Source organism: Vigna unguiculata, chromosome 10 (genome assembly GCF_004118075.2).
Source record: "Vigna unguiculata cultivar IT97K-499-35 chromosome 10, ASM411807v1, whole genome shotgun sequence".
NCBI classification, from domain to species: Eukaryota; Viridiplantae; Streptophyta; class Magnoliopsida; order Fabales; family Fabaceae; genus Vigna; species Vigna unguiculata.
The window spans coordinates 22,630,440-22,702,528 of record NC_040288.1 but is presented as its reverse complement, the minus strand read 5'-3'; the positions used below and the strand labels follow the sequence as shown (position 1 = coordinate 22,702,528).

General features: G+C 31.7%; 1 protein-coding gene across 2 annotated transcripts; it reads right to left on the bottom strand.

Moving 5' to 3' along the window:
- Window positions 1–52,153: 52,153 nt before the first annotated feature.
- Window positions 52,154–58,006, bottom strand: LOC114167041 (acyl-coenzyme A oxidase 4, peroxisomal-like). Of its 2 annotated transcripts, none has more exons than XM_028051954.1 (13): window positions 57,726–58,006; window positions 56,921–57,025; window positions 56,232–56,338; window positions 56,031–56,108; window positions 55,827–55,950; window positions 55,638–55,711; window positions 55,495–55,554; window positions 55,235–55,344; window positions 53,807–53,966; window positions 53,337–53,413; window positions 53,091–53,262; window positions 52,871–52,963; window positions 52,154–52,465 (listed from the first exon to the last, which is right to left on the bottom strand). In XM_028051954.1, the coding sequence occupies exons 1-13, from the start codon at window positions 57,751–57,753 to the stop codon at window positions 52,340–52,342; spliced, it is 1,314 nt and encodes a 437-aa protein (XP_027907755.1). In that variant the 5' UTR covers window positions 57,754–58,006; the 3' UTR covers window positions 52,154–52,339. The 2 variants fall into 2 exon arrangements, with proteins under 2 accessions (XP_027907755.1, XP_027907756.1); XM_028051955.1 differs by having other exon boundaries at window positions 56,232–56,302; window positions 57,726–58,002.
- Between the last annotated feature and the right edge of the window lie 14,083 nt (window positions 58,007–72,089).

Below are 72,089 nucleotides of genomic sequence, written 5' to 3'. Positions count from 1 at the left end.
CCGTAAAAAATAATACAAAAAATGGGATCATTGTTAAAATAACATGTAGATATATTATGCATTATAGATCTAATATAAAATAACTCAAAACAGGATCATTGGTAAAATAAAATTTAGGTATATTATGCATTATGGATTCCTTATAAAATAATACAAAACGAAATTAATGTCAAAATTTATTAACCGAAGTATAAATATAAAAACTTAAACCAATATTTAGAATGAATGAGCAATATAGAATCATAACAATCAAATTTAGGTATAATTACTTATTTAGTCATTTATTTTTATTTTTGTTTAGTTCATTTTGATTCTTTATTATTTGTTTGTTTAATTTAGTCCTCCAATTATTTGAAAAGGTTTAATATGATCTTTCATGTTAAGTTGACATTAACACTCTGGCTACAAATGTTACGTGACAATTCATGAAATTTTCATTTTTTTTTATTTTTATACTTGTAACTTTTTACACTTGTAAAAAAGTAAAATAATTTGAATATTTAGGTGGAGTGATTTGATGCATAAATTCTAAAAATTTATTTTAACATGAATATATAAGTTATAATTAAGCTTATTTACTTTACTGATTTGGTCTCAAAGTGGAGTAGAGAAAATTGAATCGTTTTAAAGGATAGGGGGACCAACTTGAATAAAAAATTTATATAGATAACTAAATTAAAAACAACCACTACCATTGAGTCAAAGTCCCATATAGGGATGGCAATGGGGCAGGACGAGGACGGGTTTCGCTATCCCATACTCATCCCCATAAAAAAATTCATCCTCATCCCCATACCCAAACTCAACGGGTATTAAACTTTTGTCCCATTCCCATCCCCACCGAGTAACTGTTATAATCTCGTAGCCATACCCATACCCGTTTTCTTACTACTTTAATATTAATTTTAATAAAAAAAAATTACGGTAAAGGAAACATAATATTGTCAAATATTCAATAGTAGGAGGATGGTTGTTTATTCGATATCAAATACTTTGAAATAAATTACAATTATTTACATTTTAGATTAGAATACCAAATCAAATTTTATGAGAACCAAAATATTTATTAAATTTGTAAATATTAATGAAAAACATTAGTTGATAAAATTTAAAATTATTTTAAAAAAAATATTCAAATTAAAATATATTTTAAATGTTTATTTACTTCAATTTTTTAAATTATAATGAATCTTTTTTATATACACTAATAAAATTTATAATACATCACTTTATCAAAATGATGCAAAGAACAAACAATAACCATAATAATAAAATTTTAACATAGATCTTGTATCTTTTGAACTCCAATATATGTTGGATGGTGATAAAAAAATATTCATAGCAATTACATTAAATTTTTATATTGTAGTAAATAAAAATTATGTATACAATTATAGTGAAAAAAATTAAAGTATGATTGTAATGAGTTAGAAAATAAAAAATAATTAGATAAAATATATCGAAATAGTATTCTACATGATGAAAATAAACAAAAAATAAAAATATTAAAAAATTAACAAATGTGAATCTTATAAACAATTTGGAGACTATTGAAAGGAATCACACAATGGAAAACAAATATATAATTAATGGTGTGTTTGGATGAGGCAATTCAAGAGGGTGATTCATTTATTTGGAGAATTTGAAATTCTTTGTAATGAAATACTTTGTTTGGATAGAGAAATTATAAAGCATTTAAAATGCATGCATTTTTTCAAAGTATTTCAATTAGCTAAATTAGAAGGAATTCAAATAAATATTATTTTAAATGATAATATTAAGTTTGGATGAGTTCATGATATTATTTGAAATTCTTCTCATTCAACCTCACACTCTTGACTCAACCTCAAACGAACCTGGCAAACCCAACAATCATGATAGGTTGGGCTAACCAGACACTCCAGATGGATTAGACCAACCTAACAACACAAATGGGTCGAGCAGGCCTGACGACCCAAACGGACCGAGATGACCTAATGACACATACGGGTCGGGCGAGCTTGACAACTCAAACATGTTAGCGTATCCAGTGGCACAAGCAAGACGGACGAGCCCGACAACCCTAATGGGTTTCGCAGGCCAGACGACCTAGAGGTGTCGAGTAGGTCTTACGACCCATACGTGTCAAGTAGGCCTAACGATTCGACCGACCCGTTGACCAGACAAACCTGACCGAACTGATGACTTAGTCGGGCTTAACCGACCCGACAACCAAGACGGGCTCGACCGGTCTGACAACCTGGAGGATACCGATCGACCCAACGACCTTGCCAATTCGGGCTGGCCCAACAACACAGACTTGTCGGGTGTGTCTGATGACACATATAGGCCCAACAACCCAAATGGATCGGCAGGCTTGACAACCGAGATAGGTCGGGTGGGCCTGACAATCTAGTGGGTCCAAGTTGGTCCAACGACTTAGACGAGTTGGGTCAGGCTGGGTTGACAAACTTGACGAGCATGATCGGTCTGTATGGGCTGTCAGGCTGATCAGGCTTGTTTGGATCATCAAGCTGACCCAACCTAGACCATTTGGGTTTTCCGGCCTGGCTAAGTCGTCGGGTCAGCCCGACCCATCTAGGTCGTCAAGCTCGTTTCCAAATTTATCATGAACTCAAAACATAATTAAACCTAAAATAAATATTTTTAAAATAAAATTTTATCTCACAATAAATTCAATTATTTTATCCAAACAAGAAATTGAAATGTAAGGTATTTTAATTTCTTTATCCAAAAAAGTTATTTAGAAAATGAAGGGAATTTAATTGTAAGCAATTCAAATACAGTGCATTTCAATTTTTCGGCATTGTTGAAATACTTTATCCAAACGCAAGGTAAGGGTATGATAAGATGAAAATCTTAGAGATCAAAGAAAAATTTGCAAATATCAACATATATACTCAATGGTTGAGAAATAACAAAAATTGTTTTAACGAAACAAAAAGGTTTTTCAAATAAAACAAAAATTAATAATAATAAGTAATTTTTATTATATATTACCTAGTAAATAAAATGTTTATGTTATTAAACACTTAAATTGAGAGTATTAAACATTCTCATGTGAAAGGAAAATGCAATAAATAAAAATATTAAAAAATAATAGAAATATTCAAATGTTAGAAATAATTTTTTTTTAATTGACATACATCATTCTAACATAATTACATAAAGGTTATGATAAGATAAAAAATATATTGGAGATGCGAATGAGTTTCATAACAAACCAAATAATTAAAAGAAATAAAAATAGAATATATATATATATATATATATATATATATTTATATTTATATTTATATAGGGTTACTTAATTAATTGTAAATATTTTAATAATTTAAACGATGATGGAGATATGGTGGAGACGGGTATTATGGCGGGATATGTACATCCTCATCCCTATCTCCATACCTAATTGAAAAAATCGGATTCCCCATACCCATACCCATACTCAGTCAATGTGGGGATTCTCCATCAAAACGGGGATGAGCTCGGACAATACCCACGGGGACGGGTTTATTTGCCATCTCTAGTCCCATCTTGGATAGAGAAGACAAAATTAAACACCATATAAAGATAAAAACCAATGTCATGTCACATTATATATAGAACCATAATCTCTCAATGACATATATATATATATATATATATATATATATATATATATATATATATATATATATATATATATATATATATATATATATATATATATATATATATATATATATATATATATATATATATATATATATATATATATATATATATATATATATATATATATATATATATATATATATATATATATATATATATCAACCGTGATAATAAAGGTCCATAACACCAATAATAATATAAAAAATTTAAATAATTAATTACATGTTTTTTAACAAATTAATTAAAAATAAATAATATTGTTTTATACTAATAGATTGTACTAATAATATTAATATTATCAATGCTAACACCAATATCAATAATAATATTAAAAATTTTAATTTATTTTCTTTAGTTAGATTTTACTGTTAATTATTTGATGTGACAATTACTTTACATTGTCATTCTACTTAAATGTTGGCACATAATATTAATAGAATTTAATGATGAGAATCTCCTTTATAATTAAATAATTAAAAAATTAAAAACAATTATTAGAATTTGTTCGTCAATTAATGAAAAATGTTATAATTTATTAACAAAAACATAAGTATAAAAGTTTAAATTAATATTTAAAAATAATAGTTGATCATAATTATAATACAAAATAATAATATTAAAATAAAATTAAAAATTGAAAAAAATATATAATTATTGAATAATAATAAATATAAACTTATTATAATTAAAACATTTTGTATCCACCATAATTATAAAAATAAATTAATATTTAAATTGACATTGTAGATGAAAGTAATACAAATCAATTCATTAATAAAAATATTTATAAATTAATCATGTATTATTAATTGCAACTATAAGGCCCACTTTATTCCTTTATTTTTCTGTCCTAATTTTTAAGGGCTCATCCTAAGCAGATGGCCTAAAGCAGTCTAATCCCTATTTTCTACTCTCACTTGCCAAAAACATTGCCTTACTCCTCTCTTTGTTTTACCCAAAAGCTCTGCTAGGGTTTGGACTTCCTTCCTCTTTGAGTTTGCTCAAGTCTATTATTTCCTGCTCACGTAAGTGATATCCCGTCCATACCTTCTTTCTTTACAGCTTTGTGGTCGTGGGTCTAACTAGGGTTCACCTTGGTAACCCATTTTGAATGTGTTCCACTATTTTCCAGCTCTCGAAGCTATTCCTTGAGCTACTATGCTCCACAGTTTGGGTGTCGAAGTTCTTGGCTAGCACTTTCCAGGTAAGGGAAGTTAGGGTTCACTTGTTTAGTTCGTCTTTTGCTTGCTTTGATGCTATTGTATAAATATATGGTCTGTATGCTATTGTGAGTTGATGAAAATGTCTTTTCGAGCCGTTGGGATTGAGTTTGTGTGACTGTTTCACGAGAGAACAATGGTAAGCATTGGTTTTCTCGCCTAAGCGAGTGTGGAGTCAGATCAGAGAGGATTTGACTGTGAACACTGGACCGGTGCGGATTCTAGACTCGTAAGTGAAAAAATTGCGAGGGAAGGAAATCAAGATCGTGAAAGTGCTATAGGATGAGACTACTCAGGAGATGACCTGGGAGATGGAGGATTGCATGAGGCAGTCCTATCCGCACTTATTTCCTGGTAAGTCCTATTTTCGAGGACGAAAATCTTTAAAGGAGGGGGAAATGTAAGACCCGAGAAAATTAAATAGTTAATTAAATAATTATTTAATAATTACGGATAATAGAAGCATTTAAAGTATTTAATGTGGGTTGCTATGACGTGGAAAAGTACTAGCTCAAGTGGTTAAGGGTACTTTAATTGTGTGTGAGGACTTGGGTTCGAGTCCTATGTATGCCAATTATGTGTTATTTAATTTATGAATTTTTATGCTCTATATTTGGATGTGGGACGTGATAACATAACCTTAGAAATTGAAGAATTATACAATTGCGAATTGGTTGAATTGGTTGTGCATTTGCATTGTGATTGAAGGGTTGTGAGTTCAAACCTTGTTGAGAATTAACCAATTCTCTTTTTGCCAAATTTTCCATGCCTTTGGAATGAAAATGAAAGGGTTAGGAACCCTAGTAGCCAATAAAGAGGTAACCTAGAGGCTGGAAAACACTTTAAGCCTTAATCTATTTTTTATTAAAAATTTGTTTTAAGGCATTAAGGGGTAATTAAGAGAGAGTGATTGTGAGAGAGAAAAGAGGCTGGGATTTGCGTGTAAGAGTTTGGCAGAAGTTTTTCCAGAAGCAATTTGCACTGTATGGAGCAAGGAGTTAGAGTGCAAACCATTGTTAGAGTGCAAGCAAAGGACAAGGGTGATTTTGGGTTAGAGGCACGTTCGATTCGAATTTGGAGCGAGGATCAGAGGTAAGGGGAGTTGTTTTAATGTTTTTGATTCGTGCATAATGTAATATTTGATATGAAATGGATTGTATGAGTTTCCACGTTGCATTGTGTTATTTTCGCGAGTTCTGGGAATCTGCCCAGAAACCGCCTAGCGGGCATGCATGTGCCACCAGGCGACACATCAGCGTTAACTCAGTTCTGCGTGTTTGTGTTTGAGTTGCTTAGCGGCAAGTTCAACTCGCCAAGCAGTGCAGGTTGTATGACGCTGTTTTGACGTCTTTTCGTGAATTTCGTGGTGTGTTGCTATTTCCTTCCGAACGATATGTCTATTGGATTGTAGTAAGTGATGATATGCTTGGTATTATGTGATTGTGATTATATATGGTGGGTTGAACATGGGGAATCCCAAATAGAATGGGTAATTTCATTAATTGTTGGATTCGTAAGTGACGTGGATTGGGAAATCTGGAAATGCGTTTAGTGCGAAACCATAGTGCAGAGATGACTGAATCTGCGAGTGTGGGAAAGGGTTCACGAGTACGGGAAATTTGGGGTTTTTACCCTTATTCTGGTATGCCACCTGGCAACATCTCATTGGCCGCCAAGCGATAGCGGCGTTGTAGGGCTGTCATGGTGGTTTTGGTTAACCTGCCTTGGGGAAAAAGGAAAACTAACGGGCGGATGAGTGAGGGATGAAATTGGCAGGAAAAGAGGATAATAATGAATGAGGAGAGAGTGTAGTGAAATAGAGACAATATAACAGTCACAAGGATGCACTAGGATGATGAAGTTTAGAAATTCATGGACTCTAGGAATGGATTTTAATTTGCATAATGGAACTGTGAGAAAGAAACAACATTGGTGTTCTCGGTGAAATTGAGGGTTGAGGTCAAATTAATTGAGAAATATTGAATGTTAAGTGATGTATAAAATTAGTTAAGTATAGGGGTTGAAATGGTATAGAAGTAGGTGACGGTGGAGTTAACAAAATAAGTTGATATGAGTTGTGTAGTCTAAAGTGGTTCAAGAATTGGATTACTCAGAATTGACTAAGTACAATGGAATGGATTAGGTAATCTTCTTAAGTTAGGTTGAACAACTATGAGTGAAGGGGGATTTTGGTGAATCTAATGGTGAGAATAAAAGACTATATGAATGAGGTAGAGGGAACTAAAAGTGATGGTGGGATGATAAAATAACTAGCTGGTCTTAAAAACCTATGTGATAGGTACCATAGAGTAAATCTGGGTTGTAGAGTCAACTGCATCGAGTGCCAAACCAACAAAAGAGTGTCTCTGGTATGGCGCCTAGCGGTCTGCTAATAACCGCCAGGTGATATAAACAATTGCAGAGGTCCCTGTACTGCGTGGCGCCTGGCGGCAAGGTGTGCTCCGCCAGGTGGTGACCGAAAAATAGTGATGCTGGAACGGCACTGGCGCTTGGCGGTGAGTTGGTACCGGCAGGCGGTCTGGAACGATTTCGCCTGGCGGCGTGTTGTAAGACCCGTAAAATTTAATTAATTAAATAATTAATTAATTAATAAATGCGAGAGGGGAAATAATTATGACATTAAATTATGGTTGGTATGACGTGGAAAAGTACTAGCTTAAATGGTTGAGAGTACTTGGTTTGTGTGAGAGGACTGGGTTCGAGTCCTATGTATGCTAACTTTTGGTGTTATTGTTTTATTATTTAAATCTATGAAAACATATTCTTGTATATTATGATGATTGGATTGTGATTTCTAGCATGAATTATGAATTGGTTAAATGGTTTGATATTGATTTGGTGATTGCATGGTTATGGGGGTTCAAGTCTTGGAGAGCTTACATTAAACTTTGGTATTTTTGGTTTTGACTTGAATTTGGAAAGGTGGAAAGGAAACCCTAGTGGTATGGCAGTTGAGGGGTGGCTGGAAAATAGCCTTAAGGAGTTGGTGAATGACAGTAAACTCCACTAAATAATAAATTTTCGTGCTAGGGCATTTAGTTAGCTTTTAGGCACACTTTAAAAGGGAAAATTAGGTTAAGAGCTAAGGTTTTGACAAGTTGTGAGGCATATCATTGGCGTAGGGAAGAATTCTGATCATCAAGCTTAAGCGAAGGAAAAACCAGGTTAGGGGAGTTTCGCGTTAAGTTGTGTACTTAGTATAATTGCCTGAGGTTTAATTATGTTGTGCATGAGTATACTACTGTTTACGTCGTTTTTTTTGGGTTTCTGGGATTTTTCCAGAAACCGCCTGGCGGGAGATGAAGATCCGCCAGGCGACTCATCTCTGTTAAGCCAATTCCTAGTTTCTGGGTAAGAACTACCTGGCGGCAAGGTCCCAGCTGCCAGGCGCTGCAATGCTAAGACAACGTTCTGGGTTCTATCTGATGCATTGCCTGGTGGAGATGAACAACCGCCAAATGATGTAAGTCTATCAGAGTCCTTTTTGGTATTTTGGGGACACTGGGGTAATTCTAATCGGATGGATATATCGTTCCAGTTGTTGTGAGTGAATTGAGATAATGTCTTGTTGAAGTTATGAGTGATCGAAAGGGGTAATTACATGAAATCGCATGAACGAGAGTTAGGGTTTCAGAGTTTGAGATAAAAGGTTGGGCTTGTTGACATTGCGAATTGGGTTGCATGTTACGTGTGATATTGTACTAATAAGTGTATGGGGTGCGTGAATTGATGAACTTGTTAAATGAAGGTAAGGGCAAGTTTGGGTTCTGGGTGCAGCAACGCTAGGGAAATTCCCAGAACTGCTATTTGTCGCCTGGTGGTACCAAGACTGCCGCCAGGCGCTATACCAGAAAATGGAGTTTTAGATTTAGTGCAGAGAGAAGTTGGGACGTTTAACTACTTTACATGGAAGGTTGTAGCTGGTATGTGGTTGCGGGAATGGGGGAACAATATTATGGGGGGTTAAGGAAGATAGCTAGGAGTAAGTGTCCATGAGGTAATATTAGAAAAAGGGTAAGGAATGATGGAGAGGAATTATAAGAGTTGGGTGAGAACAGTGGCGGAGGAATAGTAGTGGAACCTAGGACTTCAAGTGGGTTCGAATGAGCAAATAGAGTGGATGTCGGGACCCTATTTGAGAAAGATAATTACTTTTGCGAAAAACAAAGATGGAATCGAGGTGTGGAGTGGCACAAGGTTATTAGGCATATGATGAATAAATAATTGCGTTGGTCATCAAATTACATCCACTGAGAGACGCAAGATTACTTATAATTTGGCTAATTGTTCAATAAATAGATAAGGGATTGTAGAACCTGAGGAAACTCAGCAGTGTGCTGATACTGATACCTCGCCTGGCGACAGACTACGTTCTGCCAGGCGAAAGCGTGACAACAATGGGCTATGTGTTCTGGGGCGCCTAGCGATAGGGACCTTTCAGCCAGATTTTGAGGCGCTGAGGCACTTGGCGATACGTGACACCCGCCAGGCGGTCTGGGAGCTGGCAGCGCCTAGCGGCACGTGTCCCCCGCCAGGTGATTTATACTGCTGCAGCTTTGAGCTTTGATAGTGTATCTATGATTTAATGTGTTTAGTGATGCTTTAAAGGTGGGATTGCTGGTGTTCCTTGAGTGTTGGCTCGGAACGTATCCCTTGAGTTGTGGCTCGGGATAGGGGTTAAGCACGTGGTATTCCTTGAGTTGTGGCTCGAAATAGCATCCCTTGAGTTGTGGCTCGGGATGGCAGATGAACACGAGGAACCCTTGAGTTGTGGCTCGGGTTGGCGAGTGTTGCCGGTGTGAGTGTGCTGGTTGTGGCCAATCCGTATGGGTCCAGATAGATTGCCCTCCTCAGTTGTTGATTGACGAGTTTGGTAGTCTTGGGATGATACGGACTATGTTCGTATATGGGAACTCTACCTGGCATTGCGATGTATGATCTGTAGCATGTTTTCCCGCACGTGCTCTATAGGTTGTGGCCGATAGGTATGGCAACAAGTCACCTTAAAGTAATCCTTAGATGTTGTAGAACACGATTAATTTGATTGGGGGTCAGATGATAGGAATTAAATAATGGAACAATGTGAGAGGTTTATGTTATGTATAGTCTCATGTGTTTATATGCTTATATTTCTGTAACTTTATATATATGATATATTTGTTAAGCTCACCCTATCTGCGTGTGTGTGGCGATGATCGTGTACGCGGTACACGGGAGCAGATGTTGTCGATGCAGGTGGCTCAGGTGACGCTTAGTCGCGGAGAGGGGTTAGACTTGGGGAAATTCTTACGTTTTCTTTATTGCTTTTGGAAACTGATGTAAACCCTGATGGGTAATTTTATAACATTATGATTTTGGTATTATTGGACTTTATTCGATTGTTTAATAAATTTTTAAATTTTCCCGCGTTTTGGGAAAATGAGGTATTATTAAATGCGCTGAGTATTTTATTTTTCTTGTATTTATTTATAAATCCGTGATATCCTGACGGGATGTTACACGTGTGGGCTGAGCCAGGCGGAAATGTTGTTGTCCTTTGGTTGTTTTGTTTGGTTTTTGAGCAATGATGCTACACTTGGATCGGGAGATGATGTGCCATGAGCGGGTAGGTTCATAGATAGTGGTTAACATGTGATGATATGAGCGGGGAAGTTCATATCCAGTTACTCTCACGTGGGGATACGAGCGAGGTAGGTTCGTATGTTTCGTGCTCATGTTTGAGAGATGCCACGTGCGGGGAGGTATGGGGCTGGTGGATCACATGTGTTGGACTACGGGCGGGTAGGTCCGTAGAGCAGGACTATGAGCGGGGAGGTTCGTAGAGCAGGACTACGAGCGGGGAGGTTCGTAGAGGCAGGACCACGAGCGGACAGGTTCGTGTGAGCATCATATTCCTGAGTCCAAGACTAACCTTTTGTGTGAATTGAAGGCTATATAGTCTTGGGGTTAAGGTCTTGGCCAAGAACTAAGTAGATCGAATATGATGGTTGTATGACTTATCTTGCATGATTTATATATGTTATTTTATTTTTCTCAACTCACCCTTTCTGTTTGTGTATGGCGATGATCGTGTGATTCGTTACACGAGAGCAAATATTGATACAGGTGATGCTGAGGACGTTCAGGCGACAGAGTGAGGGTTAGCTTGGACATTAGAGCTAGGAGATTTTCATATGTATTTTATTATGTTTTCGTTCATGAATAAGAATTTTGGAACTTGTAACACGTTTATTATTTATGTTATAAGTTTTGGCGCGTGTTTTCATAATTTAATTTTTTTCCCGCGTTTGGAAATAATAATATTGCAACCTTTGATATTCAATTTTTTTCTTTTATTATTTATTTTAGGTAATATTCCTTAGGGATGTTACACATCTTCCCTAGCATTCCAAGCGTCAACTATTGCCTATTCAAGTTGAGCAGAGAGCGCATCATCCATTTCTCCAACCTACTACTGTAAAATTATAATTTTAAAATATTATAATAAAAGTCATTTATCAAGTACAAATAGGAAAGAATAGAAATAGAAAAAACATAAGTAGAACACAAGCTTAAAAAAATCAAAAAGAAAAAAGATAACATTTTCTTCATATCAGTAATCACGAAAACCATATCAAAACGCTAACAATAGCTTATGTTCAAACCTATGGGAAATTTCCATCATTCATTAAATGAGGATTGTGTTTAATTGATGTTGTTTAAATGCATAAGTACATTTTCACTCTTCTACCATGAAACTTAAAACCTAAAATGAACGATTTAAAACCAAGCTAATATTGTATAAACACAACAAACATTCCTAAACCCCACAAGCGAAACAGAACCACTGAAATAGATGGAATAAGTTTAGTGACAAAAAATGAACTTGAAGAAATAAACAACAATAATGTGCAAACAACTTGAAGCAAAAATCAAACTTGAAGACGAATAAGGATAAGTAAAAAGTAATGTTGGATTAAACAATAACTGGCCTTCAACTTCGTATTCCCACAGATGAAGATGAACACCCTTTCATCAACACGAAGAAGGAGAACAAAAATAAAGGCTCATAGATCAATTTATAAAAAAAAGTAAGAAAAAAAAGGAGAAGTGGGCGGAGGTCTGTAACGGAAGGACAAAATAACAAAGAAAACAACAAAAAATCAAAAACTTGATTCACCAAAAAAATCACAACACACCCAACGAACATACCAACATAGGTAAAAAAAAAAGAACTAACCTTTAACCTTTCCGTGTCCGAAAATAAGTACAAAAAAGAAAATATCCTTCAAGCTTCAAGGAGGAGGTCTATAACAGATGAAAAAGAAGAACATAACAACAATAAAAAAAACAAAAAAAAAATCAAAACTTGGTTCACAAAAAAATCACAACACGAACCCAACGAAAATACAAACATAGGTGAAAAAAAAAGCTAACATTTAACCTTTTTATGCACGAAACTAAGTATCAAAAAAAATCCTTCAAGTTTCAACCTTGAACAAACAACTTAGACCAGTTTATACAAAAAGTAAGAATAGGAGAAGAATAGGAGAAGCTAAATGAGGTATGTAATAGAAGAAGAAAATAATAACAAAAAAAATCAAAACTTGTTTCACCAGAAAAATCACAACACACCCAACGAACATACCAATATAGGTAAAAAAAAAGAACTAACCTTTAACCTTTTTGTGTTTGAAAATAAGTACAAAAAAGAAAATATCCTTCAAGCTTCAAGGAGGAGGTGTATAACAGAAGAAAAAGTAGAACATAACAACAACAACAACAACAACAACAAAAAAAAAATCAAAACTTGGTTCACAAAAAAAATCACAACACAAACCCAACGAAAATACCAACATAGGTGAAAAAAAAAAGGCTAACCTTTAACCTTTCTGTGCACGAAAATAAGTACAAAAAAAAAAATCCTTCAAGCTTCAACCTTGAACAAATAATTCATAGATCAATTTATAGAAAAAGTAAGAAAAGAAGAGGAGAAGCTAGAGGAGGCATGTAATAGAAGAAGAAAATAACAACAACAAAAATCAATACTCGTTTCACCAAAAAAATCATAACACGAACCTTTAACCTTTCTGAGCCCGAAAATAAGTAAAGAAAAGGAAAATATTCTTCAAACCTCAACCTTGAACAAACAACACAAATATCAAATATCCACACTGATAAGCGAAATAGGAAGATATGAAAATAAAAACATCCACAAGAAAGACAAAACAAAATGATCTGGCATCAAATGCAGTGTGAGTGGGAAGTGGGAAGGAAGTTGAAGAAATTTCAAACCAAAGCTCCATGATTATAAAATCGAAACTTCCTCAACAATTCATTATTCTTCTGCACCACGTCCATCAATCACTTTGTCAGAGTCTAAAAAATTAAGAAAGTAGCAAGGAAAATGAAAACAATCCATAAATGCCACTACACAAAATGAATAAAGAACGTACACATCGAGATTAAATATGTCAATTCAGACAGTTTTCTAATATAAAACTCTTAAATGACCAAATAACCAAAGTTTCGGACACGTGTCACATAAATAAATAGGGTTAATTCAGTAATTGACGGATAGTAAATGACTAAAAGACTAGTAAAATGAATACTTGTCAGAAACTTAGATATGGGTATTTGGGGAAATTCCCTAATAGTTTCTTTTCTTATATTGTTATAGATATAGATGTACTACTTTTTGTGTTTGATAAGAGTTTTTGCCACTTTATGCTACCTTCAATTGTATTAAGTATATATATATATATATATATATATATATATATATAAAATTATGAACTGTGACTCATCTTAATTTTTTTTTCTTAAATTTTTTTTATTTAAAAACGTTTCCACATGTCAAGCCAATATCATGCCACGTGTGTATTCAATGTGGTCCCAATTTTTATAAAAATGAATAATTTTGTGTCTTTCCAAATTATGATTAAATTTAATTTTTATAGAAATGCTATAATATTCTTATTAAAATTCAAATTTATATTAATTATTTTTAATTTAGAGTTAGGGTTGGTTTAAAATTAAAATGAAAAATTTAAAAAGTAGGGAATAACACTATTGATTTTAAATTTTAAGAGGTCAAAAATAATATAAAGTAATATAACTAATTAATATAATGTTTATGTAAATTTTAATACTTTATGTTATTTTTATCCTCTTAAATTTTTCAAATTCTCTGCTTTAAAAATTTTTATTCTAATTTTAAATTAATTCTAACCCAAACAAACAATATTTAATAAAAATGTAAATTTTAATAAAAATATTAGTATAACATTTAAATTAAAATTAAATTTGCTCTCAATTTTGAGAAGAACAAATTACTCAATTTTTTCAAAAAAATTAGATCAAATTGAACAAAAATAATGAATATCAACACCAAATCTATTATATTAAACTAATTCTAATTTTAAATCTATTATATTCTCCGCTTTAAAAATTTTTATTCTAATTTTAAACTAATTCTAACCCAAACAAACAATATTTAATAAAAATGTAAATTTTAATAAAAATATTAGTATAACATTTAAATTAAAATTAAATTTGCTCTCAATTTTGAGAAGAACAAATTACTCAATTTTTTCAAAAAAATTGGATCAAATTGAACAAAAATAATGAATATCAACACCAAATCTATTATATTATATATTAAGAAAAGAAGATACTAGCAAAATTAAAATTACTACTTTATCCATTTTCTCTTATTGACATGTATACACATTTATAATTATTTAGTCATTTGCTTATCTATTATTTATTATTTATTATCTATTATATATTAAGAAAAGAAGATACTAGCAAAATTACTACATTATCAATTTTTTAATTGACACGTATACACATTTATAATTATTTAGTCTACGACGTGAGTTTAAATCCTGCAACATTTCAACTTGTTTTAATTTTTTTATTTGTGATTTAATTTTGCAACTATAATATTAATTATAAGTAATGTTATTATATATGATATTACTATAAATATTATTATTATTTATAATTATTAGTAATATTATTATTATAAATTTTATTAAAATTAATATTACAATTATTTTTATTAAATATTATTATTACTATAATACTAATAATTATTATTATTATTATATGTATTGTAAAACCCTAACCCCCTCATTCTTGCATTTTTTTAGAAACAATTTTCCTTTCCCTATCCCTTGGCTGCTTCATGAGCTTTGCTAGGGTTTGGCCCCATTCTTCATCAAGCTAGTGGAACTCCACTTCGGTTCTTTGTTATGGTGCTCCTTTGTAATGTGCTTGTGGTATTTGCTATCCTTTGTTCAGGTAAGGGAAGCTAGAACTCATTTTCTTTGAAATACAATGTACTTATTTTCGTTCTGGAATGAGTGTGTTTGATTGATGTGGCGCTACTTTTTTTTCTACACTGCACACTTTTCGTAAAATGAAGGTTCCTACTTCGTTAACTGTTGGATCGAGCTGAAATTTTAAAAGTTGATCCTTAAAACCTAATTCTTGATATTGACCGGTCGGATCTTGAATCGGAACTCTATAGTGAGAGCAGTTTTCATCACAAGGTCATTGTAGTTTGGTTGTTGACAGCATTGCACACTTTTCGTAAAACAAAGGTTCCTACTTTGTTAACTGTGGATCGAGCTGATATTTTAACAGTTGATCCTTAACGCATAGTTCTTGACGTTGATCGGTCAGATCTTGAATGGGAGCTCTATAGTGAGAGCAGTGTTTATCGCAAGATCACTGTAGTTTGGTTATTGTCAGTATTAACCTTTGTTACTTGTTTGGTGCATAACTTTCTTTATAGTTATTCAATTAAGTTGGTTCTGGTTTCATTTGGTTCTCGATTCAATCATATTTAATTTGAATACAAATACAAAATTTTTGGAGCTGACTGTAGTTTTATTTCTAAAATCCCAAATCGTTTGCATAATGTGTTGTTAAGTTGGATTGAATAAAAATTATAAGAATTAGTTATTTTCCAAGAGAGAAATATGTCGTATGATTTTAATATGTGTCTTCAAATGATTGTGTGAGAATATAGGAGAATCCATGGGGGAGATCCTATTTGATTTAATTGGTAGTGTCTTCATTGGTCATGACGTAATTCCATGAATCTCTAGGTGAGATCTCATGGTGGTGCCTCATTGGTCAGGACGTAATTCCACGATAGTTTCGTGGTAATGCCTCATTGGTCAGGGCATAATTCCATGAATCTCTAGGTGAGATCTCATGGTGGTGCCTCATTGGTCAGGGCGTAATTCCACGTTGGTTGCATGGTGGTCCCTCATGGTCAGGACGTAATTCCATGACCCTTGTTAGTGAGAGTTTCGTGGTGGTGCCTCATTATATAATTTAGTAAGGATTCAAGGTAAGGATTACATCTTGACACTCTAAAGAGTCAATTAGTCTCATGTAGAGCGTACTGACTCAAGTGGTGAGAGTAGTAGAAGGCCTGGGACACCTTAAGGCTAACCTTGTGAGTGGTAGGATGAGACCCTTTGACAATTAGCTCGGTAGAGCATTAGAGGCCACCACAAGTGCAAGCATCCAGTGAATCCGACTAATTATATGTATCTGGATAAGTCGTGTCTTGAGTCGTAAAGGCTTGTTTGCGACTCATAACATGATTGGTTGATATATGTACTTGGGCTATGAAAGTCTATGCGATTGTATGATAAAAATGTTTTTCTACTCTAGCTTACCATTTCTGCTTGTTTGTATGTTCTGTGTTGTTGGTGGGGGGAGCTACTTCACCTATGAATGAAGAATGATTTTGATGATGTCTACTGGTTTAGAATAAAACATAGCTTGGTCTAGTTAGGATATGCATTAGGCAAATAACTTCTCTTTATCAAATGTATTTTAGGCCTACTGTGTAATCTTGCATATGATTAGTTTTTTAACTAATGGATTAGCTGTGAGTATGACACAAAGGAAGTGAAAATATACTCACGATAATCGATTAGGTAAATTGCTAATCAAATTAGTGACAGCAAAAATCTTTGTATAAAAGTTGTTTTTAGAATCTGTTTTGGTTCGGGATATTGGAAAGATCACGCAGTTTTCCATCTGAGACAGAGCCATCTGAGAGTCACAAAGTTTCTGAATATTCTAGAAGATCACTCAAGTGCAGATCCAAGAAGAATTGATGGTTGATTCTACCATGAAGGGTCTTGCTTGAATCAAGGAGCATCTAGTCAAATCTGCACAGTATAGGTGTATTCGTTTCTTGTTTTGTTTTTTGTATTTCTGATTACAGTTGCTTCAGTGTTTGAAGTGTAGGCCTAGGGGCAATTGTGTGGATGCATTGCTCCTAGGGGGAGTTCTTGATTGGTGAATCAAGTTCTTGGGTTTTGGGGGTTAGAATTACATAGGTGTGCTTGTAATTCTTGGATCCTTTCTGTTTAGTGAAATCCTCCTAAGTGTGTCACTTAGGAGAAGATTGGATGTAGATTCGCCTTGAATCGAACCAGTATAAATTGTGTGTCTTGATTCCTTCTTCTCTCCCTTAATCTTTCTTGATTGATTTAAATAGTCCATTAACCTAGAACTGTGAAATTGATTAATTGAGCTTTAAAACCTAAAGATTTATTCAAGATTCATCTTAAACCAGATAAAAGCCTATTAATCAACTCAGATCCCTTTGTGGTTAAGATAATTAGACATATATGTTTTTAACATGTGTGTGGTTTTCTCTTTTTGCGATGATCATCAATTTATTGATGTGAGTAGATGTGAGAACTCCTCGTGGTCAACAGGGTAATGGAGATTTCGCTACTTAACTCATCTTGGGTCGAGTCCCGCTTCTTCGAGTTCTCTGTTAGGGTCGTAGCCCATGTTTTACTTCACTCCTTGAGAATTCATTTTATGTACTGTTCGGCTTTCATCTTGTTTAGTCTATGGTATCGTGGTGTGCATTAGACTTCTCTCTAAGTATTTGGGACTTTGTTGCAAAGAGTGATATTTATATTCCCGTCGTACACTTTATTTTACCTTTTGTGATATTTCATTTAATTATGTTATTACTTAAATGGCATGTTACATGTATTACTAGTGATAAAATTATTAATATTACTATTATTACATAATATTATTAATATTATATATTAAAATATATATATCATGATTATTATTATGAAATTTATTAATATTATTATTTTTATTAGAATTATTAGTAAAAGTAGTATAGAATATATTATTATTATTATCGTTGTTATTATACACTTTTACTGATTATTAGTAAAATTTATTGATATTATTATTGTTATTATTAAATTTATTAATATTATTTAAATTTGTAAAATTATTATTATAATTATTATCAATATTAATATACAATTTATTATTATTATTATTATTATTATATATCTTTATTGTTATTATTAAAATATTATTAGTAATATTATTATTGTCAGTATTATTTGTAACATTCATGCATAATATATTAACTAGAAAAATTATAATAATTATTATTATTAATTATAATATAGAAAAATTTGGTCACTAGTGAAATTATTTGTATTATTATAAGTATTATTATTATATGTATTATTAGTGATAAAATTATTAGTATTACTGTTAGTATTTTTACCATTATATATTACTATTATAATATATATATATATATATATATTATTTCTGTTATTATTAATATTAATATTATTAGTAGTAAAATTATGAAGTACTATTATCATTGTTATAATTATTATATGATATATTATTTTTTTATTTTTATGATGGTATTGTTATTACGTGCTTTTAGTGATCACTAATAAAATTATGGGTTAAATATGTTTTTCAAGTTTTAATGAATTTTGGAATTAGTCTCTCTTTAAAACTTGATACCAATTTAGTCCTTCATTTTTAGAAATGTGTGGATTTAGTCCTTATTATCAATTTTTATTAAGTTTATTTGACGTTCCAAGCGCATTTCATGATAGTATTTGAATTGTTTACATCGTTTGACACACTTTCGCTTCAATGTTAACTTAAATATTATCATAAAATGCATTTAAAATGTCAAATAAACTTAACAAAATTTGGTAAGAAGGACTAAATCCACACCTTTATAAAGATGAAGGACTAAATTGGTATCAAGTTTCGAAGAGGGATTAATTCCAAAATTCATTGAAACTTGAGGGACCAAAAACATATTTATTATTATTATTATTAAATTTATTAATATCATTAGTAGCTATAAAATAATAATAATAATAATTATTATTATTATTATTATTAGAATTTAATATTATTGCTATATATCATATTTATTAATATTGTAAGATAAGTAGATAGAAAAATTATTATTACTATTACTGTTATTATTAAATATATTTTTATTATTAGTTGTAGTAAAACTATTAGTGATGATTGTAATATTAATTTATATATAATATATTAATATTATTATATATTATTATTATTATTATTATTATTATTATTATTAGAAAAAAGTAACTAGAAAAATTATTACTACTATTATGATTGTTATTATTATTAGTACTCATAATATATGAAAATCAATATTTAAATTAGTAATTAAATTATTGGTATTTTTATTTATATTATTACTATTATATTTTATTATTATTAAAATTATTATCATTATTAGTAGTAAATTTATTATTATTATTATTATTAATATATAATATATTATTATTATATATGATTGTTGTTATTATTAAATTTATAAATATTATTATTACTAGTAAAATTATTAGTATAGTATTATTTGTAGTATTAATATATAATATATTAATCTTTTTATATATTATTATTATTTAGTATAATATAGAAAATTAATAGTAAAGTTATTAGTATTGTTGTTGTAACGTCCCATTTAATAGAGAATAAATCCTATAAATGAAACATCACATGCAATATAATACAAAGAGCAACGTCATGGAGTATAAGTATTACCAATTACAGTTATCCATCAATAGACTTGAAGAAAACACTAGGCACACCAAGATGCCATGAACAAAATAAAGAAAAAAATTCAACAGTTGTCCAAAGACTTGCCCATAAGCAATGGATTACAAAATAATGAAAACTCTTCAAACGTAGGCTCAATAGTGAGCCCAATACCAAACCATGTCCAAGTAAGCTGCATCATTTCCGTTGTTATTGCGATCACCAGGAGTTCCTATATTTACTCACATTAAGGGATTGGTGATCATTGCAAAAAGGAAAAATCACACAAGAAGACAAACACAAGCAAAGAGGGTAAGCTAGAGTAAAAAAAGGTTCTTATCATAAAATTAAACATGCAATTTAAAAGTTAGGAACACATCAATCAACCAAACATGTGATAGCAAACAACAAGACTCTAAGACTCAATTATCCAGATACATATAATCAATTGGATTCACCGGATGCTTGAACTTGTGGGGGCCTCTACTGCTCTGCAAAGCCATTGCCAATGGGTTTCACCCTACCACGCACAAGGTTAGCCTTCAAACATCTAAGCCATTATCCTGTCAAAGACTAGGGCCTCCTGCTACTTTCACCACTTGAGTGAGTCCACTCTACGTGAGACTAACTGACTCTTTAGAGTTTCAGGATGCAATCCTTACTTGAATCCTTACCTAATTATATACATTACGGCACCACCATGAAACCTTACTCAGAGGTTCATGGAATTACGTCCATCACATACGGCACCACCATGAGATCTCACCAAGAGGTTCATGGAATTACGTCCATCACATCCAACACCACCATGAAATCTGACCAAGAATTTCATGTAATTACGGCAAACTCATACCATAGCCATGTCTCACCAACCAACCATAGATTTATCACGCATAACAATCTTATGCCAATATCCAACCAACCACCCCATCATGTTTCATGAATTCATTCATACCAATCTCATCAATTCAAATCTCAATATATCATATAGAGCATACATGGCATCATACTTGAACTGTTTAAAGCACAAATCATCCAATCATGTGAAACATACACGTATATAATAAACTCTGTCAATGTCGCTCAGGCTATCGCCTGGGCGAGACTACAAACAGAGCGCACGTTGAGGTCTCGCTCAAGCTACCCCATCTCGCTTAGGTGAACTACTCTCGCTCAGGCGAGTAGCCTTCGCTTAGGTGAACCCTGGAAACAAATAGGGGGTGAGCTGCTGCTGTTCTCGCTCAGGCGAGAGCTCCTCGCTTAAGGAAGAGCTTTCGTTTTGGGCAACCATCCAGCTCGCCTGAGCGAGTTCAGCAAAACCCACCTACTCTCAAGCGTGCAAAACCAGATTCAAACAACACCATGAGCACAAACAATATATTATCACACGTTCAAGCACCCATAACGTAAACAAATCTAATCAAGCAAAATAACGTAAAAATAGTGAAACCCTAACTTCTTACCTAGATAGATGCTAGCTAACAACACAAACAGCCTACAAAGGAGCACCATAGCTCCAGGAACAACTTTGTGAGGTGAAAATACCAACACCAGAACAAAAACGGGGTTACTACGATGAACCCTAGTTGGAACCACGAAAGTAAAACTAGAAAAGAGAAGGTATAGATTGAGGACCAACTTATGTGGAATAAAAATGGAGTTTACTAGATCAACGAAGAACGAGAGCCAAACCCTAGTAGAGTTCTACTAGAGAGAGAGAGAAAGTGAGTGAAGGAGTTGTTTTTTGCAAAGTGAGCAGAATGAAAGGAAACGAGTGGTTGTAAGGGGTCTTGGAGTACCCTATGGATTAGCGTTAGACCCAACAATTAAAGTCAGGCCTAACATTTTAGGACAAAAAATAAAAGGGGCTTACAATTATTATTATTATTAATAATAATAATAATAATATTATTACATATTTCTTTTATATATTATATATTATTATTACTATTATTATTCTTATTAAATTTATTAATATTTTTAAGAATAATAACATTATTAGTATTATTAGTAATATTAATATATATATATATATATATATATATATATATATATTTTATATTATTTATTAATATAGGAAAATCAAAAATTAAAAAAAATATATTGTTACTATTATTATTAACAATAATATAGGAAAATTATTATTATTTCATTATTATTTTTATTAATGTTATAGTACTTATAGTTATTAGTATTTCATTACTTTTTTATTATTATTATAAGGTTAAAATACTTTTTTTTTAATTTTCATTAATTTTTATTAAATCAGTCCTAATTGGTTTTTTTTTTTTCAAATAGGTCTCAATTTTCGTTAATATTATTTAATTTGATATTTTTTTACCATTATTATGAATATAATCATTATAATTATTTTTTCACTATTATTATTACTCATATTATTAACAATATTAATAATATATTACGTTTATAACTATTATTATTATATTATTATAGTGATATTACTATTGTTACTATTATTATTGTAGTATTTATGTACACAATTTACTTTAATTTACTACCAAGTTATATATTATTTACTTGCATTTTAATTTTCTTTGTTGTTTATTTATTTTACATTTAAGTAATTAGTTGAATTCAAAAAAGTAGTTACTAAAATTTGTAAAGTAATAAAATAAAAAAGTATTTTTTTGTTATGAATAATAATTTAAATTTAACATAATAATGTAGTAATTAGTATTAGTATTGATATTGATATAATAATAATAATTATTATTATTATTATTATTCATATTTTTATTTTGAATAATAATAATAATATTATTGTATATAAATTTTATTATTAAACAAATATATTAGAAGTATTAGTTGTAATATTATTATTATTACCATTATTACTATTATTATTTTTATTATTATTTTATTATTACGGGATATTATAATCAAAGATAAATCTAATTTTTATTTACTACGAGGATCATGCTCTAATTATTTGTTCTTTATATTTGTTCTGTTGCTGATTTATCATTATATCTAAGTAATTAATTTAAAAAAGTAGTTACTAAAATTAGTAAAATAATAAAAATGAAAAATATTTTTTTATCGTGAATAATTATTTAAATTTAAAATATAATAATTAAGACGATAAAATTGTAAAAACAAAAAAAGACACAAAAGATGTATATCTCTTCATATATATGTAGTTGTATTATTATTATTATTATTATTATTATTATTATTATTATTATTATTATTATTATTATTATTAGTGTACACACGAAAAATATGAAGGTGAACCACAATGAGAAACATACTTGCCCCATTAGCATGCATATAACGGAGCAACCAACCCCCTTCAACATCTCTCATAACGTGTTCTACGTTGTTGAAAGCTAGATCCACATGAGGTGTGTAATGCATAGCTAAAAAAACGCCAGTCACTATCTGAATGACTAAACAAATACCAGCTAACGAACCGAAGCCCCACCAATAACTCAGATTGCTCGGGGTTGGATAATCTATCAAATGTTGATTAAGTGTGGAGGATATAGGTTCTTAAGAAGAGAGAATGCATCTGTATACGCATTTTACAGAATTGGAGATAATAGTGTAATGTTATTAAGTTAATATATAAAATAAATTTATATTTATTAAAAATAAAGTGAAATGAATAGAGAAATTAATTTTTGATGAATGAAAAAAAAGAAAAATTTTTTATAGAAAATAGGTAAAAATAACTGTTAATTATAAAAAAAATAATAAATAATTATATTATAAAGGGTAGAATTGGTATTATGAAATGTGGACACATAAGAGGGAATTTTCTTTATATATTGTTATAGATTATTATTATTATTATTTATTATTATTATTATTATTATTATTATTATTATTATCATTATACGTGGACACACATTTTTTATTTTCATTTACTTCGGAATTATGTTTCAATTATTTGAATTTTTTATTTATTTTGTTGTTGATTTATCACTTATATAGTTATAGATGATTGTTGTTAACATTAGTATTAATACTCACATTAATATTTTTAACATAAATTCATGATTATTATTATTATCATTAGTTTATTATTATTATTATTATTGATAATGTTGTTATTATTATAAGTATTTTTTTAATTATATAAAATGTTTGTCATACTAAATACTTTTACCGAATACATTTTTTATTTTTTAAAAATTTTATAATTTTTATTAATATTGTTATTAGTATTTTTAATGGATAAATGTATATTTTCTAAATTTATTTAAATAAATATAATATCAATTATATTATTTTTCTAAAAATAGAAAAAAAATTAAAAAGAAAAACTCGTGCGTATGCACAAGTTACAAACTAGTTGAATATAAAAAACTAATCTTAACATGTGGCATGATATTTGCTTATCACATGGACATTTATTTTAAACTAAAAAAACTAAAAAAAAATAAAATTAAAAAAATTAAAGAAAAAAACAAAAAAAAAAACACGAAATGGTACATGACAGTCACTTGTCACAATCTATTGATTATTTGAACGGTGTTAGCAAAAAGGCTTAAATTGAACAAAATTGACGAATACTAAAACCAAATTGAAAAACAAAATATTATGACCAAATTGAAAAAATTAAAAGAATATTAAAACCAAAATAGTATTTAAATCAATAAATAAATAGTAAAACAATTAAAAATAAGTTAAAGGGAAGAGAATAAAATAATATATAATTAAAAATAATAAAATATTTAATATAACACATGAGTTTGTTCAGATTAATGTAGAAAGAATTTAATTTCATTCTCTTCTTACCTTGTTGATTGGACTGATACACTTTAGAAATACTTCTTAGAACAATGAGATTTCAATATTATGCTCCAAATTATCTCTCTCTTTCTCATTTTCTCTTTCTCTTTGCCTTTTATTTTCACGTAACTCACTTTTCCCTGTCTCTTTTCCACCTTTTCTCCCAAATTCACCTATATTTGTAAGGCAAAGTTCAAGGATTAATGAGATGTTCATTAAATGCATGATTATATATATATATATATATATATATATATATATATATATATATATATATATATATATATATGCATGAAATGCATGGTTATTTCTTCTAATCTCCTTTTCTTCTTTCCTTTTTCTTTTCTTTGTTTTTTTTCTTATCTCCTTATCTTCTTATCTCTTAGAAGTTTTTTTTTTTCATAAATAATGCTTTAATACATATATGTATACATATATATACATATACATACATATATTTATATATATATATATATATATATATATATTATATATTAATACTAATTTTAGTTGTTTTTTTTTCTTCTTATAATTTACTTTTATTATTATTTTCATTTTACTTAGTTATAATATTTCTTAAAACTACTTGATTTATTTTCAATGTTCAAACTATATCTAGATATAATACAAAACATTAGTAAAAGCACAAAATTTTCTAACTCTTATTTTCAAAGTAAGGATAATGTAAATAATATAGTTTATTAAAAGTATGGATGTTACATTTCTCTCATCCTTTTAGGAATTTCGACCCTGAAATTCACTTGGTTCTAAAAAGATGGGGATACATTTTTCTCATATTACTTTCTAATTCCAAGTTGCATCACCTTCCTCTTGTTGACTCTGCAATAACTTTACCAAAGGTAAGCCCTTTCCTCGAAGTTGTTTAACACATTGATCTTCGATCCTCATAGGAATGATATCATAGTAAGCTTTTCTCATATTTGTACTACATCAAGTTGTATCACATGAACAGGGTCATGAATATATTTACAGAGTTAGGACACATGAAAGACATTATGAAGTTTCGAAAGGTTTGGACATAATGTAATTTGGTATACAACAAAACCAATTTTTTAAGGATTTCATAAGGTCCCATGAATTTGGGTGTAAGTTTTGCCTAATCAATTTAATCTTCTCAGTCGCTTGTTGAATTATCTATGGACCCAAAACTAAGGAGTTTCCATTCTCATACCAACACAATGGGATTCTAGATATTTTCCCATATAGAGCCTCACGGAGCCATTTCTATGCTTGAGTGAAAACTATTATTATAAGTAAATTTTATCAATGGTAGAAATTGTTCCCAATTTCGAGTTTATTTTATGATACATGCTCTCAACAAGTCCTCTAAAGATTGGAAAGTCCTTTTAGATTGTCCATCAATTTGAGGGTGATAAGTTGAACTAAGTATTACTATTGTTCCTAGGGTTTTTTGTAAACTATCCCAAAAAATCTATAGATGAAACAGGGGTTTCTATTAGAAATTATACTAGAAGGTACATCATATAGCTTGATAATTTCTTTTATGTACAATTGGACTAACTTTTCTAAGGAAAATCTAATGTTAATAGGTAGCAAGTGAGCAAATTTTGTTAATCTATCTACAATGACCAAATTGCATCATGACTAGACACAGTCTTTGGTAAAGCTACCGCAAAATTCATTTATATGCTTTCCCATTTCTTTTTACATGTTCAACTTCTTTTTTCTAACACACTATAAAACATGCGACAAACTCCACCACTGCTTTCTTCATCCTAGATCACTAAAACATTTTCTTCAAATGTGTATACTCTTCGTAGCACCAGGATGAATACTTAGCCACTCTTATGGGATTCCTCCATTATCAATTTTCTCAACTTTTCTTTTGTAGGCATGCAAATTCTAGCTCTAAACTTGATGATTCCACTTTAATCCTTGTGGAATTCAGATTCCTTTCCTTCTAATTTTGCTTTCAACTTTTCTTGTAAAAATTGATCTTTTTCTTAAGCTCCCTATATTTCTTTCAAGAATCCACTTTAAATTTTTAACGTTCCTAAGCATAGACTATTGGGTCTAAGTTCTACAACAAATTTCAAGTCTTTGAATGATTTTATCAAATCTAATCCCCTCATCATCATCATCATAGATGCATGCATAGACTTTCGACTCAAAGTATTCACAACAACATTTGCTTTCTCAGGGTGATATATCAGGTTCAAAGTCGTCATCCATAAGAAATTCTATCCATCTATGTTGTCTCATGTTTAGTTATTTGATAGAAAAGGCACTTTAAAATTTTATGGTCATTGAAAACATCCAACCTTGCCCCATATAAGTAATATCTCCATAGTTTTAATTCTAACACCACTGCAAATAATTCCAAATAATGTGTAAGATAATTAAGCTTATGTTGCTTAAGTCGTCATGATGCATAAGCTGCCACTTTTCCTTCTTGCATCGTAAACAAATTTTTTCTTCAACTCTTGAAAAATAAAATCACATGCTTCATTCCATTCAAAAGGTTGACCATTACGTGCTAATTTAAGCAAACAAAATGCTAATTTAGAAAACCCTTCAATAAATTTTCTATAGTAGTCGGCCAATTCTAAGAAACTATGTATTTCTGTGATATTGTTTAGTTATTCCCAAAGCAATATCGTTTAGTTATTTCTGCGACTTTGTGATACAATATGTCCCAAATGAACTTCTTTCAACCAAAATTCACACTTTGACCATTTCCCATACAATTTTCTTTCTTTCAGAATTTGTAACACAATCCTCAAATGTCTCTTATTCTCTTAATGATTTTTGGAATAAATTAAAATGTCATCAATGAAAACAACCACAAATTTTAAAAAAATTCATGAAAAATACGGTTCATGTAGTCCATGAAAATGGCAAGAGCATTGGTCAAACCAAAAGGCATTATTGTAGGATAAAATAACATCGGAGCACCCCAAGGGGAAACACTAGGTCTAATGAATTGTTTGTCCAACAATTCCTCTATTTCCTTTTTTAAGTGTACTAACTCTAGAGGTGACATCCTATAGGAGCTACAAACACATGTCTTGATTCTGGTACCAAGTCTATGGTGAATTTTATTTCTCTTTATGGAGTTAACCCAAGAACATCCTTAGGGAAAACACTAAGTTAGTCGCAAACAATAGGAAACTTATTAATGTGAGAAATTTCCTTGACTTTTAGAGAAGTTAAGATCATGTATACTTGAGATTTTTGTAGGATTTCATTGTGATTGGTAATACTCTCTTTTAATTCATCAGAAACTTGACCTATGTTTGATTCAAAAATTAAAGTCTCATCATGACAATTTGGGAGAACATGGCTGGAAGATAAGCAGTCCATTCTAAGAACAATATCCAAATGAGACAAAGGTAGACATATAAGATTTACAGAAAAATTTCTATTGCTTATAGAAATACGACAATTTGTGCATGCAAGTGAAGTGGTGACTGGAACATTGGTAGGAGTTACAGTTAAATCATATGGCCATATAGATAGTTAACTTTCAATGTTTGACCCGATCATGTGATATAAAAGAATGGGTAGCACAAGAATCATATAGTACACTAACGAGGTGACCATTTTGTTAGTACAAATGGTTTTAGTGATAAGGTGCTAGAAGATTTGATGAAGATATATGAAACCATTGCATAAGAACATGTTGGAGCCATGATTAAATTGATGAAGATGTGAAGAATTGATGATTCATGTGTTGATCAAGCATGGTATGTGTGTGTGTGTGTGCTAAATGTGGATTTTGCATGAAGAACACAAGCTTGAAGATTGGTGCTTATAGTGTAGACCATTTCGCATTGTATAAATGTATAGGGTCTTGTTGGTGTCTTTTAACATGTTGAATGGATTTTTAATAGGTTAAATGGTTTGCTGCAATAGTTTTATTCAATCAATTGATTTATTTTTTAATCGACTGATTTCACTTAAGTTAAGTGAAATAAACAAATTGAATGAAAAATCAACCTGTTGAATTTGTTAATAGATTGACTATATATTATGTTTTTCTAGAGAAAGGGGTAAGATTTACTATTTTAAGCACGAAATCATTATGAATTATGTGGAAAACTCTCTCTCTATGGATCACACAGAAGTGCAATCTTTGGAGATTCATCTTGGATCTTTCTTGGAGGAATTTTATTTGTTTTAGGAACTTGGAGAAAAATTTTGGGTTGGCTAGGGAGAGCCTTCATCCAGGTTGGGTCTTTCTCAAGTTGCTAGGTATTACCTGGTGGTTTTCCAGGCCTGCAAGTTTGATCTTGCTATGCTTGTATAGATTCTTGTGGAATTCAAGAGTGTTGGCTTGTATTTTTTCTTATTTTGAAAGTTTAATCTTGTGGATTGTGTAAATATTTTGAAATAGTGCAAGTCAGGCTCGGGTTGCCTTGACAAACTGAATGTAGCTTAAATTTGAGTGAACCAGTATAAAAACTTTGTGTTCTTGTGCTTGTCTTTATCCCTTTTCTCTTGATTTTTGCTTTAAAGTTTTAAGAATTGTGGTTTGAACAATCTTTTAACTGTTTTTGTGTGTTCTAGCACTATCTGAGGCTTGGCCCATATTTATAATAGTCATTTAAATCAATCTTGATAAGTCTTTCATGTTGCTTTTGGTTTAAACTATAAATTTGAAATTTTGCATAATTCTCAGTATTTTAATCAACTGCTCCCATGTAACGAGTTACATGATCATCGCCAAACACACACAAATAGGGTGAGCTTAACAGAATAAAAGTGCAATACACAAAATAATAAATAATCATTCAATATTCCAAACACTTCTAATACTCCCAAGACTCACACCCTAGTCTTCATGACTTCCTTTGGACGCCTCTTGATTCTACACCCTTTCATGAGTACATTGATCGATCCTTGCTGTCAGGAGTGTCTACTCGCCCCTCCGACTATAGGCCACCACCTATAGTCCACATGCGGAAATAAACTTGTCACGACCACAATCCGGAACACCAAGTGGAGTTCCCCAATACGAACCCTAGTATGTATTTGTCCCAAGACTACCAAACTCGTCGGATACACCGAGGAGGACAATCCTTCGAAACCCAACCATACGAGCCACAATCTTGCACACTCCATTGGACTTCCAAAACCATTAGGTTACAACCTCGAGTGGTCACGTATTACCCCAATACAACTTGCACTCGTAACTGGGCCCCCAGCAAAGCATCGCATCAAGACCTCCATCCAAAGCTGTGTAGAATCCTCCACGCAATCCAACTCTGCACCTAAAAGCGCTTAACTCATCACTCGTGTTACGAGGCAGAAACTGGTTCCAAACCGCCTATAAGTAGCCATCGCCTGACAGTCCAATCCCCCTCCCGCCAGGTACTACACTAGTAACACGAAATTACTGGTTTATGTATTCCAAAACACGGGTTCTAATGAACCAACATTCAAGGCACGAAAATTTTAGAATACAAATATGTGTATTTAATCGTAGTAACATCAACATTCAAAATTTGTGAATAACCCTTGGCAGTCCCCTCAATATAGGTTGAATTTGATAACCTTATTTATATATATATATATATATGTATATATATATATATATATATATATACATATATATATATATATATACATATATATATATATATACATATATATATATATATACATATATATATATATACATATATATATATATATATACATATATATATATATATATACATATATATATATATATGAATGAAACCAATGTGAATGGCATTCAAGTACATTGCTAAGATATAATGTGGAAAAAATGCACCATTCAATAGGTGGGACCTGCGGCAAACCAAACATGCACCAAAAGAAAAACAATTAAAGTTATGTTTATTAAGGAAGAGAAAAAATGAACTTCACTAAAAAGAACTCCACCAAACGAGAACTAAAATTTCCAAAAGGAAAAGAATCCAAAGAAAACTTCAAGTGGGACTTGCGACTAAGAATTAGAAGGTAAAAAATCTTTGCATTTAAGAAATCTCTGCACCCCAAAATTTAAAGAGTTGAATTCATGTGGGGTCTACGTTTACGCATGAAGAATGAAAAAGGTCGTCCCATCATGGTTTTATTTCAAGTATACAAAACTAAGGGTTTTCTATGCCTAAAAAGTATCCACAAAGTGCTAAACTAAATTGAAACCACATCAAATTGGAAACGAAAAAAAAATAATGCAAGAAGGAAAGAGAACCGAGCAATGCTGCCACAATCTTGTGAAAGTCAAAACCTAACTACAAGCCTAAAATAGGTTACCATTAAATGGAAACGATGACATACATTCTACCCCTGCGTAACTTATCCACCAACGACCAATATGTGACTGTCATACGAAGCAATGCACCGTTCAATGTGTGAAAATCCATGGAGAAGAATTGCACCTTAAAGTTACAAGTGAACCAGAAGAAAAGGAACCCACAAAGTGTGTTAGGCTAAGAAAACCAGTAAAACTAATTACTCCTCTGGTTTCTTGAAGCATCACGCGGCTATGAAGAGAGATTAGTTAATGGCATACATATGCATTAACGTGAAGGCTCACAATTGCTTGGGTCGGAATCAGAAAAAGAAAAGAGAATAAAATAGTGACACCACTACACCGAGAGTTCAAACCAGATTTGAAACTAAAGAAAATACCCACTCATGCTTTTCAAAGTTTCAACATCTATCAATACAAACTTGAAGAGAGAAAAGAAATACAAATTAAAGCTTCCCCTACCTAGAAATTATGCTAAAATTGCTCCAATATCGTTCTTATTCGCTCCAATGTTGATGCCCCCCTCTTGAGACCTTTTTCCGGCCGTCTAACCCGTATTTATTAAATTATTTAAATTTCTCAGGTCTTACATTTATGGTGCATTTACCTTAGATTGAACAACTTCAGTACCATTCATAGTGAACACTCTTCCGTTGTCTTTGGTCTTCCAACATAATTCTTAGCTCCTCTGTTACTTCTTTATTTACCTTGATCTTTATTTAACTCTCTTCATTCATTACGATAATGACCTACCTTTCCACCATTGAAGCAATTTATAGTTCTTGTGGTGCAATTTCTTGATAGATGAGGTCCTCAACAGTGGAAACATCTGATAGGGTTGGTTATACCTTAGTCAAATTTCTTCACTTTTTTATGCTTTTCTTGCCTTCTTCATGCAATGCTTGACTTTACTTTTTTATTATTATTTTCTATTCTTTGATTTATATTTAAGGTGTCATGAAGGTTTAGTCAATTTATTTCCACACTATCATAAGCTCAATTTATCTACAACTGCACTAACACACCTTAAAATATTCAAAGAACATTTATGCAACTAAAACATTATTTTTAACATGTTTTTTGCATCTCATACTCAATAAACCCAAATATTACAAATCCTAATTAAAACAATATTTTAGAGCACAAAAACCAATAAAGATTAAAGGCTAAATAAGGACATAAATATGTATTCATCACAACCCCACACTTATCATTTTACACTCCTTGGCAAAACTTAGTAATTTCAAAACTTTATTCCAAGTCAATTTTTATACCAACATTAAATCAAAGAAAAAGAACTTCACCAGAAACTAATCCACTTTCTAAATCAAGTTGTCATAAATTATGCAAATGGAAAAACTCTATTTTAAGCACTTTAATTAATCTTTTGAATTTTTTAGGAAATCAAGTATGAAAGAGATCACTAAAGGTTAAAATGTATATTCTCTCACCAATGATCTATTAAATGTCTAAGTTTGTGTTTTCACTCAAAATACTCATGTAAGTAAATTCTATCTTAACTTTCCAAGATTTTAATATTCACATATTGTTGAAAAACATGCATTTAAAGATCACGAGAAGTGCTTAAAATACGGTTGCAGCTAATTATGTTTATTATTGTTGAGAACCATATTCATATGGTTGTTGCTCATAGTATGGGAATATTCATAATCCAAAAAAAAAGATGATCAATTTGAAGGCTGGTTGAAAAATTTGATCATTATTCATTTGAAAAGTACATTGTTATTATTTTCATATAAAAAATTATTTTGCACTTTTGAAAAAAAGTACTATATAAAAATTATGATAAAAAATAATAAATTTTCTCAATTAAAGTAACTAAGTAAAATAAAATAAAATAAATGTTAGAAAATAAAGAAAAAGAAAATGTTAGTTATAAAAACAAACATAAAAATAAAATAAGAACCAAAATAATAAAAATTTTAATTGTGTACCTAGTCAAAGCGTCAAATTTTATAACATTTAAAGCAATCAAATTAGGTTTAATTAGTCGGATGGTACTCACTTTCATCTAGATGTGTCAGTGTGGTATCCGCTTTTAAAAATGTGTCAATTGAGTCTCAACTTTTGAAAAGATGCCTCAATTAGATCCTTTTTAGCAAAAAAATATTAACATCGTTAATGGTATCTATAACATATTAAGAAAAGAAGATACTACCAAAATTACTACATTACCCTTTTTTTTTATTGACATGTGTCATAAAAATGAGTTTTTTCGTCATTTCAAAAACTCTTGTACAAAAGAACCTAGGTTCAAATCCTACAAAGGTCAATTTGTTTTTATTTTTTCATTTATTAATGATTTTAACTATAATATTAATTATAAATAATATTATTATTTGTAATATTTTTATAAGTATTAGTATTTCTAATTATTAATAATGTTATTATTATAAATATTATTTATAGTGATAGTAGTAAAATTATAACAAATATTAGTATTATAATAATAATAATAATTGTTATTATTATTATATGTTAATATTATATATTATTACTATTAATATTATTAACATTATTAGTAGTAAAGTTTTTACTCTTATTTGTAATATATAATATTATTACTATTATATATTTTTGTTAGTAATTACGTCTCAATTTTTATTAGATTATGATAAATTATTTTGTTTATCTTAAACTTAAAAAAATAGGTATATTGATAAATATATGATTAATTTAAAATTTCACTCCAACATTTCATTGTTAATGTTCATATCCATTCAAATTTGAAGGATTTGTCCACCATTATTGAATTATGTCAATCTTTGACAAAAACAAACAAATTAAAGATATTTTACTTGATTGATTGTCTAATTCATTTTATTTAACTCTTAATGTTTCATTTTCTACAACGAAGATTATCAAAACAAAATTTAGAATAAGATGAAAAATAAATTTCTTGAACACAATATGGTTATTTACATTCAAAAAGGAATAACTAGAGATTTTTAATCCGAATAAATTATTAATGAGTTCAAAATTTTTTACTATAAATTATTTTGGCTCCTCCAAAATTATTGGTCAAGATCCGCCACGGGTTATTATTATCAACCATAATTAATAATCATTATTACTATCAACTATAAATAATTTTATCATTATAATCAATTATAATTATTTCTATTATTATATTACTAATATTATTATATTACTATTAAGAACTATAATTATTATAATAGTTATTATTATTATTATTATTATTATTATTATTTTTTATTATTATTATTAGATACACATTTTACTTTTATTTACTAGGTAGGAATCATGTTTCATTTACCTGCCATTTTTTTTTGTTCATTTATCTTTCCATTTGAATGATTATTTCAATTTAGAAAAATAGTTACTAAAATTAGTAAAATAATAAAACTGAAAAATAAGTTTTTTATTATAAATAATTATTTAAATTTAAAATATAATAATTTAGCGGGTAAAATTGGGAAAATAAAATAGACACCAAATATGTTTATCCCTTTATATATGTAGTTGTATTAATATTAATATTATTATTATTAGTAGTATTAGTATTCTCTTTTTTTTATCACTACGCCATATTATTATAGTGGTATTATTATTATTATTATTATTATTATTATAGTTAGACACATATTTTACTTTTATTTACTACGGGATCATATTTCAATTACTTTCTCTTTGTATTTGTTTTGTTATTCATTTTATTTCTATATCTTAGTATTTTTTTGAATTGAAAAAAAAATAGTTACTAAAATAGTAGAATGATAAAACTGACAAATAAATTGTTATTATGAATATTTATTTAAATTTAATAAATAATAATTAAGAAGATAAAATTGTAAAAAAAAAAGACATAAAAAATGTGTATCTCTTTATATATTTAGTTAGTGTATTATTATTATTATTATTATTATTATTATTATTATTATTATTATTGCTGCAAGATATTATTATAATGGTATTATTATTATTATTATTATTATTATTATTATAGTTAGACACACATCTTAATTTTATTTACTATGAGATTATATTTCAATTAGTTGTCCCTGTTAATTGTTTTGTTGTAGATGTATATCTTTATATATATAGTATGTCAACATTAGCCCTTGTATTTGCATTGACATTAATATTTATAGCATAAAAAATATTATTATTATCATTTGTTTGTTATTATTAGTGTAACATCTCAAAATTTGTACCCCGATGTTTTCAGTATATCAATACCTAAAATTTTATGATACATTATTTTTTTTAGGTATTGTGACTAGTATAATAAATTTTGAACATATGATATATATATATATATAAAAAATGTCGATAGTACTTATAATATATGCTAGCTGTAAATTTACAAAATAAATTGTACTGATGAGTAATAATACATTACCAACAAATTATACGATAGTCCAATATTCTATAAATTATATATATATATATATATACACGTATATTCATAATTTATTTTATTATTAGTTTTATATACATACTAATAATAAAATAAATTATGAATATACGTGTGTGTGTATATATATATATATATATATATATATATATATATATATATATATATATATATATATATATATATATATATATATATATATATATATATATATATATATATATAGTTTGAATAAGTGGAAAGCAAAGTGGCAGTATACTGAATAACAAATGGATGAGAACATTAATATCATATTTAATAAAAGATTAAAAGAAAAGAGTATATATATGAAACCTTGGAAAGCAAAGTGACAGTATGGATGAGAACATTAATATCATATTAAAAGAAAAGAGTATATGGTAGTAATCAGAAGCATTTAATGTTAACAGATATGTTTCTATCCTTTATCCGTTTATTGTGAAAAAAAAAAAATCTCGGATGGAATGTTAAGAGCTAATGGAACTAGAATAGTATAGGAACCAAGTAATTAAAATCAAACTAGAAGTAATGATTACTTAACATAGTATAAATAGAGGTGGGGTAAGAGAAATAGAAAGCAAAAGTGAAGCTGGACAAAAGAAATCAGAGAAAAGCTTTGTGTGAAAGAGAGAGAGGTTACGACAACGAAGAAAGAATTTTTACCACAGTCTCCGTACAACCTTGGTGTGTTTTCCATAGTAATTAAGGCAAGGGAAGGAGACATCCACCACTTTATCTTTTTACTTCGATTATTTGTTTTTATCTATTAGTAATTTTTATCTCGATATCTACCCTAAGTGAGGTGTCCCTAACCTCATTCTAAATTATATTTAGTTCCCAATCTTATTTATTTATTTCCAGTTATGCACTGGTCCTATTTATTTAATTTATATTTATTCTCATTTACTTATTTATATTTATCTCTAGTTACATATTGACCCCTTTTTATTCATTTATATCTATTTTAATTATTCATTGATCCTATCTATTTATTTATTTATATAATTATATGGCTTAATATTGAAATAAAAAAATTATGATAAATAAAGATTTGATTAATGTAGTTGGAGGTATGACCTTGGGGATTTAAACGAGTTAGTATCACTCAAGATGAGATGTTCTTGAGTTACTTTGTTGGCCATGAGCTCATTTATCCTGACTAGTCACTACAAAATTAATCAATATCTTTATAAAAGTATAATAAAGATCCCGTTTTATGGAATTGGAAGAATTTTCATTTCATTTTATTTTATTATGATATGTTATTTTTTTTGTGATATTTGTCTCACTTCCCTATTTCTTTTGATTGTGTATGAAAAACAAAATTTTATAACATTATCATAGATGGCTGCTCCGAACACGCCTGATCCCTTCTTCGCCGACATTGTAGCTGTTTTTCCGGGAAATGCATGGCAAACCAATGTAGTGAATAATTCTGTAACATTTCAGGGAACGGGAAACTCTACCATTACTTTTCTCTCTGCTCCGAATGCACCGATTGTCATCGAAGGACAAATCGGAGTTACCTTTTATTTACCCCCAACAGTCCAAATGAATCCTATCCATAACCTTTTCCCTCCACCTGTTTGATAAACCGTATATGAGGGGGAAACTGTAAATAAATAATCCTTCTTCCTCTTCTAGTGTAGGAAATATAAAATGTACTAAACAATGTGGATATAGGAAGTATATAGCATTGTAAATATATATATAAATGTGAATATTTTAAATATAATGATATATTAGTGTATAAATTATTGCCTCTAAATTCTTATAAGTATACTGTAATAAATAAATAAATAGAAATTTTTTTTATCGTCACATTAGATGGTGTCAGAGCAACGTTTCATGCGAGATCTGTGAAATGTGCTCATTATATATATTTTTCTTTCTAACTCATACAGTTCCAGATGGCAAACATTAGAAGAAACAATGAATTAACTGAAGCAATGCAAGCTATCCGAGACATGGCTGCTGCTCTAATGAGGAATCAAAGACCTGAAGGAAACCCTGAATCACAAGGATTAGCTGAATTTAGGAGAAACAAACCCCCACAATTCTCTGGAGGATATGATCCAGAAAAGGCTGAATTATGGATTAAAGAAATGGAGAAAATATTTTGAGTTATGAATTGTGCTGACAACCAAAAGGTGAATTATGTTGTATTTATGTTAATAGGAGAAGCCGAATATTGGTGGGATGGTACCAGGAGATTACTTGACGGAGGAAGAATAATTATTACTTGGGATGTATTTAGAACAAGGTTTTTAGAAAAATATTTTCCTAATGATGTGAGAAGAGCAAAAGAAATAGAGTTCATGCAGTTGAAGCAAGGAAGTATGACTGTAGGGGAATATGCTTCCAAATTTGAAGAATTAGGAAAATACTCTACTTTCTTTTATCACCCAGAGGAAAGGATGAAATGTATAAAATTTGAAAATGGACTTAGAGATGAATTGAGAAAAGCAGTAGGGATACTAGAAATTGCTGATTTTCCTATGCTTATTCACAAGTGTAGATTTTTGGAAGATTTTGAGAACAACCAAAATATCAAACCAAAGTATTTTGGACCCCAAACAAATAAAAATAAACGCAATGAGGGAAAACCTTACAATCGCCCACAATGGAGGACCCAATCCAACCAATCTTCATCAGGAAATTCTAGTAGACTTGTATATGATCAAATCAGATGCTTTAAATGCGGACAAGGTCATCATGCTAAAGATTGTCACCTTAAAGGACCAGTCTGTTTCAAGTGTGGGAAACCTGATCACATATTCTCTGAGTGTGGACAACAGAAGCCACATTTCAATCCAACTGCAACCAAGACAAGACCTACCACAACAGGAAGAGTGTACACCATGACTGGAGCTGAAGCTGCTAAAAACCATGATCTAATTCAAGGTATGTGTTTTATTAAAGGAAAAACTTTAAATGTACTGTATGACTCAGGTGCAACTCACTCATTCATTTCCAATCATTGTGTTCAACATCTTAATATGTCAACCTCTTTTCTAAAAACTAGTTTGGTTGTTTCAACTCCCATAAATGACTCAGTGATAACCAATAGAGTTTGTTTAGACTGTCCACTGTTCATTAAGAATACAAAATTCCTTGTAAATTTAATATGTCTACCTTTATCTCAATTAGATGTAATCTTAGGTATGGACTGGTTATCTTCCAATCAAGTCTTTTTGGATTGTGCTAAGAAATCAGTGATATTTCCAAACTCTGAGAATCTTCTAAAATCACCTACCAATTCAAAAAGTGAGCCTTTAAGGAATGAAATTCAAGGGTACTTGTTATTATCTTCTATGGAAATAAAAAAGGAAGTTGAGTTGAAAAATATAGCAGTTGTTCAAAATTTTCCTGAAGTCTTTCCCAATGATATTCCTGGTTTACCACCTAACAGAGAAATTGAATTTTCCATAGATCTGATGCCTGGAGTTGGACCAATCTCTATGGCACCATATAGGATGTCACCCTCTGAATTAGCAGAATTGAAAAAACAATTAGAAGAGTTACTTGAGAAACAGTTCATTCGTCCTAGTGTGTCACCTTGGGGAGCCCCTGTTTTGTTAGTTAAAAAGAAAGATGGAAGTTTTAGGTTGTGCATAGATTACCGTCAATTAAATAAATTCACCATAAAGAATAAATACCCTCTTCCTAGAATAGATGACTTGATGGACCAATTGAGAGGAGCCTCTGTATTTTCTAAGATAGATTTAAGGTCCGGATATCATCAGATTAGAATAAAAGCAGAAGACATACAAAAAACTGCTTTCAGAACTAGGTATGGTCATTATGAATATCAAGTGATGCCTTTTGGTGTGACCAATGCTCCTGCAATATTCATGGATTACATGAATAGGATCTTTCATCCATTTTTAGATCAATTTGTGGTTGTTTTTATAGATGACATTCTTATTTACTCTAAGACTCTTGAGGAACATGAGGAACACCTTCGAATTGTCTTGCAAATCTTGAAAGAAAAGAAATTGTATGCTAAATTGTCTAAGTGTGAATTCTGGTTAGAGGAAGTAAAATTCTTAGGACATGTGATTTCCAATAACGGAGTGTCAGTGGATCCAACCAAAGTAGAAGCAGTTTTACAATGGGAACCACCAAAAACAGTGACTGAGATTCGCAATTTTCTTGGTTTGGCAAGATATTATAGGAGATTCATTGAGGGATTTTCTAAAATAGCTTTGCCTTTAACCCAACTCACCAAAAAGGGCCAAGCTTTTGTGTGGACAGAAAAATGTGAAAATAGTTTTCAAGAACTCAAGAAAAGATTAACCACTTCTCCTGTTTTAGCATTACCCAATCCTAATGGACACTTTGTTATATTTTGTGATGCTTCCAAAATGGGATTAGGTTGTGTTCTTATGCAAGATAGAAGGGTAGTGGCATATAGTTCCAGGCAACTGAGAACACATGAGAAAAATTACCCAACCCATGATCTAAAACTAGCTGCCATTGTTTTTGCACTTAAGATATGGAGACATTATGTTTATGGTGAAAAGTTTGAAGTTTTTAGTGATCATAAGAGTCTCAAATACTTGTTTGACCAAAAAGAATTAAATATGAGACAAAGAAGATGGATGGAATTTCTGAAAGATTATGATTTTGAATTACAGTACCACCCAGGTAAGGCAAATGTAGTGGCAGATGCGTTAAGCAGAAAATCTTTACATGTCTCTTCACTAATGATTCATGAAATGAATTTGTTAGAAAAATTTAGAGACATGAATTTGTCGGTCACCCTAAGCCATGATAAAATGCAATTAAACTCCATTCAGATCATTAACAATTTACAAAAGCAAATCCATGAGGCACAAGAAAGTGATGAGTTAATTAATAAGAAAAAGAAATTGATAGGTCAAAGGGGTGGGGAGGATTTTGGCATAGATAAAACCGAAACTTTAAGATTTAAGGACAGGATGTGTGTACCCAATAATGAGGAAATTAAGGAAATGATTCTAGAAGAAGCACATAAAAGCAAATTAAGCATACATCCGGGCACAACAAAAATGTATCAAGATCTCAAAAAAATGTTTTGGTGGCCCAAAATGAAAAAGGAAGTGGCGCAATATGTGGCAAAATGTCTAGTTTGTCAAAAAGCTAAAATAGAACACCAAAAGCCAGCAGGAATGCTACAATCCTTAGATATACCTGAATGGAAATGGGATAATATAGCAATGGATTTTGTAGTTGGCCTCCCACGAACCGTTCAAAAATTTGATTCCATATGGGTTATCGTGGATAGGTTAACAAAGTCTGCTCATTTCTTACCCATTAACATTAGGTATTCGTTGGAAAAATTGACTGATTTATACATAAGAGAAATTGTCAGGTTACATGGAGTTCCAATAAGTATTATATCTGATAGGGACCCTAGATTCACTTCAAAATTTTGGAGAAGTTTACATCAAGCCTTAGGTACTAAGCTTCACCTTAGCTCAGCTTATCATCCCCAAACTGATGGACAATCTGAATGAACCATTCAATCTTTGGAAGATTTGCTGAGAGCTTGTGTGTTAGAAAATTCTGATAGTTGGGATCGATACCTGCCTTTGATTGAGTTCACCTATAACAACAGTTTCCATTCCAGCATAGTTATGGCACCTTATGAAGCATTATATGGGAGAAAATGTAGAACACCTTTGTGTTGGTTTGAGACTGGTGAGAATTTAATATTAGGTCCTGACATGATTCAACAGACAACGGAGAAAATCATAATGATCAGGGACAAATTGAGAGCAACTCAAAGTAGATAGAAAAGTTATGCTGACAAGAAAAGACGACCTCTCGAATTTCAAGAAGGTGATCATGTATTCTTGAAAGTAACACCAACCATTGGAATTGGTAGAGTGATGAAATCAAAGAAACTCACTCCCCGATTTATTGGCCCTTACCAAATTCTTAGAAAAATAGGTCCTGTTGCTTATCAAATTTGCTTACCTACGTTCCTTTCCAACCTTCATAATGTCCTTCATGTGTCTCAATTAAGAAAATATATTTCTGATCCAACTCATGTGATAAGACCTGATACAGTACAATTAAAGAATAACCTTACATTTGACGCAATACCCGTACAGATTATGGACAAGAAGGTCAAAGAATTGAGAGGCAGACAAATCCCTCTAGTGAAGGTCATGTGGAATGAAGCTAATGGAGATATTACATGGGAATTAGAAGAAAAAATAACAAACCTTTACCCTTATTTATTTCAAAAATAAATAAATAAATAATTTCGAGGACGAAATTTCTTTTAGTAGGGGAGAATTGTAACATCTCAAAATTTGTACCCCAGTGTTTTCAGTATATCAATACCTAAAATTTTATGATACATTATTTTTTTTAGGTATTGTGACTAGTATAATAAATTTTGAACATATGATATATATATAAAAAAAAATGTCGATAGTACTTATAATATATGCTAGCTGTAAATTTACAAAATAAATTGTACTGATGGGTAATAATACATTACCAACAAATTATACAATAGTCCAATATTCTATAAATTATATATATATATATATATATATATATTATTGAAACTAATAATAAAATAAATTATGAATATACGTGTATATATATATATATATATATATATATATATATATATATATATATATATATATATATATATATATATATATATGAATTATATAGTTTGAATAAGTGGAAAGCAAAGTGGCAGTATACTGAATAACAAATGGATGAGAACATTAATATCATATTTAATAAAAGATTAAAAGAAAAGAGTATATATATGAAACCTTGGAAAGCAAAGTGACAGTATGGATGAGAAAATTAATATCATATTAAAAGAAAAGAGTATATGGAAGTAATCAGAAGCATTTAATGTTAACAGATATGTTTCTATCCTTTATCCGTTCATTGTGAAAAAAAAAAAAATCTCGGATGGAATGTTAAGAGCTAATGGAACTAAATAGGGGTGGGGTAAGAGAAATAGAAAGCAAAAGAGAAGCTGGACAAAAGAAATCAGAGAAAAGCTTTGTGTGAAAGAGAGAGAGGTTACGACAACGAAGAAAGAATTTTTACCACAGTCTCCGTACAACCTTGGTATGTTTTCCATAGTAATTAAGGCAAGGGAAGGAGACATCCATCACTTTATCTTTTTACTTCGATTATTTGTTTTTATCTATTAGTAATTTTTATCTCGATATCTACCCTAAGTGAGGTGTCCCTAACCTCATTCTAAATTATATTTAGTTCCCAATCTTATTTATTTATTTCCAGTTATGCACTGGTCCTATTTATTTAATTTATATTTATTCTCATTTACTTATTTATATTTATCTCTAGTTACATATTGACCCCTTTTTATTCATTTATATCTATTTTAATTATTCATTGATCCTATCTATTTATTTATTTATATAATTATATGGCTTAATATTGAAATAAAAAAAAATTATGATAAATAAAGATTTGATTAATGTAGTTGGAGGTATGACCTTGGGGATTTAAATGAGTTAGTATCACTCAAGATGAGATGTTCTTGAGTTACTTTGTTGGCCATGAGCTCATTTATCCTGACTAGTCACTACAAAATTAATCAATATCTTTATAAAAGTATAATAAAGATCCCGTTTTATGGAATTGGAAGAATTTTCATTTCATTTTATTTTATTATGATATGTTATTTTTTTTGTGATATTTGTCTCACTTCCCTATTTCTTTTGATTGTGTACGAAAAACAAAATTTTATAACATTATCATAGATGGCTGCTCCGAACACGCCTGATCCCTTCTTCGCCGACATTGTAGCTGTTTTTCCGGGAAATGCATGGCAAACCAATGTAGTGAATAATTCTGTAACATTTCAGGGAACAGGAAACTCTACCATTACTTTTCTCTCTGCAACGAATGCACCGATTGTCATCGAAGGACAAATCGGAGTTACCTTTTATTTACCCCCAACAGTCCAAATGAATCTTATCCATAACCTTTTCCCTCCACCTGTTTGATAAACCGTATATGAGGGAGAAACTGTAAATAAATAATCCTTCTTCCTCTTCTAGTGTAGGAAATATAAAATGTACTAAACAATGTGGATATAGGAAGTATATAGCATTGTAAATATATATATATAAATGTGAATATTTTGAATATAATGATATATTAGTGTATAAATTATTGCCTCTAAATTCTTATAAGTATACTGTAATAAATAAATAAATAGAAATTTTTTTTATCGTCACAATTAGTATTATTATTATTATTATTATTATTATTTTTAATGGTTAAATAAATATAATAACAATTATATTATTATTCTAAACATATTTGAAATAAATAAAAAAATGTGCGTACATGCACGAGTCATATACTATTATAATTATTTTGTAAAATCAATTTACTGGACGATATTGTGATATTAATTTTATTTATTATATTTAAAATTGAATTTACAACTTCATTTTATTAATAATAACATTTACAATAATATAACCTAATTTTCACGATATTTACTATTTTATTCTTATATTATTGTTATTATTATCAATTATAAATCTAATTATTGTTATTTTTATTTTTTTATTTATTATTATTATTATTATTATTATTATTATTATTATTATTATTATTATTATTATTATTATTATTATTATCAGCTCTAATTATAATAATAATAATTATTATTATTAACTATAATTATTGTTATCAATTATAATTATTATGATCAATATTACTACCAACTATAAGTATTATTATTATGGTTAAAATACTTTTTTGGTCCAAATTTTCGTCAAATTTTATCAAATAAGTCCTAATTTTGGTTGTGTTCAAATAAGTTCTTATTTTCGTCAATTTTGTTGTTTAATTGACCAATTTTGTCCAATTTCGTTAAAATTGACCAATTTTGTCCCTATCGAAGATGTGACCAAATTTTATTTTTATATCAAAGTTATAATGATGTGAATTTTAATATATTATATAAAAATATTTAATAAAAAATGTGAATTTTAATATAAAAATTAAATTTGGTTTCAATTTGGAGAGGAACCAAATTGGTTCATGTTAACAAAAATTGGGGTCTAAATTGAACAAAAATAACAAATATCGAAACCAAATTGAATATAAAACATTGACTTTAACACATGACACGCTATTGGGTTGACACGTGGACATTCAAAAAAAAATTAAGAAAAAATTAAAAAATAAAAAATTCAAAAAAATTACGAAGTGACACATGGCAGTTACTGTTCATGACCGTTAATGATTTAAACAGTGTTAGCAAAAAAAAACCTAATTGAACAAAATTGACAAAAATTGAACATAAAACCAAAATTAGAACTTATTTGACAAAACTTGACGAAAATTGGGACCAAAAAGATATTTTAACTTATTATCATTATTTACTACAATTATTTTTATTATTATATTACTATTATTATTATTACTACTATTATTATTAATTAGAACTATAATTATTATAATAGTTATTATTATTATTATTGTTGTTGTTGTTGTTGTTGTTTTTATTATGGTTATATACACATTTTACTTTTACTTAGTATCTATGAATCATGTTTAATTTACTTAACCCTTTTATTTATTTTGTTGTTTATTTATTTTTACATTTGAATAATTATTTTAATTCAAAAAAATAGTTACTAAAATTAGTAAAATAATAAAACTGAAAAATAATTCTTTTATTTTAAATAATTATTTAAGTTTAAGAGGATAAAATTAAAAAAAATAAAAAAAGACACACTAAAAATGTTTATGTAGTTGTATTATGATTATTATTATAATAGTTAAACATGTCAGGTTTTACAGGGGGGTTTCACTAGGGAGAACAACACCAATGAGATTGGAGTCTAACCACATAAGACACTGACACCTCCACTTTCTCATTTCTAGCCAATGTGGGACTTAGAATCACACTTGGATTCCTAACAAAACACACATTTTACATTTATTTACTACGGGATCATATCTCAATTACTTACACTTTTTTTTGTTGTTGTTCATTTTATTTTTATATTTGTGTAATTATTTTAATTAAAAAAATAGTTACTAAAATTATTAAAATGATAAAATGGACAAATAATTTTTATTATGAATAATTATTTTAATTTAATAAATAATAATTAAGAGGATAAAATTGTATAAACAAAAGAGGACACAACAAATGTATAGCTCTTTATATATGTAGTTAATGTATTGTTATTAATTTTATCACTACGAGATATTATTATAATGGTATTATTATTATTATTATAGTTAGACACAGATCTTAAATTAATTTACTACGGGATCATATATCAATTACTTGTCATTTTTATTTGTTTTGTTGTTAGTGTATATCTTTATATATAATTATAGATTATTATAGTTGACATTAGCCTTAGTGTTAGCATTAATATTAATATTTATAGCATAAATATTATTATTATTATTGGTATCATTATTATTTTTATTATTATTATTATTATTACTATTCATAATGGTGTTATTATTATAAGTGTGCTATTTTTAAATATAGAAAACGTTGTTATACTAAATACTTTTTCTAAATAGAGTTTTAATCTTTTAAAACTTTTAAAATTTAAAATTTATATTAATATTATTATTAGTATTTTTAATGGTTAAATAAATATAATAACAATTATATTATTATTCTAAAAAAATTTAAATAAAAAAAAAACAAAAAAAAATGTTCGAGCACTAGGCTAATATATTTTTTTATAAAATCAATTAACCGTATTACATTGTGATATCAATTCTATTTATTATATTTAAAACTAAAATTATTATTGCATCACTTAGATTTACTAATTACTTTAATAACAATATTTACAACAATATAACTTAATTTTATAATATTTCATTACATAATACTTTTACTATTTTATTATTTTAATATACAAAATAAAATAAATATGCCCCGTCCTGTGCGTATGCACGGGTTAGTATACTAGTTGATATTTAAAATGACTTACAAAATTAAGTATTGATACTTATATTAAAACTTAGTGGTAAAATTGATGAATTAAGTTAACGACTTTAGTAATTTTTGTCTGAAAGGGACCTGATTAAGACATTTTTTCAATACTAATTATCTTTAACAACTTTAGTATTGTTAAGAAAGTAGCCCAAAATATTAGTAAGGGTAAAGTAACCCAAAGTTATCTCCTAACGAATAAGGAATTTATTCCTAAAAATTAGTTCTTAGAAATACTATACAAAATGGTTAGTCAAATAAAATAAAAATAGTACAAGAATAAAGATATATAAAATAAATAAAGGAATAAATAATAAAATAATAAATCAAGGAAAGAAAAAAAATTAGGAAAAAGATAAAAAGGATATAAAGTCCATAATAATGAAAATAGGTTGATTGAATTTTCAAAGTTGGATTCATCATTGGTTATTTAAAGATTATTATTCAATTAATTATTGTCTTAAATTTTCAAATTAATGATTGTAAAGTCTCAATTAATTTTTTACCGTTTTCACTATTAACCAAAGTACAATCTCAAATACAAAGTGAGAACTTTTAAAATTATTCATAATAAATTCAACCAAAGTACATTCTATTGAAGTTATTACCTTTAAACAAAGAAAAGTCTCAATTATTGATAAAAACTCATTTAATCACATGAAAGCTTCAAATGATATTAAATATTAAATAAAATATCTAAAGATATATTTGCTCTAAATTATCTTTTATCATAAAAAATTATCATTTATCAAAGTCCATCTTCCTAGCTTAGCCAAAATTTCTCACCTTTTCATGTTTTTCTTGCCTTCTTCATGCAATGCTTGACATAACTTCTTTTTTTATTATCATTTGCTATTTTTGAATTTATCTTTAAGGTTCCATGAAGCTTTAATCAATTTATTTTCACACTTGCATGAGTTCAACTTAGTTACAGTCGCACTAACACACTTCAAAATATCCAAAGAACATTTATGCAACAAAAAGTTGATTTTTAACATGTTTTTGCATCTCATGCCTAATAAATCCAATTATACTCAATCCTAACTAAAACAATCTTTTAAAGCAAAAAAAAATCAATTAAGAATCCAAGATTAAAGGCTAAATAATGGCATAAATATGCACTCATCTCTTAACAATTAAGTTTTCTAACCAATATAACTTTGTGAGGAGTAGGATAGGTAAACCCATATGTAAAACTACTTCTAGAAGAATGCCTTTGTCAGAACATGTTGAATTTCTCAATATTGTTAGATCCTACAACGAGAGTTATAAAAGCAATAATTGACACAAAACAAATTAAATGGTTAGCAAGGCTCTGATACCAAATGATGTAGGATTTTCTTGTTCCTTTTAGAAGATTAATGAATATGGTGATGATTGATTAAGAAAACCAAGAAAATCCCCACTGGACATTTAGATAGCAAGCTATCTAGATGTGAAGGTTCCTTTCCAAGGTTTTAAAGAGGAGAAGAATGGATTGATGGAAATTAAGAAAGTAAAAAAAAGGAAAAAACATACAATAGAGAAAAGAGAAATCGAGAAGAGTAATGAAAACTTAAAATGAAAAGCAAGGAAAGGGGAGGGATGGAGGATTCATGCCACTACAAGGCTAGACTAGAAGAAGCCATGGCAACCTTGAAGATGGGTGGTGTATGCCGCCACTTGCCAAGGCAAGATAAGGCTTGAAAGAACTCCACCCCCTAAGGAGGAATGCTCTCACAAAAAGGTTGACACACAAAGGTGTTTAATTTCTCCAAAATATTCAACCCTTGTACAAGTGTTAAAGGTCCCCTTAAATAGAAGTGTCTAGGGGCCTCTTAGCAAAAACAAATAAGCTAAAAAGGATTACAATGCAAATAACAAAATCTAGAGTGTAGAAAGTAGGTTAACAAAGGAGCACATGGACACATTTTAGAAGCCTTCTTGGCCAAGGCAAGGTGGATGCTCCTTCTAGATGTTTCTAGACTTCTTGGTGGTGAAGGCATGTGGTCATCCATTCTATATGTTTCTAGAAAGCTTTGCTCCTTCTATTTCCTCCACATGTGCTCTCCAAAAGCCATCTAAAGGCGTCACTTGTCCTTCCTTGTCTCGCCTCTTAATGAACCTACAAAACAAGTTAAATTTGAATTAGCATGTTGGCTTTAGGTTAAGCTAATCCTTTGAGTCAACAAGTCAACCCAAAGTGAAGGTCAATAAGTCAACTTAAAAATAGTCAATCAAGCCAACTTAATGGAATTTTAAACTAAAGAAAATAAAAGCAAAGGAAAGGATCAAGGAACTCCCTTTCTTCTAAGCATGTGCCATGGGCCATCATCCTTGGTAGGGATTAATCCTTTATCACAAAACAAAGTAAATGGTTAGCACAATTAATATAGACAAAGATTTAAAATGGACCTCACCACTCACAAAATGTTTACACTCAAATCACTTGCATTTCACTTAAAAGTGCACTCGTGTATCACTCTTATAGTATCTTTTTAAAAAGTACTCTCTTGCCTTTTTCCACTCAAATTCCCTTTGGCACTTGACATAGAACTCTAGTAACTTAAGCAAAGAGTGAACAATCAATGTGAAAAACGTTATGAGATCTAAATCTTGACTCAAGAGGACAAAGGTAAAACAAAACTCTAGACAAAACATCAAGGAATTTTAAAAGACACAAAACAATAAAGTTAGAAACAAATAGGACTACCAGAAGGAATTAATTGACCTAACGTTGGTGACTTGTTGCTCGTTGCGTAAAAACACTGCTCGACAAAACCCAGAATTTGCAAAGTAGTTGTCCTTCAAACCCTCAAACCCATGTAAATAAATGTAATTGCACTTGTAAATAATTAATTAGAACTATAATTAACAGAAAAAACAAAAACAAATAATTTCCACAAATGAAATACAGAAATACTCAATTTAAAACAAAAAACACAAAGAACACAAACACTCAAGAATTTTAGGTTTTTTTTTAATATGAACAGAAAAGAGGTATAAGAAGAAATTTAAACCATAACCTTACTCTAGATACCAGATGATACAATCCTATCTAGGAAAGAGTATGATTGTTTCTGAATTTGATTCCTCTCGTAACATAAACAAAGAATATCAAAGAAGAACACATAATGATGAATCAATGAAGATTCACCACAAAGATCTCAATCTTTGATAAGAACCAATGTTCTATGACAACAACTAAAAGAATCCTCTCTCAATCAATTCAAAATTCATATAATAAGTATCAAAAGTATTTACATTTTTTGTGCAAGTATATACAAACCACATGTGTTTAAGAAACCCTAAAAATCCAAAAGAAAGCCTAGAGACATTGAGTCGCAAAAATAACTCGAAAATACAATCTATAGACACGAAAGAGGGAGCAAGAGTGATTGCCTAGCGACACAATTCAAAAACAAAACCCTGGCCTAGCAAACCAAGTCGCTAAATAAGCCTACAAAAATAAAAGAAAAATTACAAATGTCTTTCAAGTACCAAATTGTTGTTCAAGTGTGCTTCAAATCATTATCTTCATTTTTTGGATTCCAAGCTTCATGGAGCATCATGAATTTCAAGGAGATTTGTTCTTCCAAGCTTTTGGTCCTTGACCTTATCATAATTCCTTTGACTTGTAATGGCTCCTCCTCAGTTTTTTCTTGTAATAGATCAAAAGATAGTCTTCTATCACATATCTTACAAATACTTGGATTTGTTTGAAAGTTTACCTTATGTCGACATAATAATATGTAAGGCACCTAAATACCTTCACCTTGTGTTTGGATGAAGCATTTCAACAATGCTGAGAAATTGAAATGTATTGTATTTGAATTTCTTGCAATTAAATTCCCTTCATTTTCTAAATAACTTGTTTAGATAAAGAAATTAAAATACCTTACATTTCAATTTTTTGTTTGGATAAAATAATTGAATTTCTTGTGAAATAAAATTTCATTTAAAAAAAATATTTTAGGCTTAATTATGTTTTGAGTTCATGTTTGGAAACCGGCTTGACGACCTAGATGGGTCGAACCGACCCATTGACTCAGCCAGACCAGGAAACCCAAACGGGCTAGGTTGGGTTGGCTCGACGATCCAAACAAGTCTGATCAGCTTGATAGCCCATACGGGCCGGTCATGCCCATCAAGTTTGTTGACCCAGCCCGACCCAACCCGTCTAGGTCGTTGGCCCGGCTTGGACCCACTAGATCGTGGGGGCCGCCAACCCATCTAGATTGTCGGACCTGTTTGTGTCATCAGGCACACCCAACAAATCTGTGTCATTAGGTTGGCTCAACCTAGCAAGGTTAATGTCGGTCAATATCACCTAGGTTGTCGGACCGGTCGAGCCCGTCTAGGTTGTCGGGTCGATCAGGTTTGATTAGATCATCAGGTCGATTAGGCTTGTCGGGTCAACGGGTCAGTCGAGTCGTTGGCCTTCCCAACACATCTGGGTCGTCAGGTCTGCCCGACATCTCTAGGTCGTCTGGCCTGCCAAACCAATGTGGATCGCCAGGCTTGCCCGTCTTGCTTGGGCCATCGAACTCATTGACCTATTTGAGTTGTCAAGTCGGTCTCCTTGGTCCGTTTGGGTTGTCAGGCCCGCTCGACGCTTCTAGGTCGTCGAGCCTGCTCTACCCGTTTGTGTTGTCAGGTCGGTCTAATCTGTTTGAAGTGTTTGGCCAGCTCAGCCTGTCATGGTTGTCGGGTTTGCCAGGTCCGTTTGAGGTTGAGTCCAAAGTGTGAGGTTGAGTGAGGAGAATTTCAAATTCCACATTTTTTTTAAGGTATTTTAATTCCTTCTAATTTAGCTAATTGAAATACTTTAAAAAAAATGCATGCATTTTAAATTCTTTTTAATTTCTCTGTCCAAACAAAACATTTCATTACAAAGAATTTCAAATTCTCCAAATAAATAAATCACCTTCTTGAATTGCTTCATCCAAACACACCATCAATGTTGAGAAGCTAGTTCATTTGTTAGACCACACCTTAGCCAAGTATTGAAATCAATGGTCGTATATGGAGAACGGTTCATTAAGAAACATGTACTGATCGCCTCACCCAATATTGTCTATCCAACTAGAATGAAACAATATACTCTTTTGTTCTACAAAATAAGGTTTTGTTCATCATCTTAACAACTCCATTAATCAACTTCTTGATTCTTGATTGTGTGCATAACCAAACATTGACCTATCCACTTGCTTATAAAGCACCTTTGATAATTTGATTAAAGGCAAAGATGTGCCACCTATATATATTATTAGCTTATGGTAGAAGTTATTATTCCCATTCCTCGAATATAGCCCATCAATTTCCAAGGATGGATGGCGTGTTAAAGATACCATCTTAACTGGGGAATCCGAAAATTACAAACTGTCGACGAAAGAATATTACAAACTCGACTACAACGGAATCCTAAATTGCTCACAAGTCACAATATTTTCCTTGTTTTCTCACCACTAAGTAAAATCCTTGCTGTGGTGGAGGTGTTCAAGCCCAATAATGGCACTCAAAATAGTGAATACTGATTAGCATGATTAATCTTAAGAGAAGAGGCAGAGAATGGGTTAGCTCAGTCAGAAAATGTAGCCAGAGAGTAAGATTCGCATAAATGACTGGGCCACATATAGGCCAATGGCAAGCCATGGAAGGCTGGCTGCGTTTGAGCAAGTCTTTTAGTGACAAGTTTACATGTGTTAAGGACAAACTTAAGCCTATCTCAAAGCCTTCCGCAAAAAAGCTATCAAATAAAGTTTTTAAATGAAGTTCTAGTTTTAGAGGCTTTCGTAAGGCAAGAAGTTTTCAAAATACTTCAATCCCCTTATATCAATAAACAGGTTAGATTCGTTTTAAGGCAAGAATTTCCAGCCCTAAATCAAACACCAAGACCAACACAGGTGACAATGCTAAAAGAGCAATTCAAAACATTTAGATCTGCCAACTAAAAATAGACGAAACTGAAAAATCTTATGATTCTTTGGTCATTATTAGTCATTTACCCAAGCGTCTTTATAAGTATTAAATGTTTCCCGTTTCTCAATTTCATACATTAACCAACACATTGTAGTCACAGCCACATTGCATACATTGAAGTTGCCTGGTGGAGTGTACTAAAGAAACAATGTATTACACTTCTACAATCGACTTCTTTGCGCAACTGGTTTAAAGCTGGCAACGCCAGTGACTTCTCTACCTGTAATCAAGGTGTTGATGTCATACGTGCCTTCGTAAGTATAGATGGGTTCTAAATCACAGAATGCCTGCAACACAACATATGAAAAATAAAATGTTTTGAAATTAATTAACCAAATTTAGGTCCAATTAATAGCTAAATTTAAACTGATGAATTAAAAGCAGTCAATCAGTTGCAAAGCATATAAATGCTGCCTCTCAGATGTCTATAAATTAAGATGTTCTTCATACTCAAATTTTAACTTTATAAATTATATAGAGCTTCTATGACAGCTGAATGAAGCAAAGATCATTAATGAAACAAAGATCATTAGAACATTACACTAGGGTTTAAAACCTCCTCACGCATCTATTAGGTAAGATTTATTCTGGCGATCTATATACTCATCAACATACAACTAAACTACCCAGTTTAAATCATTGGTCAAACTTGAGGCTCGACATAATAAATCTTGTATTAGAATCAATCATACCTTTGCCACAAGAAAATCTGCCAAAATTCCATTGCCACCTAGCAATTCTCGGCCCAGAGCAGCTGTTTCTCTTGCTCTCAAGGTGATCCATGACTGAAAGGTCATTACAAAACTCATTAGCATACATCTACCTTAAAAAATAGTTACAAGTAATATTACTTGATTTTGGTTTTAGGAAAGAAAGCAGGGGGTTGCGACTGGGACATAAGTTAGAAGCTACCTTTCCCAAGCTAGCATGACCCGGAGTCATTTTACCACTCTCATACAATTTGCACAGGCGCCAACCAACAAGAATCATAGCTTGAATATTTCCAAGCATTTGGACAAGTTTCTGTTGGCTGATTTGGAAAGCTGCTAATGGTGCTCCAAATTGTTTTCTCTCTGTTAGATACCTATTGACCAATCCAAATTAAGAAAATATTTGCCGTGAAAGAGTAAGTATGACTACATTGTAATTAAGCAATACCTATGACACATATCATAGATGCCCATCGATATACCAATAGGTTGCCAAGCAACCATTATACGTGAAACAGCAAGCACCTGGTTTTAGGAGAGTCAAAAACAAATAAGCAATGGTAATGATGTAAATCAAGCCCTGAACATGAAAGATGAAAAATACACAGAGGATATTGACTGACGTAAGGATTGTAATTCCATCTACGGTCTTAACCAAATTTTTCCGATCTTGGTATTGAACAAAACAACAAGGATAGAAGACATGCATAGGGGGAATTTAAAGTTTACTTGAACAAAACAAAAACAATCTGTCAAAATGAGAATCGAGGACACACCAACTAAAGATTGATATATCATAGCTACTGCTGCATCTAATAGAATTTTTATTGATAACAAGTAACTCAAAGCAATATATGTTTTTGTTAAATTCAAATTGATTTATTGGAAGAAAAGGAAAGAAACAACACACAGTCATACCTTGTTTGTGTCCTGAAAAGAGTTTACTCCTGCAATTCTGTCCTCGTCAGGGACAAAAACTTTTCTCATAACGATGTCACCATTCTGTACAATCCTAAGTCCAATTTTATTCTCTATTTTTGTTACTGTTAAACCAGGTGCGTCCTTTTTAATGATAAATCTGAAATAGAAAGTGCAGGGTCTATATGTAAATAGAATATTAATTTCAAGACACAATAGGTTCACAGAAAACAGAAGCTAGGAGCTATGAAGCCCAGACACGGACACGAATGCGGACACGACACGGACACAAGGAAACGTCTAAATTGAAAAAGTGTAGGACACAGACACAAGGAAACGTCTAAATTGAAAAAGTGTAGGACACGGACACGGCAATATATATATATATATATATATATATATATATATAATTACAGTTGATAGTCTAAAAAATTAAAGATTAATATTTATAATTAAAACAATCTACCAATTATATTTCATGATCTAATGGAAATCAAGATAAATAATTATAAAAGAAACAAAGTCTAGCAAAAGAAAAACAAAAAAACGTATGTAAATTATGATGTTTGGCTCTCATATTTGTTTATCTTTATTGAAAAATGCTTCTTCTAATTCTGGTTCATCAAGAGATAGACTAGCAATCTGAAAAACTCCGCTATTTTCCAATGAAAAGTCATCTCTTCCAATATCCCACAATTTAGTTTCTTCTTCTTTGTACTTTGATTATATATAATTGGTTAAGATTTTTAATTTAGATTAGTTGTGTATTTATTTTTATTTTTATTTTTTATATAAAATAATTTATTTATATTTATTTGAAATACGAGACACATATATTGTTTATGTTTTCTTTCTAGCTTCTTCTCTTCGTGGCTTTCCCCTTCTCTGATAACCTTATTTTCTGCAAAGGTAACTGTAATAGTAAGATCAATGTGTGTGTGTGTGTGAGAGAGAGAGCGAGAGAGAGAGAGCGAGATAGAGAGCGAGAGAGAGAGAGCGAGATAGAGAGCGAGAGAGAGAGAGAGAAAGAGAGAGTGTATTAGCATGTTATTGTTGTTAGTTCCTAGTAATACAAAATTCCATCCAACTAAGACATTCTTTACTGTCCGCCGTATCCCCAAAAATAGAAAGAATTCCTTCTTCATAGATCCTTTCCGTGAATTGTGTGATTTCAATAGGCCATGGTATGCAGGCATCATATCAGGCTAATGTTTTACCATATCAAAATATGTCAGTTACTTTATTCATTTCCCTCCCTATTGGGAAGCAGGGCAATGGTACATGGCAATCCACAAAATTTTAATACATAACTGAATCTCTTTGAAATTTAGATGAAGTGGTATATTAAAACTAAGTTAACATATTTCATTTTCATATATGAGCATGCAGAGACTAAATAATGAAGGTAAGGACTCATTTCATTCATACCCATTTATTTGATTCGTGGCTGCATTCCTAGCAAAGACAACCAATACATCAGCAAATGTACTGTTTCCTATCCACCGCTTTTGGCCCTCAAGGATCCATCCACCCTCCACCTGTTCATTTAAAAGCAAAGCAACTACATAGTATCAATACTATTGAAATTTGGAACAATTAAACACATAAATTAAGAATGATTAACAAGACACATAAGGCAAAAAGAATAAAAAGCAAATACTAATTAAGGTCTGCATACAGTAACGCACCTTTGTGGCAGTGGTCTTCAAAGCACTGGCATCACTTCCATAGTCAGGTTCAGTCAAAGCCTATTGTTAAGAAAATAACCCATTTCAGAAGTAGCTTTTCCGCAGAAACATAAAATAATATATTGCCAGGAAAACTAACTAACCCAGCATGCTACAGTATGAAACTGTGCCAAAGAAGGCAGATACTTTTGCTTCTGAGCTTCTGATCCACACAATGCTAAACTTGACAGTCAAAGTTAAAAATATCAGGAACTATTGACATCGTATCACCAATACAAATGAAACAACTAACATATAGGGAAGTATTTACATTAAATGAACAAGGTTATTACCAATAGTAAGCATAGCCAAGGATGAATGGACCAAAATAAAAGTTGAACAGCTGGCATCAACTCTTGCAACTTCTGCCGTAGCTATTGCATTTCCGGTGATAGAAAGACCAGGACAACCATAATCCTGAGAATCAGAGCTAGCTAAGAACTTCATTGATCATGTGGAATATATAAACAACAGAGGAAAATATCAGTAAGGAGAACCTTGATCGTGCCACCAGCAATGCGCAAGGCACCAAGCTTTGGAATAACATGAAATGGGAACTTGGCCTTCTCCCAGTACTGAGAAGAAGAAAAGTTGAAAGATGATGGATTGGAAGAAAAAAAAGAAGGTAACATTATGGAAGAATAACTTCCTGTCATATTTGTTTCAATTCAAGTAATAACAGCATCACAAATACATGCCTCAGTCATTATTGGAGCAATTTCTTTTTCCATACACTCTCTTACTTTCCTCCTAATGGCATGCTCCTCCGCTGTCAACAAGTCATCCAATTGAAAATAATCTGAAGCTGTTTCTCAGACATCAGATAAAATAGGAAGTGAATTCCTTAAGAATAAATTGTTTAAATCAAAATATTAAAAACAGTAAAAATGTCAGCATACCAAGTTATGCGCATCAATGTAAAGGGAATTAAGGAAGAAGAAAATCATATTTTAAGGGTGTCTTTGGCTCAGCTTTGTTAGATAAATTTACTTCCTAAATGAAAAGTACTAAACACATAAATGTAACGAAAAAATTATTGGAAAACACATGTAATTTTTTGTGATTGAGCACACTCACATGTGTGGATGAATGTGTGTGCGTCAGAGAGGGCTAGAGAATAGTTCATACAATGTCACAAATGGTTAAAAATATACATTAAATTGATAATTAAAGGTAACAATTTAACAGAGCACAAAGTTAGAACATAGAAGCGCTACAAGCCTTTGTGGGAGGGGGATTTACACCTGAACTATATCTGGATTATTAATGTGTATATCTTTTATCAACACAAAAAGCCCCGTAAACTTAATGCACACACCTAGCTAAGCTCAAGCAAAGACAACATTGTTACTCTAGTTCCACCAATATAATCACAGAAATTTCTTACCAGAAGGTGGAAACGTTGATGCTGGTGTTGCTTGTGGAAATGCTGCAGAAACATCTAGTGGTGGTAAATAAAAATACGAGGGCATTGCATTTTTGACAGACCCGTCTGCACAAACCAAAGCATTCATTAAAAAGAACAGCACAACATCTTAATAAAATTATTACATACAGTAATAAATGCCAGAAAAATTCAAAACATCCATTGTGGATTAGAAGACGGGAATAAATAAATTACTGGAGCAAATGATAACTAAATAATATGTTTGGCTGATTCTTTCAGGTTGAGATACAACAGTAACGGTGCACCAAAAGGTCAGACATTGTAATAAGGACTGATCCTTGAACAAACCCGGTTCTGATAAAATGTTAACACTATTAATAGTAGTGATCGTAGCGTTAGATAAATAAGAATTAACAACGTGTCAGTCAACCAAACTAAGCACGTTGGGTTAATCCAATATATCAACATCTTCTACACAATACTGTTTACTTTTAGAAAAACACCTATATTTACATTAGAGCAAAGCTAACCACCTCTGACAGAAAAATAAAATAAAATCAAGTGCAGAAGAACATAATGCTTTACTGAATCAAAATGACACTTCAATTTCTCACACATATTTCAAACAGCAAACAAAGAATATTAAAGAATTGATGTGAAAAATAAAGGAAAAGATATTTAGCAAATCCTGTTCGAATCAAAGAGCGCTTGAACATGCTCAGAAAGTCTCGGTCATGTTGAAACCGATCGCTATGATTGAATGATGCAAACTGTGACACTAAATAAAACTGAAAAAATCACTGACCTGGATTCGTAGAAGAGGGAATCGTCATGGTCGGAGAGAGATCGAAGAAATGGAAAGTGAAAATTAGGGGTTCAGGTCAGGTGGCACAATATTATAGGAAATCGGAAGAAGAGCGAGTAAATGGAACTTCGGGGCTATGAAGTAACAAATAATACGCAATCCAAGGCAATGATTGTTGTCCGCGTCAGCACAACGTTACGTGTTGGTGTTGATGACTACTACTTTCATCCCTCCATGTATGCGGTGTTCTCTTGTTTGACAAAATCCGAAAACTTCATTATATCAACCTTACCAGAAAAACCCGTGACTATTTTGTTCATATTATATGAAACAGTATATGATGAAATTTTTCATTTACCTTATATACAAAATTTTTTATTTTATTTTAATAATATTTTAAAGTTATGATGCCAAATTTGCAATAAAATACACTAATATAAAAATATATTAAAAAAATCGAAGCATGATGAAAAAAAATTAACAGGTAATGAGAACTGAAGTGACTCTTACTTTTGTCTATATTTCATAATCAATTTTTTTATAACAATAATTGATGATAATTCGATTTGTCTCGGTTTTTATTTTATTTTTTTAAATTTTAAGTTAACGTAAACATATTAAAGATTAATTTTAAAATATTAAAATTCAAATATTGATTTAAAATATTACTAATGAATTAAAATTTTGAAACTTATTATTAATTTAAATCATACTTAAATTTGGTGAATATTAATAATTAATAAAAGTAATTTAAATTTGTGCGAATATAAATTATTTATAGTACAGTATATATTAATTTAAAATTTATTAATTTGAAAATTATAGTTATTAATAACAATTTTAACGGTATATAAACTATTAAACTATTAATTTATTATATAAAATAACTGAGAGAAAGAGAACAGAGAATAAAGACTGATTTTCTGTGTGTCCTTTATTAGAATTTAGAAGTTTATATTTACAGATATAAAAGACAATCCAAGGGATACAACTCAATGGTTACAATGCTAATGATAACATAATAGCAATCAATCATAGGTAACTGCTAACAACTCAATGGACATCCATAAATTTCATAAGACTTTCTCTTGAGTGTCCATTGATCAAAGAACGTGTCTCGTTAAAACCTTCCTTTGGTATAAAAACCTAGTCAAAGAAAAGAGTATATCATTCTTCATTCTTTGATATAATATTATTCATCACATCTTTTATCTCTCCCCTTCATGTAAACTTACATCTTTAAGATGACGAGTCCAATCTTGTGAACCAATTGCTCTCCTTGACAAAGACTTTGTAAATAAATCTTTAATATATCCTTCTTTCAATTGAGCAATGCATGCATTGTTGTTTTTATATATGGTTGTTGATTCCATTTTTCCTCATGTAATGCTAAAAGTTGCATGATTTGACGATGTTGCTATTATAATTTGTTTCACTAACCGCCATGAAATCATTGTGCCACCACATGTGAAGAAATATTTTGTTTGTGATCAATCATTGTGAAGATTAGATAAATAACCTGCATCTACATAACTCATTTGATTTCGAATCGGTTGGATAAAAATAAAACTATATTCAAAGTACCCTTGAGGTAACGAAATATCTTAAGAACTTAATAAGTTTCTATTAGACTTCTTTGTAGAAGTGTAGTAGCTCTTCTAGAGCCTTTAAAATATTATTTGCAATATAAAAATAATGTTAATATTGACTTCTCGAATAATCAAATAAGAGAAAAATAAATTAATAATCTTAAGAGTTTAATTCTTACACTATCAAAAAATACAATATATTTAGTCTATCTAATATTACTACATATCAAAATGATCATATATATATATATATATATAATCAGCTTTACATTTAATAATAAATATTCATTATACATTTTCATAATAGTATATAATATTTAATTATATTTATTCTATTAATATAGATAAAAAGATATATATTATTGTACATGGACGCTGCAATTTTTAAAAATTTAGAAAATATAAGTTATTATAAATATTATGAAAATAAATATTTCAAAATATATTTTATTTTTTCAAACATAAACAAATGATTATATAATTGTAAGGCCCAGTTTTATTTCTGCCCTAATGTTTAAGGGTTGGCCCATAGGGTGCTAAGGCCCTAAAGCTACTAGGTTTTCCTATTCTGATTCATTCTTGCAAAATAGAACCCTAAGCGTTGTCCCTTTCCTTTCAGAACGCTCTGCTAGGGCTCGACTCCAATCTTGGCCAAAGATTTCTCGAGCTCAGCTTTGTTTTTCGCTCCATGTAAGTGTTTCTCAAGCTTGTACCTGTACTCCCTTAAGCTTATTTTCGTGTTCTCCTTCTAGGGTTCCATAATAACTTTGTTCTTTCTCTGCCCCGCTGTTCTTCTAGTTTCTGAGACCGCTTCTAGAACCGTTGCACTCCACAGTTGGTGTCGAGGTCCCGTATAAGCCCTTTCTTGGTAAGGGAAGCTAGGGCCCATTTGTCTAGGTCGTTTTTTTGCTTGTCCTATTGTTATTGTATGGTTATGTGGATTATATGCTACTATGATGTGATAAGAATGTTGTTTGGCTTTTGGGTTTGGGGTATGTGTATCTGTTGTGTGAATAAACAGTGGCGGGCACTAGTTTTCTCGCCCAAGCGAGCATGCCTCGCCTAGGCGAGACTAACAGGGGGCTCGCCCAAAAACTTTTGCACGAATAGTCGCCCAAGCGACTTGGCTTCATTTTGAGCGAGGTGCAATCTCGCTTAGGCGAGAAGGGTCTCGCCTGAGCGAGACGTCGCAGAACCCATTGTTCTCTTGTCGCGCCCTCGCCTAGGCGAGATGGGATTCGCCTGAGTGAGAGGGTCCCTCTCGCCTGAGCGAGCCCTGCTAGCTTGAGCGAGGTTGTGGGCAGGTTTGACGTTGTTGTTGAATGGTTCACTGATGTGTGGCTTGCTTGTCTGATCTAAATGCTTTACTAGAAGGGTTGCGTGATGATGCCATGATTAATATATGAGTTTGAGATGGAATTGATATGTTATTTTATCGAGTATGAATTGGAAAGCATGAGTTGTATGATTTGTTATTTATACATGATATTAATGTTATGAGAAATTCTTGATTAGTGGGTGGAACATGTATAAAGTATGGGTAGGGCATAATTCCATGACTCTTGTAGTGAGAGGTCTTGGTGGCGCCTCATCTATTGGACGTAATCCCATGGACCCTCTTAAGGGGAGTTCCTGGTGGTGCCTCAACAAAAGGACATATTCCACGGGGGGTCGTGGTGGTGCCTCAAAGCCAGGACGTAATTCCACGAAGGCCACGTGGTGGTGCCTCTTGTAAGGGTGTAATTTTGCGAAGGCCTCGTGGTGACGCCTCACTGCTAGGACGTAATTCCAGTGTCTCGTGGTGGTGCCTCATTGAACGTATCCAGATAGTCAAGTCTTGGTGTCTTATATGGTATGATGCCTCTTATGTGGATGTATGCCATTTATTCTTGAATATGAGACTGTATGTTGAGTGTATGATATGAGAACTTTTTCACTAGCTTACCCTTTGCTTGTTTATCTAATTTTGTGTGGTTTCTTCCTTTGCGATGATCATCAACCTTGTTGATGTGAGTAGATGTGAGAACCTCTGGCAGTGGTAATAATAATAGAGATGTTGTAGTTTGATGAGATCTTGGACGACTATCAGGCTCACTATGGGGGCCTCAGCTTTTGGAGCCTATTAGTAGTAGTAGTAGTTTCTCTCGCTCTTGGCGAGTTTTTATATCTCGTTTAGGCATGTAGAGCCTTTTCCTTTTGTTTTGAATATGTTGGAGTACTGTGTACGTCATATTCCAAAATTCTGTACTCTCTGGATATTTTATATGTGGTGTTTTATTTAAATTGATTTTATCCGTTTATTTGGGACGTTACAATAATGATCATAGTTGATTACATAATTCAATGAAGACAACAGACATGTAATGTAAATAAATTTTGGCTAACTAATCAGGCTAATCCAGCACATTGAAATAGGAGAATGGAGAGAAAGGGACAAACAAAAGTTATGTCAATGAACAAGGAAGAGAGTATTGGAATAAGAAAAATACAACCAAATGTGGCTAATGGGGAATACATGTTCTTTATTAGAAGTTGTAACCCATAGCCCTTTCCTCCAATGGCTTTCTTCTTCTGCCATGCAACACTCAATGCCAATGCCAATGCCAATGCAATAAAAGAGAAACAAAGACTTAACAACATGAATATGGCGAGAGATTTTAGGAATTTTAAGAAATTAAAATATAACATTTCAATTACTTATAAATTGAATTCTTTTTATTTTTTAAATAGTTTATTAGAATAAAGTTTAGAAAATAATAATAATAATAATAATAATAATAATAATAATAATAATAAATGTTCATTATACACTCATTTCACATATACATCTCATAATATAAAAGAAAATTTGATTCTTCTTACTTATATATAACCAACATCAAACATGCATATTTTATATAGTAATAATACCATAGAGAATTCACCTTAAATTAATTAAATTATAATAAAAATAATTTAATATATAAAAATATATTTTATACTATCATATAGAAACTTTTTCTCCCATTTTATACAAAAAACACATTCTTAATACTTCCATCACGAATGAGGTGATTAATGTTTCTATCTTCCATTTCATTTAGTTTAGCAAAAAAAAAAATAATAATAATAATATCAAGATGAGTGACATCTATATGGTCAAAAACAAAATCATCATCTTTATAAACACAAAGTGTGTTTATATGTTCTTCTCCATGTTTTTAGGATGCTTTGATGTAAGAGAAGTATGACCCAAATGACATTTACCACTGTGGAGATAAATTATATTGTCATATTATTTGTCATTGTTTTCATCTTTTTCTTTTCCCTTTTCATACTATTGTTTCACTTTTGATGACAAAATGTCTCTTTGAAATTCCCTTTATGACCACCATGAAAATATAAATTAGATGTTGCTATATTCACTTATGGGAATAAAGCGTAACCAATTTAGTCTCATGAATGTTGTTGCATTCACTTATGGGAATGAAGCATAATCAATTTGGTCTCATGATTTTTCATTAACACTTATTGTTTTGTTTGGCCATAAGAAGACATTCAGATGCTTTATTTCCACCTTCTTTCTTTTTTTTTTTCCTTTTTTATAGAGTATCATTAAGACCCATTGCATCTAGATGTATTTCAACCTCTAATACTCAAGAAGATGAGTAATTTTTGCCTTGTAATATCAAAATTCACAAATTCAAATTTTGTAAGGTTTTTGACTTGTTTAAAACCGACTCATAAAATATTGATAGTAATCAAATTTTATTTATGAAACTATAGAATTAATATAAACAATAATAATATAATATAAGACAAATATGAAAATTGATAAAGTCAAATAATTTTTTTATCACAAAAAAGAAGAATAAAAAAAAAGATTGACAATAAGGAAATGATTAGAAATAGTCTGAATTGAGGTACGCAGAACATTGTCCTTAAAGAGAAAATGTTTCTACTAACTTAGTTGTATAGCCTTCGTGCTAATAACGTGTTATAAAATAATTGAGAGAAAAAGAATAGAGAGTAGAGACTGATTTTCTGTGTGTCCTTTATCAATAGGAGAAGTCCCTATTTGTAGATACAAAAGGCAACCCAAGGGATACAACCAATGGTTACAATACTAATGATAACATCAATAGCAATCAATCATAGATAACTGCTAACAACTCAATGGACATCCATAAATTTCATAACATTTATTTATTATTAACATAAACAAATGTGTTAATTTGTTCTCATTATTTTTTTTTTTAAATGAATACATGTTATTATCCTCAAAATTGATATTTAAATCGTAAAATCATAAGATTCTACCTTGCATAGTACTCATGAGTCGAGTCAGATTTTATGCACAATCGTAATATAATATAATTAGTAGGATCGTCGAACAAAATCATAAAATCATGTAAGTCGTTATTTTTTATTTCAAATTTTACTAACTTTATATATTCTTTAGTGAATAAATTCACCTAAAATTAAACTTAAACCTAACTAAAAGTTAATATAAATAAAAATTTACATTGTTTTATATATGGTTAGTCACACAACCACGTATCACCTAATTAAATTAAATATTATACAATTAAAATTCATTTTTCAATTAAAAATTAATACAACTAAAATTCAGCTACAACACACCAGAATATTTCCAATTAAAATTTAATACAATTATAATTTTTCAGTTTTGCAACTACAATTTTCTATAGGCCCAAAGCATAATAACATTTGTATTTATTAATTCTCGTATAAAGATACATATTGTTTTCTATTATTTCTTATATAAAGAAATTTATATTAATGTTATATATGAAAACTGATAATAGATCGCTTCTTTTGAACATTTTTGAACATTGATGAATAAAACCTCAAATTTACATTATACTCAGAAAATCAAAACAGAAATTTAGTTATCCATTAACATTGAAAAATGAAAATACATCATCCAAATGAAATAAGGAAGAAGAAAATTGAACCAAAAGAACTCTAAACATCCATTTGAAGAGAGAAAATGAAATGGTTCTTGCCTTAGGTGTAATGAGAAGTCAAATGTGTAAGAGAGCCTCTCTCTCAAAAAGGAACTTTGTCTTACGAAAAATGACAACTTAGGACATAGTCATATCAAACCCCCCTTCCTAAATCCTAAGTTATTCTTCAAAGAAATTACAAAATTGCCACTGCTCAAAGAAATTACAAAATTGCCACTAGGCTGAAATAAAATTTGGTCCAACATTAATGTTGACATGGAAACAAGGGCTGGTGTGGTGTAGATGATGTAGCACTGATGTGGCACTCTTCTCTTCACAAAATAAACGTCCAAGCCCAAAAATGTTTCACGACAAAACATGAAATTAATTAAGAACACAAATAGACAAAGTAAATCAAAATTAGTAAAAATTTGAATTACTGACCTAGTGAGGTCCAAAAGATAAAAATGGACTAAAGATAGATAATTAAGCATTAAAGATAAAACAAGATGGGTACAAAAAGGTAAGAAAAAAAGAGAAAATGATTACTAGCACTCAAGGACTAAAAAATAGACCATACTTTCTTTTGTACACTTAGTTTAATTAAGTATTGATAAAATGATTGATTTTATTTCCATATATATATATATATATATATATATATATATATATATATATTGTTCTGGTACAACCAATAAGTCCCACATCGCTTAGGAGTCTAGGTCAAGCACAATTTAAATACTCATTCCTCCCTCCACTTTCTGAGGCGGGTTTTAAGGACAAAACCGTGACGAAACTCCACAATCCAAAGCGGACAATACCTTGAGAATGTAGTGATTGTTCCTAACGATGCTGCCAAACGAACTTAGGTCAGGTCAAAATATTGGCGTCGTCTATAGGTACGACAACTCCCCTTGGCCACCTTAGACATTATGTAAGAAGCATAGGAGAAGGAGCCTCAAGGCCCCACTACGAAAGAACTAAAATCAGAAGGTTAAAACGAAGGGCAGATTAGAGGGAGCCAGGGAGAGAGGCCATCACAAGAAAACAAACGCCCAAATGATAGACCTCCCCTAGGGATAAACACCATATTCGGAGGATTTACAGGAGAAGACTACTCATCCTCTTTCAGGAAGAGGCATTTGAGAGTGGTCCACTCAGTCCATGCCATGAAGGGAAGATCTCGAAGAAAGATGTCACCCATCACGTTCATGGATTCTGATTTCCAAGGAACGAATCCAAACTAGGACGACCCCATGGTCATAACAGTAGAGCTCGAAAAACTTCACACTAAAGAAGGTCTTGGTGATCAATAGACATCCTCTACTATAAGACTTTCCTAAAGTTTTAGATACCGATAGAAGACCTAGCACCATATGACGAGCCTATATACGACTTTTCCACAGAAAGGGTTCCAACCAAGGGGTACGTTGACCTCCATACCACCTTCGATGAAGACAGGTAAACAAAAACCATACAAATTTGCTACCTCGTGGTACACAACTCACACCTCCTACAACATGTTTTTGGGGAGCCTATCCCTCAATTCCCTTGGGGTGATACTCTTTACCCTCCACCTTGCTATGAAATTTCGATCATCTTCAGGAGATATCTTTATAATGCACGATGAGAAGAAGGAAGCCAGAGAATGCTACATGGCTAGCCTTAACCTCATGTATACTCCCATGACGACCCACATCATGGAAAAAGAGTGAGAAGGAGGCATGACCTTAACCAAAGAAGACTTGGACCCAAGAGTTAACGACGAGGCAAGGATAGAGTCAATAGGGGAGACGAGGCAGTTCCCCCTTACCCAATGTGACCATTTCCTTCAAATAGGAACTTTTATTGGGGGTGAAAGGGAGAAGATGATAAGGGAGACACTTTTGAACAACGTCGACCTATTCATCTAAGCAATAGTAGACCTCCTAGGGGTTGACCCTAGAATAGCGACACAAGTTGTCAACCTTCAAAGAAGCAAAACCAGTCTCCTAAAAGAAGAGGAAGTTGGGAGAGGAAAGAAGTCAGGTAGCCAAGCTTGAGGTTGAGAAGCTTATACAAGTCAGATTCGTTGGAGAGGAGCAATATATAACATAGCTAACTAATGTCGTCCTGGTGAAGAAGTCAAACAGGAAGTGGTGGATGTACGTTGACTATACAAATTTGAATAAAGCATGCTCTCGAGAGCCTACTCCTACCCAGCATCAACCCCCTTATAGATGGAACAACGAGGTACAAAATGTTGAGCTTTTTGGACACATATTTTGGATACAACTAGATACCAATGGTGGAAAATGATAAACTGAAAACAACATTCATCATAGAGGAGGCCAACCTGTACTACAAGGTGATGCCCTTCGACCTAAAAAATGTTAGTGTTACTTATCAGAGACTAGTGGAAAGGGTCTTCAAACCACTCCTTGTCAAGAGTGTCGAAGTGTACGTGAATGACATTGTTGTCGAATCTCCAAAGCCGACCCAACATTCCCTTGACCTAGTGGAGGTCTTCAGAGCAATCAATGTAACATCCCGTCAGGATATTACGAATTTATAAATAATTAAATGGAATAAATAAAACAGCGCGATTAATAATACCTCATTTTCCCCAAAACGCGGGAAAATTTAAAACTTTATTAAATGAGCGAATAAATTTTAGAACGTCCATTACATAATTAAAAACCACAATGTTATTAAGTCACCCATCCGGGTTTACAAATGTTTTCAAAACAAAGTGATACATGTAAAAGTTCCCCAAGTCAATCCCCTCTCCGCGACTAAGCTGCACCAGAGCCACCTGCATCACCAACATCTGCTCCCGTGTACCGCGTACACGATCATCGCCACACACACGCAGATAGGGTGAGCTTAGCAGATAAATCACATATATACAAAGCTATAAACATATATATATATATATATATATATATATATATATATATATATATAAATCAGTATACATACACATAGCAGCACTTAACTTAACTTTCCACATTGCCCTATATTTTTATTTCCGCAATCTGATCCCCAATACGGTTATTCGTGTTCTACATCGTCTGATGATTACTTCAAGGTGACTTGCTGCCATACCTATCGGCCACAACCGATAGAGAACGTGCGGGAAGACATGCTACGGATCATACACCGCAACGCCAGGTAGAGTTCCCGTATACGAACATAGTCCGTATCGTCCCAAGACTACCAAACTCGTCAGCCAACAACTGAGGAGGGCAATTTCTCTGGACCCATCCGTACTGGCCACAACCAGCACACTCATACCGGTAACACTCGCCAACCCGAGCCACAACTCTAGGGTCTCTCGTGTTCATCAGTCATCCCGAGCCACAACTCAAGAGATGCTATTCCGAGCCACAACTCAAGGAATACCACGTGCTTAGCCCTTATCCCGAGCCACAACTCAAGGGATACGTTCCGAGCCACGACTCAAGGAACTCCAGCAATCTCACCTTCAAAGCACTACCAGAAGCCTTGTAGAACACCCTACAAAGTCCAACAACTAGGACTTACAACAGCTAAATCGCCTAGCGGGGGACACGTACCGCTAGGCACCACAGCTTCCAGACCGCCTGGCGGGTGTCGCGTACCGCCAGGCGCAAAGCGCCTCAAATTATACAGACTTATCAACTACCGCCTGGTGGGTCAAACCCCACCGCCAGGCGCCACCGCTTCATACACTACCGCCTGGCGGAATACCCCTCACCGCCAGGCGCCTCCTGATATTCAGACCCATTGTACCGTGGCTACCGCCTGGCGGGTTGAATCCCGCCACCAGGCGCCATCTCAGAACGTCGTCACGTGCTGGTTTATCTGCACTCCACTCCTAGATTATTCTCCATATGTACTATCTGAATCACTCATTTTTTGATGAATATGTTACCCCAATACTAGTTTGATTCATTCGAGTCCTCTCATCCTATCTTGCCTATGCGTTACACTAATTAAGGTTATTTAGAAGATTCCCCCATCAACCACATATCATCCAAATACACATTTTCCCCTAGTCTGACCACAACATGATTAATCCTTCCATTATGCTCACATGAAATCCTCCTCTATTTGGTACTCAGTCTGACCAAAAGCACTCCCTTCACTATGGTATTTTTCAGCCTTAAGATCTATCTGTCAACATTCTCTTCTCATTGTCCACCCCATAATTGACCCCATCTTATTAGTCATACTTAAGTCTACACTCTCCTAATTTTCCAATTCATCCCGTAGTTAAATTTGTTTGCACCCAATATTATTACTCCCACTGCACGAATTTCCACTCCTCCAGCCTGAACCCGTCCCACCAGACCTCCAGTCTGCCACTGCTGCAACGCCGCCGCCTGGCGATAACCGATCTCCCGCCAGGCGATGCACCAGACCTGAGAGCCTTCCTATTCTCTTTTACCACTGTTAACCCTCACAACCATCACCTATCATCTATCTCAATGCAATTCCTCCTATTTTGGCATAACAACTCCAATAATTTCAGTCCTCCCCATCTCAATACCACCCTACCCCGCAAGGATCACGACAATTTCATCCCAAGAGCACTCCGCTTTCATCTCCGTCACATTAAATCACTGTTTCATTCATTCCTACCTACTAATGCGTAAACTGCACACCATGTAATATCCAATTCATCTATTGTTAATCACCAACAGCTTTCCTACCGATTAGATTTAACCCAGAATTCCAGAAAACTCCAAAACAGGAAAAATGGCCCCGCGCTGCCTGGCGGTTCAACCGGCCCCGCCAGGCGCTTCATCCGCAACCCAGAAATTTAGTGTAACTCCAAGCGTCGCCTGGCGGCCGGGAATGTGCCGCCAGGCGGTTCCCCTCCCAGAACCCCAAAAACTCTCATAAATAGATGAGCCGCCTGGCGGTGATTCATCACCCGCTAGGCAGTTTCTGGAAAATTTCCAGAAACGCAGAAATTCAAGCATACAACAACAGATAGACATTCAATTATCAAACATCACATGTAATTATTCTTTTTAAAGCAAAAATCGCGGAGTCCAGCTCCCCTAACCTGGATCCTTAGCTTAAATTTGAACAATTGATGAAGCTCTCCCTTGATCACCAATAGCCCACCTTGGTTTCTCTCAATTCTGCCTTCAACTCCCTCACGTCAGACCCCTCTCACTCACCCTTGTCTTTGTTTTTCTGAGTCTAAGTTCAGCCTTGCCAAAACCTTGCCTAAACTCCAACTTTTTCCTTTTAAACTAGTACTTTAGGTTACCCAAAACATTAAAACGAATTTAAATTCATTTACTTTTTAATAACCATCCATCTCTAATCATGAATGGTGATTGCAGCCCCCCCTTGGGCTTCCCATGGTTTCTATTAACCTTTCCCATTTCCCTCTAAAGTCACCATTAGCAAAAATAAAATAAGCATAAGTTCCATTTAGAATTTCCAAGGTTTGAACCCATGACCCATTTGTTACCACTCAAGTGCATAACCACTTCAACCAATCATGTTTCATGCTAACCATTACAATTCAAGCATCATATCATAACAGAACATGTTTTCATAGATTGAAATAATAATAATAACACAAAAAGTATCATGCATAAGACTCGAACCCAAGTCCTTTAACATAATCAAAGTGCTCTCAACCACATGAGCTAGCACTTTTCCACGTCATACCAACCATAATTTAATATCATAATTATTACCCCTCCCGTATTTATTAATTAATTATTTATTTAATTAATTAAATTCTACGGGTCTTACAATCAACACCTATAATATACAACTCAACCTAGAAAAGTGCACCTTTTGGCGTAGATGACGACAAGTTCCTCAGCTTCATGCTTACACATCGAGGGATTGAAGCAAACCCAAAAAAATGTCAAATGTAAGACCCGTAAAAATTAAATTAATTAAATAAATAATTAATTAATAAATGCAAGAAGTGGAAGCCTTTACGGCATTAAATGTTGATGAAGGTGACGTGGAAAAGTACTAGCTCAAATGGTTGAGAGTACCTTATTGTGTGAGAGGACTTGGGTTCAAGTCCTATGTATGCCAATTATGTGTTATTTATTTGAGTGTACTAAAAAAAAGAGCACGAAAATTGGAGAGTGGTGAGGTTTGAGTGAAGAATTGAGGTTGATTGGAGGGAGAACTAAGAAGATTTTGGGGTGAGCAAAGAAGGACCTTGAAATTCTCAAACTTTTAGCAAGGAACCCAGGTTAGGGGAGTTTTAATCGTTAGTTTTATGTTAAAGAAAGATGGCATGTGTAACACCCCAGATGGATATTACTAGATACAGCACAACTCATGAATTTTTCTTTTGGAAATCCAACATTATATAAAGTTCCCAAGCGCGGAAAAATTTAAAACTTTTATCGTGATAATCCAATTATAGTACTTCGTCTTTATTACAAGTCCATAATAAAGAAAATATCATAAAGTCTATTACAAAAATGCATGAAAATGAAGATTATGGAAAAATCTCCCATCGTAAGCCCTTGCTCCGTCTCTATGCTTCAGCATTCTCACCTGAAGTCACATATGCTCCCATGTAACAAGTCACGTGATCATCGCCAAACAAAAAACACACAAACAAGAAAGGGTGAGCTAAAAAAAAAGATTAATATAAACAATAAGATAATAAGAATTGCCCTTCACCCAATCTAACTTAGTTAATTTTAGTTTAGTAATCTTATTATCACAATATACTTCCAATCTCATAAGCTATATGAGAAAGATTCAACCACAACCTTGGTCCTTAGGGATTATCATGCTCCCACGAACCTACCCGCTCGTGGTCCAACTCTACGGACCTCCCCGCCCGTAGTCCAACTCTACGAACCTGCCCGCTCGTAGTCCAACATGCGTGAACACCTACTATGAACCTCCCCGCTCATAGTAGCCTCAAGTATGAGCACAGAACATACGAACCTCCCTGCTCGTATCCCCACACAAGAGTACAACAGATACGGACCTACCCGCCCGCATCAATCACGCATCTCCAATCTCCGTTACGAACCTCCCAGCTCATAACCAATCCAGCATATCCCTGACCAAGCTATCAAGAAAAGAAAACGTCCATGCAAATCCATCTGCAAAGGACCCCTGTCATTGCGCTCCCGCCTGGTGCTTCCCTAGGAACCGCTAGGCAGACAGTTCCAGACCGCTTGGCGGTGTCCCTCTGCCGCCGGGCGCCACCCTACCAACAACCCTCCCTGTTGATGGCTTACCGCCTGGCGGAGATCCTCCTACTGCCAGGCGCCACACTAGTAAAAACAATCTTTTACTGGTTTAGACACTTCCAAGGGTTTTCAACCACATCCAGTCATACAATCATACATCCAGATACTCAAGTTCGAGTATATATAAATATAACACCTCAAGTCATCGAATCATCAAACAATCAACCAAGGCAAGCACTCATGTGTTTAAGTGTTGGAGTTTAAGCACACATTGATTAGTTTCCTAGTTATGCAGGCGGCACCCACAACCAGTATTTCAATAATACCATTACTCCACCTCTTTACAACCCAGTATTTCATATCACATAATTCCAACACCACAAATTATTAAGAATACACCACATTAACCTACACACATTCTTCCTAAATACTATTATGTCACCTTAACAGTTTAAATAACAACCACTCCATCTAAACACAATTTCATGCCAACAATCAAGAGACACGTGAAACCATACCAAGTCTATCATACAGAAATAATCATCCTAAGTTTTTCTCATGTCTCCATAACTATAGTTCATGCATCATCCCAACCCATTTTGATAACTCTAACATCATACAAGTACCCTCATCTTATACTAACAATCATCCCATCACCCA

What these genes read in the sequence shown, in the direction of transcription:
- LOC114167041 (XM_028051954.1), bottom strand. Translation starts at nt 57,753, where the DNA reads ATGACGATTCCCTCTTCTACGAATCCAG. An exon ending in ATCAACGTTTCCACCTTCTG is followed by an intron (nt 56,339 to 56,920) that starts GTAAGAAATTTC and finishes TCTGAGAAACAG; the next exon opens with CTTCAGATTATTTTCAATTG. An exon ending in TGAAGACCACTGCCACAAAG is followed by an intron (nt 55,345 to 55,494) that starts GTGCGTTACTGT and finishes TTAAATGAACAG; the next exon opens with GTGGAGGGTGGATGGATCCT.